Here is a 72089-nt window from a genome sequence, read left to right as displayed (position 1 = left end):
AGATATAAAATAGCAAAGAACAAAGCCTTTAACTGCAAATACCTAAAATGTGATAGCAGTACCCCACATCACCTCATAAGAGCTGAATGGATACATTTTAAATTATAGGCAGACTTTTCCAAAGCCCAAGCAGGGATTGCATACATGCCATGTGGCCCTCAGACTGCCTGGATCCTACATCAAAAGATGTATCTTCTAATGTTTCAACTGCCATATACTAGGTAAAATTTGCAGTGGTACTACTTATTTTATTTATTTATTTTATTTTATTTTATTTTACATTTGTTGACCGGGCTAGGCCAGCTGGATATATGTCCATTTTCAGTGGAGGCCCGGGGAGAAAAGCTCCACAAATTACAACAACATAAAAGGTCAAGACAAAGACAATAACAGTATAATTTGGTACATAAGTTTTAACAATTATAGTACAAGCCTAAGATTATATATTTTATATTTCAGTAGGAAAAAGGAAAAATTTATCTAAGAATAGATGAATAAGACTAATACATTTGTATTAGAAATGGTGTAGTACAAATCTTTATAACATATTACAAAATTAGATACACCTAGTAATTTATGATAAGAGATACTAAGGTCTCACAAAAACCTAAGAAAGAAAAACACTAGAGATCAATAGATAGAGTATAGAAGAACAGCAAACAAGGATGGATTTCTAGTGTTATTTAACACATAGGTTGTGATACTATATGAAGGTGTTTTGATCATTCCACAGTATATACTTATTTACATGAGAAAAAATCCTAAGGAAGGTTAAGCTCACTAAAATTAGTGAGACAACACAAGATCATGATAGGCTAGGAATTGTGGGAGTCTAGTTAATAGTTAGGTACTTAGTCTGGGTTAACACAGGGGCATAGCCAGTGTGATTTGAGGTAGGGTTTAAGCTTGCTTTTAAATAAGCTGACAGAGGATATTGAGGTTAGCTGGCTTGGGAGGATGTTCCAGGCTTTACCTACTGTATTGGAAAACAAGGTGTCACCAGCTAAGTTGTTGGGTAGGTTTCTGAAGAGGTTTACATCCTGCTAGAAATGTAAAGCCAAACTTCTCACATGCTATTATATTTATTGAAAAACAGAGCAACGTATATCCAGGGAAAAATGTTCTTTACTGAGTGTCCATGTCATGGCAGTGGAGTAGGATCAGGGAATGCATCCTGGAAGTGCTCAGACCGCAAGCAGGAATGTTCTGTTCTTAGATGCAAACAGGATACATCCAACAAATGATGTAGCTGTTACAAGTTGATAATGCAGTTAGACATTTTGAGTAAATACAAAATCTCCAAACTTATGGTGGCCTTTCTGGGTATGCTTCCCCCATACAAATTGTTAAAAGCAGAAGAAAATAGTTAAATTAAGTTGGGGTCTTGGGGCTGCTAGTCTCAAGAAATCACTGGATTTTAGATGCTCTATGGTGCATTTAAGACAATGATCAGGGCTTTACTTCCTAATTCAGAAGCCTTTGTGTAATGTCATCATTAGCTCTTTACAGGCAGTAATGAAACTAAGGGCAATGCTGATTTAGCTTATCCAAATTCAGCAAGTGTTCGTAGTAGGAAGACAATAAGGGAGTATTCATAGGATCATAGGAGGTTATTAGGCTAATGGCCCTGGGGCCCTTAAATGCCTAGCCAAGAGTTTATCCCCAAAAGCAAGCCTCAGTCAGCACCTGTTGCCCTTGTCAATGAGGGACAAAGGTGGAAGCCCTGGGACAAATTTATGGTTTCCCATTCTACTCATTATGGTTGCGTTTGAAGAGGGTCAGTGAGGTACTCTGATATGTATTGGCAGCTGGCTTTAGATGCAGCAAATCCACCTGGAGTGAATGACTATATTTCCATTATTAGTGAACTTAAAAGAAAAGCTAACATAGTTTGAGCAAAATTTTAAAATTGTTATGTCTTTCTGTAGTATTCTGACATTTTAAATTTGTTTTTAGCCATTTATACTTGGTTTTATGTGGCACGTGTTTTTTGGTGTATACACCTTTAAGAAATTTCCTGGGATTTGTTCAGCTTGCCTATTGATTGACAGTTACTGACGGTGTGGTTTTGCTTCTCTGAGCTTTTAAATTCAGAGTTTAGAGGAGTTTTCATGGTTCTGAAGAAGTCTATGTTTAGACGAAAGTGCTTAACTGTGAATTCCAGTGGTTTTACCAATAAAGGATTGTTTCTCTTCACAACAACTGCAAACTGGAGTGGTTTCTACTATTGCTGGATTCATTTGCTGTGGTCTTTGGCTTCCTGGACAGTTGTTTGCTCTCTGTTTGACATGTATGGGAAGTCTATTCCAGAGACAGGGCAGCCTCTGGGAGACAAACCTGTCTCTTCAGCAGGTTTTGTTGATGTTGCATATTAGATTTAGGCTTATTGAGTGGGTAATGTGCAAAGAGTTAGACTTATGGATATGGAGAATCTCTAGTAGGGCAGGGTCCGATATTGCCTTGTAGGTGAGACATAGATCATCTCTGAGCAATCCGTATGATACCGAGTAGAGTGATAGAGATTTAAGCCTGTCTGCATAAGATAGGTGTTGGAGGCCATGGATTCTCTTAGTGAGGTATTTCTGTGGCCTTTCCATTTGGTGCAGGTGTTTGGAGAGGTACATACCAAATGGGGCATTATACTCAATTACAGGTTTAATAAGGGAGGAGTACACTGAGATAATAACCTCCTTTTTACTGGATGCAATCCCTTTACTTATGAGATGAACCAAGGAAAAGGCTTTTCTGACCACCGCCACCACATGATGGTCAAATGTGAGATTGTTGTCAACCTAAGTGCCCAGGTCTCATAGGTTCATAGGTTAGTACTAAGCTAACTGCCCTTGCGAGCCATTTCAAGCCTAGCCAATTATCCCTTGTGAGACTCAAACCCTGCACCTTGTATTTGTAAGGCAAACACCTTAACCATTAGGCCACCCTCCCAACCCCTTTCACCACAGTTTTGTGCTTAGGGGGTTGCCATTGATATGGTAATCAGTAGGGGCCATGTTTTTGCTGAATGGTACAATAATTAGGGCTGCCACCTTTTCAAATACCCTAAGTGGGTTATTTTCTGGGTTACATGTTAAAAGATCGAACATTTGAAACATTGAATTGCATATGGTCGATGTTTCAAAACATCAATCTTTTAACATGTCTAAAAGTAAAAGAAAGAAATTAGTTAGAAGACTGTAATGCAGGGGGGTTTGCTCTAATTAGCCATGTGCTCTCCCACAGAAAAGTTCATGGTCTGATTAACTCTGTAAACTGATATATATATATATATTGGTCTACATCAAAAAAGTGAAATCTTACATATTCAAATCACTGATGATCAAGATGACAGCATTAAAACCTTATTTATGCAAAACTTCACAATAAGAAAAATGTCCACCGGGAAAGGAACCACTTAGCCACCAGGACAAAATACACAAATCAAACCATGTCAAACTAACCAAAGGGGGGGGGATTCACCCTCCCACACCCCCTGTAAGTAATATACCACCTCCAAGATCACACTATAGTGGGAAAAGGACAAATTTCCCCATGGTGGCTCAGTGGTTCTTTTCCCAGAAGATTTTTTTATTGTTGTGAAGTTTCAGATAAATAAGGTTTTGGTGCTGCTGTCTCAATCATCACTGATTTGAGTAAGTGGGATTTTGTGTTTTTGAAGAAGACTTATATATATATATATATATATATATATATATATATATATATATATATATATATATATATATATATATATATACATACATACATACACACACACACACACACACACACATATATGTGTGTGTGTGTGTGTGTGTGTGTGTGTGTGTGTGTGTGTGTGTCTGAGACACATTTCTTCATATAGTATTTGTCAGTGCATGAGTCTAAATATGGCTGGGATCAAGCATAAATGCAGTGTTTTAAAATTTTTTTCCTTTTCAAGTATATATGAATTTTATTTCTGATTAAATGACACATTAGAATGCATAAATTCCTGAGAATAGTTTCACTTGCAAAGCGATAACAAGTCATATAATTCCCCTATTGGAAACCAGGTATTATGCAGAGTTTCACTTTGTGCCAATATACTTAAGATTTTATGTCACACACATCTGTATGTGAAAGAGAAAGGAAAATATACATTTTTGGTGAGAAATGAATCTATCGACATTTGCAGTAAGAATGTTGTGAAATTATAATAACCAAGTAACAGAAAGTCAAAACAAGGGTTGTGCCTTGCTACCTTTGTAAAATATTATAGACACTTGTTTCAGCTGTTTATACTCATAGTTTGTCACAGCCAAATATGCTCATTCTGATAAGGTACACCTACTATGACATGAAATGATGACATAAAATGGTCATAGATAAAAGCCACAATACTAGTTCATTCACACACATTCAAATGCCAGTGCTCACATGCACACACACACAAACACACACACAGACACACATACAAAACAGTACTGCTTCTGCTTAGCTAAATTAGTGACTGTTCAACTGTAATCAAACTACAGCAGAAATTTGTCACTTTCATCCACAGACAGCTTTTGTATCCACCAATTATAGCTACTTTATTGTCTGTTTACACCTCAGATGTTTGTGATCAAATGGGTGGAAAAGACAACAGTAAACTTGTTTCACACAAGTGTGCACCACAGAAGTTTTATTGTGATAAAACTTATTAAATAATGGCCGAGTAATGTATTTCAAATTGTTTTATTCAAAATTGTGCCCATTGCTCACAGTAATATATTTGAATCTGTCCCTGTCAAACACAATCAATAATCACTTTAACAGTAGTTAGTAGGATTCAGGCAGCTTACACAGAAGGAATCAGGCAGTAATAGACATTTGAAGTAGCATCACCAGATATACAAACAAGAAGGAAGAACAGGAAAGGGAACATTGTCTAGCTAAGTTGGGCAGTGCTCAAAGCTGTCTACTTTTTTATCCCATGAATTGACTTACTTGAATGTAATTTTATATGTCATGGACTGCAGAAAGTACTCTCATTACATACCTGTTTCAACTACCAAACTGCCCCTTTTAACAGAACATGCATGACATTCTCTGCGAAGAAAATGAACATCAGTAGAACAGCAATTAGCAACATCAAAACCATGAACCTATCACAAACAGCTACTCTATCAACACCTACCATTTTTATTTAGTTAGTTATTGGTAACTAGTTATTAGTAGCTGGCAGAGAAACTCCAAGTGGACACTGCCAATTTTTAGCAGAGGCTTAGGAAGAAAAAACCCACACCTATAGACAACTGAATATAACAAAGAATAAGCAATGTTGTTATCAGTTTTCTCCTTGAAAAAAGGATGTACCCACAAACTAGAGGTGTTATAAAGTCAGACTTAAATGAAAAATATAAATTAATTAGCAAGCAGACTAACTACCAACACACAACTTCTGAATGTGTAGTTTAATGTATAGCAGAAGCTGCATACCTCATTTCACTATCAGAAATGTAAAATTAGCTAGGACTCCTCTATCGTTCCTTGAAATATTCCAAGTTACATAGCACAGGAATTCCAATAGTAACCTATGCTGGGACAAGAAGGTTTCAACTTCACACAAGTTACAGTGCAATGCACTTCTCAGCATAGCTGTCACATAGTGGATTGAGGAAGCAGTAAAATATGACAGTAGTGGGTTCAAAATGTCCACATGGCTTTTTGCTTCCTTTCTTGTGGCATTTGAGTATTTTTATAGTTGGTATTATACACTGCTCTGCGATTACACTGGACTGTATTATTAAACAGAGAGAAAAAGGTTTTTCCAGCAAAACTAGCTAATGCCTTTACTCCATAGCAGTGCAGCCTTAGAGTCAGTACATTTAATTTAGAGGGTGTATAACTATGATCACCATGCTGTGTGTGCAGAATGCATTTTTTATTCTGTTGAATGGAATTCAAAGTTCTTACTAAGATTATTGCCAGGGAGACTGTTAAGAAACACAGCCATATCACCTGATACTGGTGAGAGACTAACAGTGACCCCTATTAAGTAGATTTTTCCCAGAAGTAATTTGCAGTCACCTATCCAGTCATCCAGACTAGGTTTATAGGTTGATATGGAAGTACTCTGCTTGATTTGTAAGGGCAGCTTATTCCATAAACTGAGAATGAATTGGGTTAGGTACCTGTTTTGCCATCCAATGTTGTTCATGCTGCCATATATGTTTAGATCTCTACGGAGGGTGTTTGCTCAGCCCCCCCTGCATCTTCCATCCCATACCAACTCTTAGATCTCACAACAGCAAGAGATAAGGCACATTCCCACTCCCAGGTGTACCAGGACCTCCCACAGAGGAATGCTGGGATTCTGCAATCACATGATTATTCAATTGCTTCTATCAGCATTACATTTCCATATATATAGATACAGATATACATACAGACATAGATAAAAAAGCTGTGGGACCTATTCATGCTAAAATGTTGAGACTTTCCTCAGCCCACCCAATTTTCTGTTTATGCCCTTTATGTTTTTCTTCTGTGTGAACCTCTGCTTGCTATATACCCTCTTTCCTACTTTTATTTACTCATATTTCCACCTCTTTAATGGAAAACTAAGGTGTCTAGCTGGCTGGGTACCATACCACAACAGCTATCAAAAAGAGTAAGGTAATTTCCACTGTGCTTTGGCCAAATTTCCCCTGGTCAATATGGATACCACCTCAGATCTCTCCTGAAAAGTGGTCACTGACCTAGTGGGGCTATCCCAGTCAATAAAGCTTAAATAAATAAAGTAATAGAACCTTAACATATATATTGTTGAGGTTCCATTTAAGCGGTATAACTATCACTTTGTCTAATCACGTCTAAAAAGTGATCTAATCAAAGATGATCTAATAGAAGTCTTAACTACATTTTGCCAATTATATCTCTGTTAATACGGAATGTTTCAGAGTTGTGTCGGCAGGATTTGGAATGCATAATATTTGCAACTGAGATTGTGTTGCTATGGTTTATTTTCATTTATATAAATGTAACGTGGCCTATGTCATACATAATAATTTAATAAAGATGTTTCTTGATTTTAAAAAAATATGGAATGTTTCAGATTTTTTTTTATCACTGGTATTAGTTTCCTTATTGTTTTGTAAGTAATATTGCAGTTTGCTTTACCACAGTGTCTTGGATTGTATGAGTTGGTGGTGCACTTCCAGTGTCTTTCCCTTTCCTCCACTGTAGTGTGACAATGGAGTTGTTATACAGAAGTTGGGGAGTGTGGGGGGCTTAAACTCACACGGAGGAACAGAGGTACTTGCCTCCATGTATAAAATATTTTTTTCTGCTTTACTTTTGTTTTTTGAATTATGCTGGGTTTAGATAAAGTGTGTGTTTAAATCACTTGTATTTAGATATTCTGTCTTTAGATCAAATGGCATAGACTAATGTATTGTTAGTATACTATGCCTATTGACAGCCTGGTACAGCAAGGGGTTGGCTAACACTACCTGTTGTGGACTTGGTACACATTCCCACAGGCTTGTGCTAGGCAGTGGCAGACCACGGCCTTGTCTTACTGTACAGCTCTTCTCCCACACCACAACACTGATATTTCAGCTTTTCTACATTGTTGTAAAGCGTAGCTATCTGCCTACCCATGCAGCATGTCCTTAATTGTTATCATACTGCTTAACCTCCCTGCAGGAAATCCAGACAAAGCCTAAAATAATGAGGGGACAAAGGCCCAGGAATAGGGACAGATTTTAAATATTGTTCTTATAAACTTAGAAAGCTAAAATAACAGTTTTGTGAGGATGCATTTTTTTTTGAATGATATGAAATCTGAAACTCAAATGTGTGCCATTATTTAGTGACTTCATTCCTCAGTGATCTGCCAGAAAACCAAAAATTTTATGAAGAACAGAGAAAAAATATGAGGCAAAAATTTGGATATTCACGTGAAAATCAGCACAGTTAAGTTGGGGTCCAAATGGAGCGATGATAAGTCAGCAAGCAAAGGAGAGTAGTAATGCTGAAATTGAATTCATCCTCAAGTCTTGGTGAGTACCTTCATAAGGGGGACCCTGTTTTTCACAAAATCTCACCAAGATGACACTGATATACAGACTGTATTCATATAGCATATATCATGGACAGACGTAGGTCAAAAATTTAAAAAGATAGCTGGGTGCACAAGACCCAGGATAAAAAAGTGCCCAATCCTGGTGGGCACACTGATGCCAGGACTGGAAGAAATAACTGTGTAGAATGTTCAAGACACAGAAACATCCCTACAATGGGGCCAGGCCTGGGGGAGGATGGTCCCCCTGTTGTAGAAGGAAAGAGCAGTCCACAAAAATCACAAAAATTGATAGGCCAAAGAAGAGCCATAAAGACATTAAAGTGGACTATTGAGGAATAGAAAGAAATTATGCATTGTTAATATTATACAAAAAGCCCAGAATTTCCACACACAAGATATACAAAAAAGATTAAGAGAGAAATTAGACAAAAGAAAAATACTTCCACAAGAAAAACTGTCAGAAGCCTCAAGTAAAAATTTGTGGTCATTAACACGACAGATTTGTGAAAAATGGTATATAGACCAAGAAACTTTGATCTGTTTGGAATAAGAAGCATCTGAGGAAGTGCAAAAATATAAACAACAAAACCTAGATATTTTTGAAAAGTATAAAAAAGAAATATGGACATGAGGAAAGAAAGAAAGATTTCATATGGTACAATATTTATACAAAGGCGAAAGCCAAATTAATCAACATAAAGAAGGCAGCCCCAAAGATATTTGAAGAGAAATACAGGCAAAGGCATCCAGACGTGGAAAATTTCACAATAAAAAGAAAAATATCACAAAGAGGGACTATAGAAAAGAGGATTAGTAAAGCAGAAGTTAAAAACATAGAAACTTAAGTTATGGAGTACCTGCAAAGTGAAGGATTTGGTGTAGAACGTCTAACACAGGTTACATCACAGAATGATGGAACAAGTACCCAAAGTAAGGAGAAACAGGAAGACCAGGAGATATCTAAAGAAGAAATATGGACACGTGAAAGAAAAAGATATTTAATATGGTGTAATATCTATACAAAGGCAAAGCAAAACTAATCAGTACAAAAAGAGCAGCATCAAAGATATTTGAAGAAAAATACAGGCAAAGGAATCTGGACATGGAAAACTTTACAGTACAAAAACTAAGAAGACAAAGAGAAAAAGTAAAAAAGGAGATTATTAATAGAGAAGTTAAAGAAATAGAAACTGAGGGTACAGAGTACCTCCAAAGAGAAGGATTCAGTGTAGAAAATTTAATTCAGAAAGCACCACAACAGGATAGAGCAATGGGCCTCCAAATTAAGGGGAAATCATTGGAACAGGAAGCAATTGGTCATGTGCTATATGAAGATATTTTGGAACCTTCCACAGGAAAGGAGTATAAACATTCACTTGAAGCTGGACAGCAAGGGAAAGAACAGGAAACTGTGGAAACTCTGACACAGTTAATGTTGAGTAATATGCCAGTGAGTTCCTATATGACAAAGCAACGGATGGCACAGGATGAAATTGAGGAGAAGGTGTCAAAGGAAGATGCAATAGAACTTTCTATGAAATGCCCACAGGAAATGGAAAACAAAAAAATGTGCCCTCAATCTATAAGAAAACAAGCTAAGGGAAGAGTTGTTTGATTTAATAGAGATAGATAGACATATTAAGATCAATGAAAGAAACAGGCTGAAGAAGGTCAATATAAACCACAAAGTCAGAAGTCTGTTAAAACAAATGAACACAGTAATTAGAACTGTCCATAGAGATCCATGCAATATAACAGAAGTAAACAGGATATATTACTGTGCAGCTAAATTAATAACTGATAAAGTTCTACCACAAGAACTAACACAGGGTAGTGAGGGAAAGGAAGGAGAGAAACCAAATGCCATCGTGGAAGCATTGAATAGAGAAAACTATAAAGCAATTAATACAAGAAGTGTCACTGTTAGAAGAGTATAGAAGAGGTAACAGATCAACAAAAATACTTAGAAAGATAGATGTTCAAAAGCAATGTGCAGTATTAGAACAGATCAGGATCTATCATGCACTATCACAAATAAACTAAAAATCTCTGCACAGGCGGAAAAACTTAGAAGATGCACAGATAAATATAAAGAGAAAGTACAAAAGAAGCAATTTATTGATGACCCAAAAGTTTTATAGAGAACTTGGAAACAAAGTAAAAGCAGTTGAAATACCACCAAAAAAAAGAAGAAACAGATACATTTTGGGGAAGTATCTATGAAGATGTTGTATAACATAACAAAGATGCTAAATGCATAGAAGAAGTAAAAGAAAGAATAAGAAGTTTAAAGGTACTAGGTATGAAATGGGATGAGTAACAGCCAGAGAGATTGAAACAAAGTTAAGAAAAGCCTCTAACTGGAAAACCCTAGGCCCAGATGTAGTACCTAACTTCTGGTTAAAAGTATTAACATCTTTGCACACAATGGATCCAAGATGGCAGTTGTCTAGTGTGCACCCTATACGTGTTGCTCCTCAAACATCGACTATCACCGACAGTTTAAAAAAGCTTTTAAGATAGGTGTTTCCACAGTTCTTGGAGCTAAAAAGAAATCGGAAACCTCAATACCAAGACTTGGCCTTTTTTTGCAGTAATTAACAAGTGAAATTCTCTATTTTTATATAATTTAACTTTTCTTGGCCTTCGAGGCCTGTACCACATGCCTACAAGTGACCATTACTTTTATCTCGACCCTACTGATACATTTGTGCTCAGGCATGGCTGGTAACTCTGATAATATGGAGACACAAACCACAAAGGCCAAATTCTCTTCATTGTTATCTCCTGAAAAAGAAGCAGGTTCCAAAAGGCTTAGAACCACCAAACAAGTCGTTGAAAATACTAAAGTTGGCGCCAAAGAGAAAAGTGACCCAAATTTCCATCTTGAAGATCTGAAAATGGCGCTACAACCTATTCATACAGCCATTCAAGGCTTTGCAGACCAACTTACAGACTTTGGCAAATCTTTAAAACATATAACCGAAAGGTTAGATATTATCGAAAGTAAAAATCACTCTTATGAAATACAAATAGAAACTATTAACAAAGATTTGCGGGCCAAAGATATCTTGATCACTGATATGCAGAATAAACTGATAGACTTAGAGGCAAGAAGTCGCCGAAACAACATAATAATAAGAGGTTTGCCTGAAATTTATGATACACAAAACTTACTAAAGATCACCAAACAGATCTATCAGGTACTATTAGATCTAGATAGTAACACTGAAAGTCTAGTAGTGGAAAGGGTGCACAGAGCCCTATGATCTCGTCAGGTTACTTCTTCACCTAGGCTTTTATATACCAAGTTATTGAATTACCAAGACACTCAGAAAATATTAGAAGCAGCCAGAAAGCAAAGAAACTTCGAATGGAACAAGCACAGAATATCTTTTTCACAGGATTTACCACCTCAAATCAAAACCAACAGACAAAAACTAGCCCCATATTGTGCGGACTTAATTAAAAGAGGTGTCAAATTTCAGATGCGATACCCCAATACACTATCCTTTACACATAATGACATAAGATATACAGCTAGCACCTCGCAAGAAGCGAAAGACATATTTCTAAAATTATTCAAAGTAGTACCTGATGCAATTTTAAAGGTCAAATAACAGTCAATGCATCTGTATGGCTTAACTGCTTACTCAAAAAACAAAACTACTTTTTGAGATGCTGCTTTAGCATGTCTTCAAGTATAAGTGGATATTTACAAAATATACATTGCAATAGGCAAACTCTATAAGCATCTTATGGTTCATTTTCTTTTAACCAATCACTTATACTTTATGACGGCTTCTAGCTGTCAAACCCTTGGGGAACCTTCGATCTAGGAATACAGTTGCGCATAAGAGTCGCTACGTGAGCACCAGTCAGTCATACATATCAAAGAGTGTATAGAGACTCTAATAAATGGTTATCTTCTCAGTAATAGTATGAAATTCACTGACCTGTTATGTCATATGAATATGAATATTTACTCCTAAGCAGATCATTTTGTGCTATAGTTGTAGCACAGACAAGTTCTTTAAACCTGTCGATAAAGGGAGACTTTCAGATGCTATTAGCATAACAAATGAAGCTCAACCTTATCCGCATCTCATTAGACTTCCGGTTTGGCGTAACTGGATTGTATTCCATTGTTTAGTTTATTCTACTAATTTTGCTTGTCTCAACTAAAATGGTAAATGAAATGCAAGGATGTCACAACTACACAGACTTAAGGCTATGTGGTCTCGGAAGACTAGTTGATCAGTACTCGTCTCAGATACAGTACAACTGAATATTTTGAATTCCCCTCAACATTCAAACCACGCTGGTTTGTTTAGAACTTATACTTTTGGTCTGACATAATTTCTAAAGTTTTATAAATTAGTTTATTTTACTGATGACATTCCGGTCATGTTTTCACACAGATTGTTATACTAATTCTCTAGCCTGACTTTTCTACAGACTCTTATTGATTACTGGCTCTTAGTTATGTTAATTAGCTATATTAATTTTAATCAGATCATATATTGACTTTTTGTTTACAAATAGACATAATGGTGATATTTAAAATATGCCATAGTAAACATATTTATACTATTTTAAAATGCCATATTTAGTAGGTCAGTCATATATTATATTTTATTTATCCAGGAACATATATAGCTCAATTATCCTAAACATAGCTTTATTTTTTATATATAATACCTGGTCAATGTTACTGTTTTGCTACTTTGCATATTTTTACATGGAATATATAGGGGCAGAGAATATGCAGTATTATAGGGTCATAGAATGACAGCTATCTTGTTTATTCTAGTTTTGTATATATGTATAGTTTTACCAAACATAGTAATAGTCCTTTTTAGGACTTCATTTAAGTTTGATATACTTATTTTGTTAATTATGTTAACCAAAACTACTTATTTGATACATCTCTATATTCCTTCTTTAGAAAGGGGTGGGTGGACAGGCACCGGGGTATGTAGGAAGGAATATTGTGAGATCTATATAACAGTTTTTCTGGGAGGCATCAATGTACAATACTATAAATGTAATGGGGCTAAGTCTTTCATTTACTATTACATCTTGTCAAATATTAGACAAGCTTTGTATATCTATAATTATTTAAGGGAATGACTTTAAATATTGACTCATGGAATGTGAGAGGGTTACATAACAAGAACAAGAGATCCTTATTATTTCACCTATTATTTAAATCCCAGGCTAATATATGATTTTTACAAGAAACACATTTAACTAGAGAAGACTGGGATAAGGAAAAAAATAAGAAATGGATCAAAATGATAATAGCAGCTGGTAATAGCTCGAACTCAAGAGGGGTGGCCATTATAGTTAAAAACAATTTTCAGGGGACTATTACTGATGTGAAACATGATGTAAATGGAAGATTGTGTTATACTATCTCCTGTCTTCATAACATAGATAAACCAATCATATCTTTTAACCTTTACGGTCCTTGTGAACAACAGCATATTTTCTTCTTACAGATTTATAATATTCTCTCCTCTTTTAAAGACCATTATTTTATTATAGGGGGAGACTGGAATGCTATCATTAATCCTGATACTGACCGCACTAGTAGATCCCCCTCGTATAATTACCAAGCATCCATCGCTCTGGAAGAAATAATGCTGGACCTTAACCTTATAGACCCTATTTCTCTCATAAGATATTCTGACAGAAAGGATATCTATACATACTACTCAAAATGTTATAAGGCATGGTCAAGATTAGATTTTTTTCTTATTTCTAATTCTTTATTACATATGAAAATTGATTATTCCCTAGAGCCCAGATTTCTTTCTGATCACTCTAGGATATCTCTCGGGATTAGTTTGGTTCCAAATACATCACGTGCATCTTCATATAATAGTTGGTCACTGAATAACAATTTGCTTTCAAACAAAAATATACACAAATTAATAACTGAAATAATACGGGAAACATACCTTAATCTGGACACATCGGATATTCCACTAGATATACAATGGGCTGCATGTAAAGCTATCCTCAGAGGTATGTTAATTAATAAGGCATCATATCTTAAAAAACAACATAGAAACAAAGAATTACAACTAAAATTAAAAATTCAAACCTTGGAAAATCAATACAGACTAAATCCTAACTCCTCCTCATATGAACTAATATTAAATTCCCAGAAAGAACTACTTTTATTACATCAACATAATCTTACTATATCAGAACAAAGGCTCTTAGCTACATATTCTGAATGGGCACAAGTTCCTTCTAAAGTGTTGGCCAGAATAATTAAAAACAACCAAACCCTTCCTAGAATTTCGCCAATACAGTATAAAAACAAGATTTACAATACTGATTTGGAAATTATGCAGCTTTTTACATCCTTGTTTTCAGAGGTATACTTTAAGGAAAATAACCCTAGGATTAAACAACACATAGATGGTTTTGCATCCTCTATTAGATTTCCTAGACTAAATGAACAACAAAAGAACGCACTCTCTGCCCCATTGACTCTTCAAGAAATATCAGAGACCATTGACAGGCTCAAGACTAGCAAATCTCCGGGTCCAGATGGTTTTACACCTGAATTTTTTAAAACCTACACATCTGTGCTTAAACCCCTTCTTCTAAAAATTTTCAACTACATAAGGATATATGGTATATCAGACTTGCACTGGAACACCTCAAAAACCATTCTAATCTTGAAAAATAACAAAGATAAAACTGATCCTAACAACTATAGACCTATTTCCTTGATTAACATTGATATTAAAATCTTAGCTTCTTTACTTGCATGTAGACTGAAAAAAGTCTTACCATTCTTGATCTCTTCGGACCAAGCGGGCTTTATGTCACATAGACATGCATGGGACAATACCTTGACAATAGACTCTCTTATACATTTTACTAAAAGTGACATAAATCCGCTATACGCACTGATCCTTGATGCCTCCAAGGCTTTTGATAGAGTTAATTGGGATTTTCTTTTTCATATTATGTCCTGCTTCAATATACCTACTACTTATATAGATTTGATTAAAATCCTATACAAAGATTCCTCTACCTTTTTATACATTAATAGAAACACATCCAAACGCATAAAGATCACCAATGGTACAAGGCAAGGATGCCCATTATCTCCTTTTCTCTTTAATTTATATATAGAACCACTGCTACTGTATATAACACAAAACACCTTTCACAGGATTCCTAAAATTCTTAACACCAAAGTGCTTCTATCTGCTTTTGCAGATGATCTAGTGTTATACTTCCAAACACCTAGCACAGACCTTTCAAAATTAATCAACTCTATCGACAGATTTTCAGAGGCTTCAGGCTATCAGATTAATACCCAAAAAACACATATTTTTCCCATAAATCCACTTGCCCACAAACCATACTTATTCCCTGACTCCGTTTTCTGGATAGCCCAGGACATCAAATATTTGGGGATTCTAATAGACCACAATGGTCTTTCCACATTTCAGAACAATTTGGCTATAGTATGGTCATCTATACTACTTGATTTGAATAGATGGAAATTGCTAAATTTATCACTTCTATCAAAAGCAGCAATAATTAAAATGAATATACTCCCCAGATTGCTATTTCAATTTAATGCTGTGGATCAGATAATTCCTAAATCTTTTTTTTCCAAAATCAGTAAAGTATTAGCCAGCTTCTTATGGTTTCCTAAATCAGTTAGAATTTCTTACACCAATTTAATCTCTCCTAAAAGCAAGGGTGGTCTAGGTCTTCCGAAGTTTTATCTTTATTATTTGATTATTATTATTATATAATAAACTATTATCTATTTTGAATATTAATGTTGAGAGATATAATCATTATATAATCATTATAGATTATTATATTATATAATAATCATTATATAATCATTATCCTATTTGGACAAAATTATGGTACCAATACATTCTAACCAAAAATATCAATCCATCAGCTCTTCCTTTTCTTTCTATAGAAGTCATAAATATTTTAAAAATTCCTAACTCCTTAAAACAAAAAATCAGCGCTTTTCAAGAGCTGTTGAAACTCATTAATCTAGACAATACATCTCAATTAATACAACCCCTACACTTAAATCCTAATATTAATATGGACAACGTACCTATTAACCTTTCAAATTTTCCTCTGATCAAAAACCTTACTGTCTGGGACCTGATGCAACACAAAGATGAAACCCTCACCAATATATGCAAAACTCTTAATGTTAATGCTAAATATATAACTATTTTACGTCAATTGAGAGAACTAGTCAAGGTCAAATTTGTTCACATCAAGACAGACAAACAGGATGTCACAAATTATGAGGTGGTTATACAAACCCTTACACTTCCAGAGAAAATGTTATCTAAATCTTATAATCTCATAAATCAGATAACTCATAATACAGATTGTCTCTTTTCTAAATACTGAGACAAACATAACCCTCATATATCTGTAAATCAGAAACTCTCAGCTATCAAAAATACACTGGATCACTCACCTTTCAAAAAACTTTTTTACACTCAACTATTGATCAATAATAATGCATATTACACTCCTTCTAAACTTAATAGATTTGATGCCAATAAATCGGCCTCATGTTCTTGCTGTTTTCACCCTAATGCAGATCTTCTACATATTTTATGGTCTTGTCACCATTCATACAAACTTTGGACTTCCCTAAAAGTCCGTTTACAGAAAATGGGATATCATAAATCCACTCTATCCTGGGAGGTTGCAATACTACATATACCCAATACTTACCTTTCAAAACTGGATACACAAGTGCTAATTTACATATGCTCACTTATAAAACTCTACATTACCCAAAACTGGTTAGATCGTACTAAACTGAATTGGAATAATTTTAAAACTCTGGCTTGCTCATATATTATTGCACAGAAAACATTGGTGAAAAGTCCCAAGAAGTTGACTCAAATCAATAAAGCTGTGGAAAAAGTTTTACATATTATTAATAGTGAATAATAGGCTATCCTCCTTTTGGGATTCTTAAACCCCAGTCACCTTTATACTGACATACCTGCTCTCAATTAGATTTGTACCTATACTGCTATGCCTCTTGGTTGACACTTGTACACGATGTATATAGTTATTGTATGTTCTATGGTATTATTGAGATAGAATATCTACTTTACATAAGCTCTGTTACCATAACTATCTCCTAACTCTTCATACTTAATACGTATTATAGTTTTGATGTTGTTGTGTTTGTATCTCAATATTCAAAATTCAATAAAAAGTTTTTTGAAAAAAAAACATCTTTGCACAAAGATTTAACCATGAGTAAGAACTATTTATATGCGCACCCCGAACAGACACCAACCTAACAACAGGAAAAATAATACTCCTACTTAAGAGTGAACCTGCAAGTTACCCTAAAATTATAGACCAATAACTTGCCTTCCAATGACTTATAAGCTATACACTGGAATTGATGTCGACAGAGTTTATAGTCATTTTGAAGAAAGCTCAATTATGCCAATAGAACAAAAGGGCAATAACAGAAAGTCATATGGAACAAAGGATCATTTGTTGTTAAATAAAGTCATAGTGGAGAATTGTTAAAAGGGGAAGAATTTAAGTATGGTATGGATTGACTACAGAAAAGCATTTGATAGTATTCCACATTCATGGATAAAAAAGTGCTTAAAATGTATAAGATACTCCCTACACTGATCAACTACATTACAGTGACCACAAAATAGTGGTGGACCACTTTGCAATTAAGCCATGATAAAGGACAAATTATTATTCTAGGGATAAAAATTCAAAGGGGGATATTCCAGGGTGACTCTTGCTGCTATTCTGTCTTGCCCTTAAAAAAATTAAGCTGTCTACTTAACAGCTTAGGCCATGGAACGGAAAGCACAACTGCAAGTTATCAAAACTTTTTCAGATGATACAAGAATGTCATTTGGTCTTGATAAATGTGCAAATGCACCTTTAAAGCAGGAAAACTGCAGCACCAAGAAAACATCAGTTTGGGACAAGAATGTGATATAGAAGAACTTGAGCAAGAGGCAGTGTATAAATATTTGGGAATTGATGAAGGATCAACAATAAAACATGAACAAATGTGAATAAAACTTAGTAAGGAATAGTTTAGAAGACTTAAATTAATCCTGAAAACAGCAGTGACATCTAGGAGCAAAATCCAAGCTATAAACCAATTTGCTCTTCCTGTCCTAACTTACAGTTATGGAGTGATTGACTGGTCCCAAAATGTGTTGAATAGATTAGATAGGAAAACGAGAAGGATGCTTCATGCTCACCAAATGATTTATAAAAATCAGTCCATACCAAGATTATATATTCCCCCTTCTGAAGGAGGGATGGGCCTCTCTGAAATTGATTACATATAGAGATCTGCAGCTGTGGGACTCCAGACATATCTGCTGACCTCACAAGCCCCAAACGTACTGAAAGTTCTGAAGCATGAGGAGAATAAATCTAAGATGACTTCCCTGCTTAGTCTAGCAGAAGCATATCAGCATCAAGCAGGAAAGGAAATCAAACCACAAGTAGATAAAAATCAGGCAGCAACTGAATGTGCCAAAAAACAAAAAAAGAATATAAGGTGAAGGGCCATATGAGAAGGTAAGAAATGTGGAAAATGTATAAATATAGTGGCAAGACTGTTGCACTGGGGATTGTGCAAGCATTATGGTACTGAAGTGGCTGAAAAACACTGGAAACATGAGCCACAAATCATCATAGAAAATGATGAAGTCTACATTACATGGACTCACCCATTACCAGCAGTTCAAAAGGCAGATGTGAGAAAACCAGATATAGTGGTCCATGAAAAAAAGAGAAATGTAGCATTGATCATCGAAATCACCACACTCAGTGACTACAATTTCTTGCATGCAGAAAGACACAAAGTCATAAGATATCAGGATTTGCAGGCAGAAATGAGAGCAATGTGGAAGAGAGATACCCAGATAGTTTCAATAGTAGTAGCAGCAATGGGTCTTATAAAAAAGAATTTACAATCAAATTTAGATATGTTACCAATACATGTAACTCCATACAAATTGCAGGAGGAGTCATTACTGGGCACATCATGGGTTCTGCGAAGAGCACTTCTGGCTGACATCAAAAGATTGAAACAATGCTAATTTTTAGGAACTTTAATCGTAGTTTGACTTCGGAATAGGGTCCACTCCCGTCATGGTATTAGAAACCCAAAAGACTTGGAGAAATTAAAAAATTAAGAGGTATGCTTTTTATTCATGCCTTCTCTACATGATTGTGTGGACTTGCTATGTTGTGCAAGACATGAACTGCCCAGCACTGCATCTCTCTGAATCCCAGAAAGCCCGGTCTTAAGGTTTTATTTATGTATGTATATATGTATCTATGTATATATGTATGTATTTATTTATTTAATAAAGTCTGTTAACTGGGGTAGTGGACCGATCCCAATGGTCCCATTTCAGCATAGCACATGGTAGATGGAACTGAGAGAAATACAATTAATACAAGAATAGTTGCATTAATGTAACAATGTACAGAACACAATAAAAAGCATAAGTTAGACACATACATGCCATCATGAAAATGTTTACTACATTAGTAAATTTGTTACAAGAATATTTATGGAATCATAATAGAAAAAGAAAAAAACAGGAAATAAAGAAAGCTGATAATTGCATACATATGAAAAGTATATACAAAAATGATTTTCTAAGGTTAGAAATAAATGGTAAAAGTACAGAGTGTTTGAAACAATGCTTAAAAAGATGGTAGTTAAGTTATATATTTATGATGAAAACATGACCATATCACTCTGTTTCTAAGGTGCACCAGTATTTTTATTTATTATTTTTATCTATCTATCTATCTATCTATCTATCTATCTATCTATCTATCTATCTATTGTCACTTTTTTACTGGGAAAGTCCATCTGTCCCACAGAGTTCACATTTTCATTGTTGGCCTGGAGAGTACAGCTCCAGGTTATATCACAAAAATCATTCTAATAATAGTATACATTACAAAATCATTGCAAAAGACATTTTACATGATGAGCTCATACAGATGTATTACATATAATATAGTCATAAAGCATTTTGTTTACAATTATACAGCAGCAAAAACATTTTCTATATGAATAAGGAGTGTGAATTAAATGGGATGGACAGGAGATATTAAGAAGGATGTCTGTGCCAATGCATAAAAACTCTAGATAGATGTGCAATAGAGTAAACATAGATATCAGAAATGTGGTAATACAGATTAGAGGCATTATTACACAGATATAGGAAAGAACAAAAAGTAGTTCAGCTTTGAGAAGAGTTAGATTGTATGGCAAAGTAGTTGTTATAATAAAGTCAGATAAGAATGACAGGATAGAGATGCAGAGGACAAGTGGTATGTCTGGTAGTAAAAGGGGAATTTTATGGTAGGAAGGGTTTAGCCTGAGTTGGAGCAAAAGCAGAGCCAGAAGTTAAAAAGGAAGCCTTTTAGAGTGTGTTTAAAAACATAAAAGCTAGTCTTTGTTCTTACAAGTAAAGGCAGGGAGTTCCTGGTTTTGGCTATGGATTAAGACTAGAGACTTTTCCCTGCACTTGTGTTAGGTTTGTGAATAGAGAAGGATTATTTGTTTTCTGACCAGAGAGATCTGTTTGGGAGGTAGCTATGGAGAAGGGATTTCAAGGAAGGACAGGTTGATGCCTTATGTACACGTTTGTGTATTGTAAGTAGTTGTACATCGTTTAGGTGATTAGGAAATTCAAGCCACTGTACAGTTATAAGTGGTAAGTAGTGGTGTGGGAGGTAATTGCAATTTTGCTATATCATATTTCAATTTTTGTCTTTATGGAAGTTTGTAAGTTGGTGACAACTGGGGCTCTAGAAAGCAGTGAGGGTAAAAGGAGAGGACCAGAAAAGGTAGCTCTAGTAGTTGTGTTTAGGAAGTGTTTTTGTCATCTATTATAATGCCTAGTAATTTAGTATTGGAGACAACTTCAATTTCTAAGTTATTAAGGGAAGAGATTTTAAAATTATTTTGACTGTGTGATTTTGGGATGAATAGAAGTAATTTGTTTTTAATAGGGTTTAATAAAATGCTGGCATTGATGAGTGAGGTCTCAATGGAGGAGAATGCTTCTTACATTATTTTTTGGAAATGACACAGTTTATTAGATATACATATAAGCACAGAGCCGTTAGTGTATTGGTTAGTGAGGCTTGACAAGAAAATATTGAAAAGAAGGGGGCTCAGAATGGAACCTTTGGAGACACCTGTAATATTGGGTGGATATGGAGAGAGAGAGAGAGAGAGAGAGAGAGACAGAGAGAGAGAGAGAGAGAGACAGCCCTGCCATTTTACACATTGTTGTCTATTAGATAGGTAGTTATTGAACCAACTGAAGGTGACAGGGTGATAGTCCAAGAAACAATAGTTGTAGCAGGAGTTTAGAGTGCCAGACTGTACTGAAGGCTTTAGAGAGGTCAAGGAATAAACAGGAGACAAGATTGCCTGAGGCGCTTCCTTTATTTACAGTGTCAGTGAAGGTTAAAAGTGCGGAGGTTGTGCTCTATGTGGGTCAAAAGCCATGCTGACTAGAAGTAAGGAGCTGGTTTTGAAGGTCATATTGGAGAAGTTGTTTATAGATACATTTTTGTAAGAGTTTAGAAAGAGGGGACAGTATTGCAATAGGCCAGAAATCTGATACTTTGATTTTCTCTCTTCAAGTAGGAGAATGATATGGGATATGTTTTCAGATGGAAGAAACATGTTCTTCCTGTATACATCTGTTTATTATTATGCTTACTGGATAAGCTATGGCTTCAGCAGCTAACTTTAGGTATTCTAGCAGTAGTCTGTCAGTGGATATGGAGCATGGTTTCAGTTTTAAAAGTATTTTTTATTATGTTGAAAGTAGATTGAACGATGGGTGAGTAGTGTTGTTAGGCTGGTTTAAATCTGAATGTAGGGGAGCATTAGGAGGTATAATGGAATTTATGGGTATTTGAAGTAAAAGGTTGGTGGGGGAAGGTGTGTTTTTGGTTAAGGAGGCAATGCTTTCAATGAAGTAAGTATTTAAATTTGTTGCATTTTGCAAGGGGTATTATTGGAAGATGGACTGGGTTCTCTTTTGTATAAGTTTCAGTAGGGAATTAATTGAAGACAATCCTTTTTTTGAATTATATTTGTGATTGGTTTGGAGGTGTGTATATTATTATTTCTTGTCAAGGTTAACTTTTTTAACTGGCTACAGAGTTGCCTAAAGGTTTGAAGGTTGTTAGTTGTTTTGTTATTTTGACATTCTTGTCATGCTGTGTCTCTACTGTGCGTAAGGTTCTTAGTTTGTCCTGAAGGCCAAGGGGAATGGTTAGTTTACTTTCTTCTGTTACAGAGAGGAGATAAGCTATTTAGAGTGTTTAGAAATAAAGCACTCAGGTATGTAACAGTATCATTTAAACAGAGGGTTTTTAATGGTTCGGTTGATGGCTTTTAAAGTGCTGACAAATGCCTGTTGATTGAATCTTGACATATTGCATGTAGTTTTATACTGATATAATTTTCTCCTTGTGGGTTACACTTCTAAGACCAATTCTTTGGACAGGGTTACTTAGAGCATCAGAAAGCTTTCCAGCAGGCGAATATTTACTGGATACAGAAACCAATATCCAGTCAAGAATAATACCTTTTTCATATGACTTGTATGTAGAAGAGCTGTGAATTAACTGTGTGAATCTAAATAAGTTTATACTGGAGGATGGACAGTAAATGGTTACATTCTTCTAGTCTATATTGATGTTGTCTAGTATAATGGTTTCATTTCAAATGGTATTAAATAACCAGGAGAGCATATTTTCCACTTTGGAAATATTATTACTTAGGGATATATAGAGTACAACAATACATATACTTTTTTTCTCGTATTTGAAGTAAGAAAGGTGAAGAATATTTCTTCATTATGGAATTTTTGGATAAGTTCTGAGTCTGGGTAATGGTGTAGGATGGAACAGCTCTTCCATCTGTTTTATTTTTGTTGACTATGAGAGAAAGTATAACATGTGAAAGATTAGCTTGTTAGGTTCAAAGCAATAATAAGGTATTATTTAATTATATCAGAAAAGTAAAAGGGAAAATTTTGAATGTATCATACTAACAGTAAATGATGAACTGATCGTGCAACCACAGACTATAGTAAAAGGTGTTTGTAGAAAAAAATTGCAAATTCCACAACAATTAAAAAAGTATGCTGGAATATTATAGACACTAGGGGAGAGGGTCTATATCAGTTCAACGAAACAGCTCATCATTGACTACCACAACCTCAAACTTCTATCCACGAAATCTACAAACATTGAAAGCTCAAAACAGCAACTTTTTTTACCTGGGAAAAATTCACTGTTCCGAGAAACACACACACAACGCAAGCACACCAAAAAAAACAGCAATCCACACACATACACTTAAGATCCTACATCTAACCCTACATTAAACTGTACATACAGTACTATCTATCCACTATCCTTAACCCAAACCCTAACCCTAAGGTCCATCATTATCGCACACTCACCTCACCTGCACGCTAACCCTAACTCACATACCCTGCCCTAACCCTAAAGTCTATAACTATCACACACTCACTTCACCCGTGCCCTAACCCCAACTCACATACCCCACCCTAACACTAAAGTCTGTCACTATCGCACACTCACTTCACCCGCACCCTAACTCTAACTCACATACCCCGCCCTAACCCTAAAGTCTATCACTATCGCACACTCACCTCACCCGCGCCCTAACCCTAACTCACATACCCCGCCCTAACATCCGCACAATCGCACACTTACCTGAACCCAACCCTTAACTCTCCACCACAGTGCTGAAAATAGTGAAGCCACAGAAACGGACAACCAAATTCTTTCCCTAGGAAAAAATGTGGTTATATGCAGCTTTGCTATTTTTCAGCGTTCGCTGTTTTCAGGTCAATATTAGACCATTCAAAGTTTAACACTTTGATGATCTAATATAGACCCTAGGGGAGATACTCATTATATGACATCAGGCATGATGATTGTTGCCACAAATAAAATTAAAAAGTTAAAGTCCATGTGGCCAGATAACATACCTGGTGATTTCCTTCACAGAGTCAAGACAAGCATGACTAAACTCTTAACAGTCCTAGTAAGTAAAATATTAGTACAACCTATGGTATAGGCTATAGTGGTACTAATTCACAAAGGAAAGGTCAAATCAGTCCCAAAAAATTTAGATCCACCACCTTCACCAATATTCTATGTAAAATCATGGAGAGAGAGTCATAATGTAAAATGATACAGGGGACCTACTTCTGTTATTTATAGAACAGTATGCATTTGATAAGAGGTTATCTTGCCTTTTGAATCTTGTTGCATTCTTTGAAGAGGCAAGAGCAACACTTGAATAAGAGCTGACAGTGTATATTGAAAATATTGAGTTTACGAAGGCTTTTGACACTATTCCACTTAAGGGAATAACTGACAAACTGAAAGCATTAAATGTTAATCCATACGTAATTCAATAGATAAAACACTGGTTAAGCAACAGAACACGCTGAACAGTCAGGGTGGAGGCTACTTGTATGAATCCATACGGGTTACCAGTGGTTTCCACAGTTCTTTATGCTGGAGTCTATTCTTTTTGGATGATTCTTCTCAAGTATAAATATAGGAAATGATCTGTGGATAGCGAAATATCCTGATAATTGTATATTGAGTAAAGCAGTTACTTCAATAAGAGGTGCTGAAGTTCTTCAAGATTATCTGCAAATATATACCAAGGGGTTTACTTATATATATATATATATATATATATATATATATATATATATATATATATATATATATATGGATCTACCTGACATGGTCGACAGTTCATTTGGTCGACAAGCAGATTTGCCCCCTTCCCCAATGTTGTGCAACCCTGGAGTTGATATATATATATAGTTAGGGGGGTGTGGGGGCACAGCCCCCCACATTGGGGGGTGTTGGGGGATGAAGCCCCTCACCTAAAATGCTTGTCGATCAAATGAACTGTCGACCAAATAAACTGTTGACCATATGAACTGTCGACCATGTCAGGTAGATCCATATATATATATATATATATATATATATATATATATATATATATATATATATATATATACATGTATGGATCACCTTCAGTTTACCGAAACGCCACAACGCCGAAACACAAATCACCGACACCAAAAGACCGACAACAACAAATACCGACAACGCAAAACACCGAACACCATTACACTGACACACTACACGTAAACAACACAGTACACTACATGACATATCCACTAGCCCTAACCCAAACCCTAACCCTAAGGTCCGACACTACCGCACACTTACCCTACCTGCACCCTAACCCTAACTCTTACCCACCCCTAACCCTAAGGTCCGACGACATTTACCCTACCTGCACCCTAACCCTAACTCACTAAACCTAAGGTCCGACACTACCGCACACTTACCCTACCTGCACCCTAACCCTAACTCACTTAACCCACCCTAAAACATAAACCCGTCACTAGCACACACTTACATTACCCAAACCCTAACTCCAACACTACCGCACACTCACCTTTCACACACCCTAACCCTACATCCCTCACTATTGCACACTTACCTGTCCGCTCCCTAATCCTAAATCCCTCACTATCGCATACTTACCAAGTCGCGCTTACACATTCCCCTTGTCAGTCTTCCAGCTGTCGGGATTTCAGCATGTCGGTCAACTGCGTTGTCGGTCCTTTCGCGTTCCTCTTCCGCGTGTCGGCGAATCGGCATTTTGGTAAACTGAAGGTGATCCATATATATATATATATATATATATATATATATATATATATATATATATTATTGATCCTGGGGCTGGTTTAGTCAAAGCAGAGTTTATGAGGAAATGGTGGGCCTTACAAGTGTTGTTTGTAAAAACTCTCATTGATTATTATGAAGCAGAAATGCAGACTTTGAATATCAAAGTGTCTAGATGTGTTAATCATGTTGATACTTACAAAGGGGTTACTAATTTTGATAATTTGGTTAGTTAGTATAAAAACAGTTATAGAGAATTTGAATTAAGAACTGGAAATGATGAAGTTAAAGAATACAAACACAATTTAAATGATTATCAGATGAATGTGCTTTTACTCAGAAGCAGCAAAAAGGAAATGTTAGCTTTCGTAAAGTTTCACATTCTGCTTTTAGTTCTAACCCCTACCAACCAACGATACAAATGTAAAAGGAGCAGCTATAGGAATAAATCCATTTTGAAAGTTACTGATTCCTCTGTGGATTTATCTTCAACACTAATACAGACAATGATTCTGTTGTGACTTCTTCAGGTTCTAAGAGGTCTACTGCCATAACTGTTACTACTACCCCTTTAAGTACAAACAAGGGGAGAGGAAACATCATAAGGGAAGTATCTGTATTGTTCAACAGCCTGTTGCAAGACCAGCTTGTAGACTCTTTGGTTATCTGTCTTACTGATTTTTCCCCTTCTGAACATGTTTTTTTTTCACTATTTAATAAAGGTTTGAATTTTGTAACACATTTTTTGTATCTTATACCCACATAGTACAGGAGATAGGGGATTTTTGTAAACTGCTAATTTTTCTATATTGACTTCATGTTAAAAACAAAAAAGGATTAGAAAATATAGATGTTGTAAGGCTTAAATATAAAATCTGATTTGGTACCTTCGGTGCATCCTGTGGTGCACTTATTTGAGCAGAAGATTTTAAATTACTTGTATTTACAAAAATGATATTTATTTGTATACTAAGACTAGGGAAGAACAGGTAATCCTCCATCTATTAAAATCTCAGTCTGATATTTATGTTACACAAGCAGACATGGGGGTGCTATTGTTCTTTGGAGCAGGCAGGAATGAGATAATGAGGCTTGTTGTCAGCTTAGTAATGCAAGATTCTGCTTTTTTTTTTTTTTAAAAAAAAGGCTTGATAGTTTTTTTTTAAATACCTCAGTAGAAAAGGGTACCATAAGTACTGATTTGATGCATCAATTAAAAGTGAATTTTCTTCAATGCCAATATTTTTGTTACTTAAAAAAGTGCAAAAAATAGATCTAAAGTTCCAGGTAGCCCTATTGTCTCTGACTCTAGATATTTGACTGAACCAATCTCTAAATATTTGGAGATTGTTTTAAAACCATTATTGAGTGAAGTAAGAGCAAGAATATCTTATACTACACATTTGTTGACATTATTAGAGGGTAAAGAGGTTCAACCAGATATTTGCTATGTAGTCTTAATATGGAATTTGTAAGCTAGTATTCCACACCAAAAGGGCCTGGAGGCCATGGGATATTTTTGGATCAGAATTCCTTGTATCCTTCTGAATTTAATGATTTTATGATGAGACTATTGGAGTCAATTCTCACTTCCAATGTGTTTTATTTTAATTGGGATGGTTACCACCAAGTTAACGGAACAGCTATGGGAGTAGCTTTTGCCCCCATTTATGCTGACTTATTTATGGGTTATTTTGAGATGAAATGATTACATAATCAGTTAGCTAATTCATTTTGGTGTGGTTTGCTGGTTAATTCATTTTTACATCATATTGATATGTGATACCCTTACATGGATGGTTGTTGGTTGCTGCGGAATGGCCCCATTAATAGACTTTATTCATTTGTTAACTATCATAATGATAATGAATTTGGATTGACTTTTATACTTTGTTTTTATTTGATTACTATGAATTTTTTGGATGTTTTATCAACAAAGAGTTTCGATGATACTCACTTTTCTACGTTATATAGGAAACCTTTTACTAGAAATGCTTTGTTGTTAGCCTCTAGTTGTCATCCATATCATTGCAAGAACAATATTCCTTACTCACAGTTTATAAGGTTAAGAAGGATATGAGTGATCCTTACAGCTATGTGGCTGAGAGTGCTCTGTTGTATGATAGATTGTAACAGAGGGCTTATTCATTAGAGCATATCCCTATGGCTGCGGTTAAGGCAGGAAGACAACAGCAATGTGATCACGATCTGCTGGCAGTCATATTTGTATATCTGGCAGTAAAACTATTTGATGCAGAATACTTCTAAGATCAGGGCAGTTATTGCTGAACATTGGCATTTATTAACTAATGATATTTTGTTCTACTGTGTTACCAAATAATTGCAGTTTTACTTATGTTAGAGGTAAGTATTTGGGATAATATAGAAAAGTCACAAACGAAACAGAAAACCAAAAAACCACCAGTAGTGTAGACAACGGAAACAGACAAATACAGCCACAACGTATTTAGCGCTTTCATTCACTAAATTTTAATCTGTGAACTTCATTAGAAAAACAAAACCAGAACATTACCCAACTCCCTTAAATACCTGTGGACACAGGATATGACATCACTAAAAAACTCATTTTTTAAAAACAAACTAATTTCTTCAATAACATGTAAAATGTTAAAAATAACAAAAAATACATACTCCAAAAGACTATTATATAATAAACATTTTGTTAAAATTTCTAATGTAAAGCAATTTATATACAAAACTGGTGACCCATAAACTATCTATTGCACAAGAAACATTTCAAATTAATGGACTGATTGAGCCCTGGTGATCTATCTGCACATAAAATAAGTTGCCATAAGGTCTCCCTACATTCTAAAAAATTGTTTGCGTCACTACCAAACTCTATTTCGTGGACTTTTTCCAACACAAAAAATTCAAATTTCTTAAATTGCGGACATACTGCTGCATGTTTATCCAAAGAATTAAACTTGTCTTTGTTCTTAATAGCTAAATTATGCTCATAAATTCTTCGTTTCAAAAACCTCTTAGTTTTCCCTACATAAAAATGGTTACAGGATACACAGCAAGCTATATACACAACAAATTCTGTATTATAGTTGTAATACCCTTTAGTCCAGATGGTTTGATCAAGAGACTTGACTGTTACTGAACTACTGTTACTAATAAACCTACATTGCTTGCAATTTCTGCAAGCATATGTGCCTCTCTTAGTACTAACCAATCTATTACTGTCAGAACGTGTGTTGTTGCTACTATTGGTAAATTCTAACAGATTTCAAATTAACTGTTTTCTTATAAGTAAATTTAGGTGAAAAACCAATAGTCATAGACAATTCTTTATTCCCCAAAAGGACCTTCCAATTATTTTCTATAATGTTCCTTATATACCCCATTTCATTCACTATAGGTAAGGGAAATTAAATGTTGTAATTTTGGGTATTATCCATTTTTGTGGAAAATGAACTGATGCAAATATCCTTTGATGAAAAAATTGGTTTAGCTATACCTGTTCTCAAAGTAATAACTTCCTGTTCAATCTTTTGCACCCAATCATCACTGTAACCTCTGTTGACAAACAAAGACCTTAAAAAAACAACCTCTTCTAGAAAAACGTCATCATCAGTTGTCAATCTACTCAACCGAATAATTTGACTTTTTACCACTCCTTTTTTCATATGTAATGGATGCAAACTGTCCTTATGTAAATACTGATTAGCAAACATTTATTTTCTAAATATTTTGCTAATAAAGGAATTATTTTCTTTGTTTAAACTCAACTGTACATCCAAGTAAGAAATGACTTCACCAAACCCACTCACTTTGAAGTCTAAAAACTTAGTCATGTGGTTCATGTCTTCTAACAATTTAAAAAATTCATCACGGGAACCAATCCACAAAAAAAAAAACAAATCATCTATAAACCTAAAATAAGTCTGAACCTTAAATAAAAGAGGATGTTTCACCAAAAACTTCGACTCCCAATTTGCCATAACCAAATTAGCAAAAGCCGGTGCTACTCTTGCCCCCATAGCAACACCAGAAACTTGTTTATAAATATTTTTTACCAGGCAGGAATAAGATAATGAGGCTTGTTGTCAGCTTGGTAATGCAAGATTCCATCACCAGTTACATGTGAATCACACTGCTTTTTTTTTTAAAGAAAAGGCTTGATAGTTTTTTAAATACCTCAGTAGAAAAGGGTACCATGAGTACTGATTTAATGCATCAATTAAAAGTGGATTTTCTTCAATGCCAATATTTTTGTTACTTAAAAACGTGCAAAAAATAGATCTAAAGTTCCAGGTAGCCCTATTGTCTCTGACTCTAGATATTTGACTGAACCAATCTCTAAATATTTGGAGATTGTTTTAAAACCATTATTGAGTGAAGTAAGAGCAAGAATATCTTATACTACACATTTGTTGACATTATTAGAGGGTAAAGAGGTTCAACCAGATATTTGGTTATGTAGTCTTAATATGGAATTTGTAAGCTAGTATTCCACACCAAAAGGGCCTGGAGGCCATGGGATATTTTTGGATCAGAATTCTCTGTATCCTTCTGAATTTAATGATTTTATGATGAGACTATTGGAGTCAATTCTCACTTCCAATGTGTTTTATTTTAATTGGGATGGTTACCACCAAGTTAACAGCACAGCTATGGGAGTAGCTTTTGCCCCCATTTATGCTGACTTATTTATGGGTTATTTTGAGATTAAATGATTACATAATCAGTTAGCTAATTCAGTTTGGTGTGGTTTGCTGGGTAATTCATTTTTACATCATATTGATATGTGATACCCTTACATGGATGGTTGTTGTCTGCTGCGGAATGGCCCCATTAATAGACTTTATTCATTTGTTAACTATCATAATGATAATGAATTTGGATTGACTTTTACACTTTGTTTTTATTTGATTACTATGAATTTTTTGGATGTTTTATCAACAAAGAGTTTTGATGATACTCTCTTTTCTACGTTATATAGGAAACCTTTTACTAGAAATGCTTTGTTGTTAGCCTCTAGTTGTCATCCATATCATTGCAAGAACAATATTCCTTACTCACAGTTTATAAGGTTAAGAAGGATATGAGTGATCCTTACAGCTATGTGGCTGAGAGTGCTCTGTTGTATGATAGATTGTAACAGAGGGCTTATTCATTAGAGCATATCCCTATGGCTGCTGTTAAGGCAGGAAGACAACAGCAATGTGATCATGATCTGCTGGCAGTCAGATTTGTATATCTGGCAGTAAAACTATTTGATGCAGAATACTTCTAAGATCAGAGAAGTTATTGCTGAACATTGGCATTTATTAGCTAATGATATTTTGTTCTACTGTGTTACCACATAATTGCAGTTTTACTTATGTTAGAGGTAAGAATTTGGGATAATTGTTATCTAAATATAAAGGCTATAACAGCATTTCAAATAATCAGGATATTGGCCTTAAGGGTTATTTTTTTGTGGTGACTGTAATTTTTGTATTTCTGTTTACAAGACATTTTACTTCTGTAAATACAGGCATGGTCTTTGAAATAAACTGTTTAATCACTTATAGGACATCTTGGATTATCTATCTGGCAGTTTGTTCCTGTTGGGCATTTTAGGACAGATCAAAAACATGTCGAAACAATGTATTTCTTTATATCTTAGTGATGTATGATGCCACAGAGAGAGAACTGATTTATACAAGCATTCTTTGAAATGTTCTAGTGCTCATTTATTTTTAATGGTGATGCTAGAGTTAATGTTAACTATGTTAATCAGTCTTATTGGCAAAAGATTTTAGTTAGGAAAGAAAGGCAATGGATAATTAATTTGGGTGCTATGTCTAACCCAGGTTTAAATTGATTTCTATCATGTGAGCATTTATTATATTTTTCTCTTTTTCTGCTTAATGTAGTATTTAGCTTGCCCATTTAATGGCACTGTAGATATGGCCTGTGTTTGCACATGGTTATATATATATTTATTTATTTAGTTTCAGAAATTAATTTTCTTAGAATATTTAAATTTAATATTTATGACTTGACGTCTTACCTTATGATGTTGCAGCTATTCATATTATTTGTGGGGTTTTTTTTACATATTAGATGTATGTATATTTTTCTAAACAATTTAGTCATTTTTATGATACATTGAATCAATTCAGATTGATATTTGTTACTTAATATAGTTTAAATTATCATGTTAGTTGTTTATGTATAAATTCATATATAAATTAAAGTAGGTAGAAAGTTGATCTATATTAGTTAATTTTAATTGTATTTAATGTTTTTGGTTGCCTTGTGTGTTTTTTTTATTTACACTGAAGATGCTGCTAAGGCAGTAAAATTGTGGTTTGGTTGTGGTTTATATGATTATTAAATCTATGATGATTTCTCTTTAAATGTGTGGTGCTGGACTTTTCCTTTTCTGGTTGTTTTGTATATATGTATTGACCTCATCTTTAATATCAGTAAATATAGCATCATGAAACTTGTGGCAAAATGTTTTGAATATAGAATAAATGGTGAAATATTTTTTAAAGATGTAGAAGCACTGGTAGACAACACTTTAAAGTTTTACCAGTGCTGCATCTAAAAAAGTAAGAAAATAATATTCTATAGCCCATTTAATTCAAAAGGGCATGCCCAGTCCCCCCAGTGAGATCACTTTATATCTAACTGATTGGACCATTTACTGAATATAAATCTTGCTTTTCATAGTCATCTAATAAGTGACCTGAATTAACTTGAAAAAGTACAACTGTTCCTTATTAGAATGCTTTAGAAAAACTGAAACGTACTGGATTGTGAAATATAAAACTAAAACTAAATATTAGAAACAGAAAAAAATGATAGATACACTACATAACAGATTTCCTTTAAAATCAGAACAAGCCATTCATTATCTTATTTGGGAAATAATCGTGCTACATATATGGCAAGTAAGAAATATCAATGTAGGATGGCTAGTATGCTGTAAGCAAGGGAGCTGGCAGGATTTTTTGCAGGGGGGTGCAAACACAGAGCCCCACCCATGGAGCCCCACCCCCTCTGCTTACGGAGCCCCACCCCCACGCAGCCATTACAGGGTCCCATTACTTGGCTATTTCTCCCCAGGTGCCATAAACTCTGTTCAAAATTCTCAGTGTGCATACTGTTTTATGCTTTACTTATACAATGATTACAGATATCTAGATTTAATTAGGAATCCATGATAAGTTTTTTTTACATACCCCATGTACATTGCAACTAACTCAAGGGAACTTTCAGCTGGCAGCCCTTTTGAATTCTGATCAAGAAGGCTTGGCTGTTCAGTTCTCTGTACTGGAATAATTTCTCATTCATTGCTAATAATCATTTTATTTACTTGGGTACTAACAGAGTTTTCCTTTTTCCTTTTTACCTACCATAACGACAACATACTTCCTCTTGCTTTATTTATTTATTTATTTATAAGTGACTTAGAAACAACTACTGGGGAATAGTGTTCATTAGCTCAGTATTTCTCATGTAGGACACTAAACTGAGTCCCATGAGCCTGTTCAGATTATACAGATTTAAACAGATTAGTTTATAACACTAGTGTTCTTTGGCTTCCAAGATTAGCTCTCAGTAACACAAGTTGCTGTTTAAATAAAAGGTGGCATTCTGTGCTCTGAATGCACGACACATTATAGCTGTATTTAACTTAAACTGTGTGCAGTCACTAAATTATGTATATCTTTTAATTAATGTTTAATCAAGCATTTCTTCATAATCCCAACATTGACACAGTTGCAAGTCATCACTTCATCTTTTTAAAGATAATTCCAATAGCCCTAATATTTGCACATTATTAATTATTTTTCAAGATTAGTTTTACTGAGTGGGCAAGGGAAATTCTGGGTGTTTTCTGCTTTTGTGTGGTTGACCCTCAGTTATATGAAACTGGGTCTATTATCAATGATGTGAACAACTTCATTATATGCTTAACTAAAAGCTTTAGACCTTTTTTCTTGACACAGACATTACAGTATCCCTTCCTGACTGTTACTGTGATAAACAAGAGTAGCCATGCATAAGAAGTGTATATATTTATACATATGATTATACATATGATTATAATACAGACAGATTGTATTAATTATAATATAAAATAATTTAATTATATCCCTTCTATAATACAGCTCCATTTGTTAGAGTGTGTTTTAAATTTATAGTTTTGAATGTTTTTCCAGCAAGCAATGAAACAAAACATATGAACCAATAATGGCAAACTACCCAATTCAGAACATTTCAACCATAAAAGGCCACTTAAACTTCTGTCATTACAATCCACCAATGTCAGTCAGTATGCACAATCTCTGAAGAAGTAAAAGTCATCTGAATAATTCCACATTAAAGAGATCTGAAACTAATGAAGAGGTTGTTGCTAGAAAACAACTTTATATTTCAGTGGTTCATCTACAAATTCAGTGCCTACTGCCCTTAAAGAATAAATTGCCCATGCTACATTAAAAAAATGGTAAGCTAGTATATTGCAATAGGGAATGGGTGGCAAGCTGAAAAACAGGTTCATAGTTACTAGGCATTTCCTCCAAAGGAGGACATACTCAGGACTGCAGCACCCCATCCACTTAAAATACAAATTTACATGCTGTGGAAGTAGAACCTATAGCCTTCTACATCAAGATGCAAGTATGCTACCTGCTGTGCTACTAACACTGCTTTAAAATTCTATATGACAATAGTGATACCATTTGCTGAACAAAACAGTTGTACATTTTAAGCAAATTTAGCATGAGCAGCAGTAAATTTCTCTTCCCTTGAAGCTCACAATTCCTTAAAAATGCACTTGAAAATAAATTCCACCTGCTAACTCTAACTAGGGCATTTCACTTTCTCTCTCTCACACACACTCCTCATCGTCTTAGTGCAAGAAATCTGGACAAAGCCTAAAATAAACAGGGACAGATTATAAATATTGCCTTCAGGAACTTAGAAAATTGCTAAAAATAACAGAATTTTTAGTATGCATTTTTCTAAAGGATATGACGTCTAAAACTCAAACGTCTTATTATTTAGCAACTTCAATCCTTTTAGGAGGAATATGGGGCAAAAACCTGGACAGCTGAGGGGTATGCTACCTCACTCATACATAGACACACACACATGCACACACACTACCTCTCAATCTCTTAGCACAAGAAATCTGGACAAAGCCTGTTATAATGTTGGGGACAAGGGCCCAGAACTAGGGACCCATTTAGAAAGTTGCTACAATAACAGGATTTGTGTTAGAATGCATTTTCTAACGTATGAAATCTGAAGCTCAAATACATGTCATTATTTAATAATTTTAATCGTTAGCTTATCCCAGTGATTTGTCAAAAAAAATTATTTTTATGAGGAACAGACCAAAAATATAAGGCAAAAATCTGGACATTCTGTGAAAATCTTTACAGTTCTGAGGTCTGACACACACATACATACCCCCTACCTCCTTAGAAAATGGATAGAAGAACAAATTTTGCATTAGTATGCATTTTCTGAGGATGTTTGTCTTTTCGGCTTTTCCCGGCTAGGGGTCACCACAGTGACAGATTAGCAGTAGATTTTTATGGTGCCAAGTTGCCAGCCCGATGCCCAACCTTCAGTAAAGGTATGCCCATTCATGCATTTCCTGAGGATATGAAGCCTAAAACTCAAATGTCTGCCAATATTTTGACTTCAATCCTCAGTGATTTGCAAGAAAAAACACAATTTTATGAGAAACAAACCGAAAATATGAGGCAAAAAATCTGGATAATTGTGAGGTATGACCCCCCCCCCTTACTTACACACACAGACCTACATCCCTCTTATACACACACCTCCCTCCTTCTTACATAAACACACCTCCCTCCCTTTTACAAACACATACACCTCCCTCTTACAAACACACACACACCTCCCTCCCTCTTACAAACACACACACACCTCCCTCCCTCTTACAAACACACACACACATACATTTCCCTACCTATTTGTAGGACACACACACCCATGCTTTTCCCTACATATTTGTAGGATACACACACACACACACACACACACACACACACACACACACACACACACACACACACACACACACACACACACACACACACACACGCATACCTTTCCCTACCTATTTCTTCTACATGGAAACGAGTCCATTCACATTAACTCAATAATGGGTGTCTCGCTATACACACAAGAAACAGGCTTCCACTATAAAATGCTGTGGAGACTCCGATGTGACAGCTTCCCTTTTTAGTGTTGATGAAAGAGTGAAAAAAAAAAGCCAGAAACACCTGAAAATGTAACAAGAATACTAGGAAGGGTAGACATGGTGGGAAAAATGTTTGCCAGTAAACAGTATATTACAAAAAGACAAAATGTTAAATATATAGAGACGAGTAACAATTTGTTCATGACATTTAATATGAAACTACAAATACAATTTTAATCTTAAATTCTGATCCTTCAGTCTGGGTTACTGAAGAGTCTGCAGTTCAAAACTACTTAACATCACACCATAACAACATCCATCTGCCTGGAAACTATTAACCAATTACACGGCTATTATACCATTTATAAACAACAGCTTCACAATAGTATAAACAAGTTTTATTCTTGCTGATCACAAGCTGTCTTAGGAGTAGAACACTCAATTTATCAAACTCTGACATCACAATTCCTGCTTCAAATCAGATGACAACCAACATTTAACACACGATTGAACAACTAAAAGCAACCAAGAAGATACAACATCCTTCTGAAGTTAAATGTAGACCAATAAGTAACATTAGAAACTGAGAAAGCACACAAAATAGACACTACAAGGGCCCATAACATATGAAGAGATAGAGAATTATGACTGTTTTTTCTCTATAAGAAAAACTGACAGAACTGGGGTTACTCTGCTTTATTACAAAATGCAAATTTACTGAAAGATGTCAGCTCCCTGAGTAAATGTACACAGAAGATAAGTGAAAGAAGGAAACATATCAGACAAAGGATGAAGATGAACTACTTCTGTACAGACCTATAGATATTCAGTAGTTGCTACTAAACCAGGTTCTGTCAGCTTTTCTAGAGACCAAAAGCACCTCAAACTGGTTCCAACAGAAACGCCACTTCATCCAGCATACAGCTTCCACCTCCAAGACACCCTGAAGGAATTTCAAGCAACACCCAATTTGAAAGACACAACACAAAGGCAAGGAGAGTAGAAAGTCCTATAAAGAAAGTCACTGTCTTGCATCTGAACAAAATGTTAAAGAAACACCACAAAAAATAGAAATAGAAATTCCTACTCACTACAACCACAGCTATCTTTTTAATTTAAGTCTTTTGGGTTTCTATATTTCTAATACCACGACACAGGAATCTTGGAGTACTCCATTCCCAAGTCAGAGCAACATGTCATATGTTTTATAAATGAAACTTCAATAGGCAAAATCAACATTTTTGTGTGTGATTACTTGACCATTTAAACTACAAAAAGCAAATAATGAACATTTAACTATTAAGCGCTTACTTTCCGATGCGATATATGGTGTGGTGGATGGTTTACACTCTTCCCGCCAAACAGTCAGTCAGAGCAGTGCAGATCCAGGTCAGCAAGTTTGCGACCAGAGCGGGAAAGGGTAGGCAACTGCGGAAATGATGTTTATGTACCACAGACTTTTTTTTTTCTTGAGCCAACCACAATGGAAATGCGGGATAGATAGAGCCAACCACGAACGGCAATGCAGGAGGGCAAGCAAGCAGCAAGCAACTATGCAGCTGAGCTGTGAATATAAAGAAGGTATTTAGTGTCTCTCTTTTTTTTTTTTTAAAGTGCAAGGTGAGCGACTTAGGATGGAAAAGAGGTGAGGCGCTCCAGCCCCCCCCATTCGTTGTGGTGCCTATGATGCCAAGTCTTTCCTTAAAGAAGAATGTCAAAGTATATATTTTTTTTTAATAAAAAGAAAATTAATCTCCCAACCAGCCATTTCCAGGGGGGGTGCAAGTGCACCTCCTTGCACCTGCCTGCGGGCGCCCTTGGGTAAGTATGACAATTAAACCTGTAAACTGATAGATTAGAAACAAAGAACTATATAATCTGAAATACAACTTCTCCATAATTCTTAAAGCATATTATTGAATCATCTGACTAGCTGATAATTTCAGAATTCCCTATGCAATTCTAAGACAACATACAGATTTGCAGTTTTTCAATGGAGTGCACATTGTATTAGGAAGAGAGAAATGTCTTCCTAGTCCACATGTGATTTCTGTTATCATTTATATTAATTCATTCTGAAACAAAACTTCAGTAATGCAACATAATGAGTTCAGTTATACATGCATGGCTGTAAATTATAAAGTATGAGTACAAAAGGTCAGAAAATCTTAGAACTACCTAGGCCTATTCTAACTGCTATTCTGTCAATCATTTTCATGTTCATAGTAAATTTAAACTTTCTTGAAATATTTATGCATATTTTGCCCTTTAACAGTTCCTGTGGGGTTAGAGATGATGACATCAGGACACAAGGGCACTACATTCTACACTTATCTATAGTCAGTATTTAACAATACAATTTTGTATGTAACTTTCTCCTGTGTCTTATCATCTTTCTTTATTAAAATAATTGGAGTCTCTAGCACAGAGTGTAAAATGACTTTTCTCTGAAGCTAATTTCCTATGTTGTCAGATTCAAAAAGAAAGGCAATAATATGAAAAAGTGTGACATCTTCCCAGTTTTAAGTGTTTTATTACTGGCATTTTCCTAAGCTGAAATGTACTTGTGTAGAGAACACAGTTCCCATATCATTTTATTTTGCTGCATCTTCTTGACTAGTCTATTTCTTTGCTTTTTCATCAGAAACTGTTGTTTTTTAGGCAAAGAAAAATGTTCTTTCTGACAGTATTTAAATTGCAGTAATCATCCAAACTACTAAAACTTGCAAATTTGTATTATTAATCATTAAGTTTTGCATTTTTACGTGTAGGCCACCAGTATGTTATTTCATCCATTTTTTTTCTAAGAAAAATGAACAGTTGTTAATGCCAAAGTCATATTTTTATGATAATATTATTTTGTATAACTATAGTGAAACATTTTGTGAAGTTGTAAAAAAGGCCTGGATGTCACAAATGACAGGTGCCTCATCTAAATGTGCTCTGTAGGAATGAATGCATGTGTTGCACATTCTGTGTGAAAATACCAAGTCCTGGCAAGAATGTAAATTGACACTCTCCAGATTAAGTGCAATTTCCATATATTTGGCAATCTCTAACATGTTATTTTTGTAATTCTCTTCATGGATGCAGACAGTGAAACTACTAATGTTCTGTCCAGAAAGTGAATTTGTAGAATGATTTTTTTTTGTGTGTAACAAAAATGTTATAAGGCTGGTCGACACTTTAAATATTGGCTCATGGTTTTGTGGTGTCTAGTATTTTTGCTACCAATTATACACTTTTAATGATCCTCCCTTCCTTAAAAGGAATTTTTGCATAACGAACAGAACATTTCCTTTGCAGTATGGAAACGTAATCTTGGTCCATATCTGAAAAGTATAACTAGTGCAAAAATGAGGCAGTATAAACAAATGATTCATTTGGGTAGTAATTCAATCATACAAACTATGACTCTTTAGACTTTGTCTTACTCATATCAGAGAAAACTGTATTTTTCCCCAAGATGAAGTAACCTATTTGTTGGTTATATTAAAATGGGGGAGGGTTTGGTAGGGGTAGAGCCCTCCACCTGAAATATACATTTATTTTTTTTCCAGTGAGTACTAATGAGCAGAGTCCTGGTGATCCTGGCCAGCAGTTTAGTGCACATGATGCATAGGATTATGGCTGCAAATGAACTTGATCCTGTAATCCTGGGTTTGAGTCCCTCAGTCTTTATTTGCTATTGTGTGACTCTAAGCAAGTCATTAAATTTATCCAAACAGTACTCCTGGATCACCACTGAAAACAGTCACTTAAGCCTTATGGGTGTACCAGGTTAGAAATGCACTAAAATACAAAAAGAAAAAATAATCCAGTTATAAACCTAAAACATAATTGGTACACACTTTTGCAAAATAAACTAAACTGTTTCTGCTAACTTAAGGTACATAATTATTTACATTCTGATCTGTATGTAATTCTTTTTACATTTTTTTTAATTCCTCTTAATTGGTTTAAGTAATTTGTTAAAGGATTATAGTTATATGTAGCATGCATTTTTTGGAATACAGTTCAGGGTTATCCAATGGCAGAACCTATCCTAGCAATCAACAGGCATAAGGCAGGAACCAGTCCTGGAGGGAATGTCAATCGATCACAGAATATATTAATATACACATGATGCAAATCACCAAGGGGCAACTTAGAGAGCTTTGCCTGAATAGCTACAAGTCTTTGAGACATCAAAGTAAACCAAAGTCCCTAGTAAAAACCCATGACACAAATAATCAAGGAAACTCTAAAGGGAGGAACTCCATCCAAGAAAGAACTAGAGATCCAAACTCTATGGGGTAGCAACACTTATTCCCACAACTGATTGCCACCATGTGGCATATCACATTTGCTATGATTTAGGCATATCACTGTGATTTTGGCTATCAGGTTTAGCCTTACTCCTCCTAAATAAAGTATCTCAAATCCACTGACCTCAGACATAAAGCAGATTTCAAAGCAGCATAGCTGTGAGTGATAAAAGCTACACACTACAATTCCAGCTAAATTCACTGCTTCTGATTTTTGTGAGGTTTTTGCCCTTGGTTGAGTGTAATATTCATCATACAGCTCCCACAGTCATTTCAGTTTGACATCCTTCTAGACATATGCATTTTCTTCATAAAGTCAGACCCGCTTATGGTACATCCCCTTAACAAATAAGTTAATTAAGTCTATAGAAATATCTTCTATTGCTAACTATATATGGAAAACCCAATATTTAAAAACTACTTATTGCAAAAAAAGTCTCCTCTTTCTGACCTTCTGCTATGACTTTTAAAGACCAGTGCTCAGAGGATTAGGTGTGCTATGTGACTCACATAACAGAGAAAGGAAAATACATAAGTATTTTATCTTGTCTATTGTGTGGCAGATTCAAAGTTGATTATATGATTTAGTATTATGTGCTTTGGAGGACTGCCTAATCCCTCGCCCCCCAAAAAACCTAGTTTTGAACCTTCATATATAATTGTTTTCATTTGCTCTGATTTGTGAGAAAATCAGATCTTTATCCAAGACACATTTTATAATGTAATATTCTACTTCATTTGTTCTGGATATTATATTAAATGATTAAATGAGATAAACATATTCCTCTATGCCATTTAAAATTAACAAAAAATAGAATCTACTGCTCTACATTATAAAAATACAAGACATTGGTAACTGTTCTTTCTTAAAACTGATATACTGGTTTCTTTAAGTAAAGAATTGTTAAAATAATACTAATAGAAATAACTGTTTTTATTATTTCAGGTTTTAAATATCAGTGGTCTGCACAGGCATCAGCAGTTCACTGTCAGAGATGTATTGTATATGAAAGCTGGCTGGTAATTGCACCTGACTTTCACACTACAATAATCAATGTCTTGGCAATCCCATCTTTAGAGCTAGGCTAGAACTGTTTGCTTGATAAATAAACTCTAATAATGCTGTCTGGTATATTGCTCTTTGCTTCTTTCTAAATTATTTCCTTCCTTTTGTCTTTCCTTTCTCCTTTTTTCTCTTTCTTCTTTCTGTCGTTTCCTTTCTCTCTAGGCTCAAGTCCATCCTTATGTGCCAAACTTCAAATACAAAAGTTCAGAAATAAGCTTACTGTCTAAATTCTTTCTAGAAAGCCAAATAAATGAAGCAAAGAGAATAAAGGATTCTTGTATGAGAATTTTAGGATATGTGCTACATCTTTATATATTGAAAACATGTGCTATATATTAAATGGTAGTTATTTTTGTTAAGTAGCAACACCGTGGGAACTGGATATATACAATTATATTTCTGGCTACCCCTAGATAAATAAAAACACATGACTGAAAAAAATAGATCAGCATGTTATGCATTTTTATGTCTATTCAACATGGCATTGACCCACGTTTAGCCACAACCTGTGTCATCATGCTATGTACTAGAATTCATTTACGCAAGTTCACAAAACGTTTCAAGGTGTGGCTTCTGAGAGGACAGTGATTGTGCTGATCTAAATTTATCAGATATAAAGCAAGCTTCCATTTTCCTACATTGTTTCCATTCATAAGAATTGTGTATAATATAAAGGGAGTAAACAGGAGAGGAGGTGAAGCAGAGTACACTATGTAACCTGTGGTATAGAAATTAATTTTTACAGGTAGCGTTTGCTCACCTCAGATGCTATAGTTTTCCCTTTAATTATGTCCACTTTGTCAGCATGTGTGAATATTGTTGGAATTAGTAAAGCAACACACAGACTGCTGTGTTAAACAACTGAAAAACAGTACTGTATACAACATTAAACAGACAAGAAGCATCAATACCACACATTTATGTCATGGTTTGTATGGTATTTTTCTCTTACACTCTTGCTCGCCACCATCTCTGTCCTTTCTTCACTACTAATATAATGCTACTGTCTATAGCCAGTGAGTTAACTCTCAGATTACAAATGTTTATTTTTTGTTACCATGATAAACTGACTAGTCAGAAATCTTTCTTTTCAGAGTTCACTCAAGTGCACTGATCTGGTTAAGTGACTTGCTCAGTATGCAAACAAAGCCTAAGAGAATCAAATCCAGCAGAAGGAAACTAGTTAGGAGCTTAAAACCTTAATCTCCTTATCTGTAGATCTAGATATCTGTTACAGGTCCTTAGGAGTAACACATTCCTTTAGTCTACCACTACGTAGATGTCTACTGTCATTTCTTTGTCCATTAATATTGCCTACCATTGGGATTTGTATAGATTACTAAGCCGAAAGACTAGCTTCTTGTCTCCAAGGCACACTAAGTATGCTCTCTGCATCTCTCTCATTTTACTTGTTTTAGTTTTGTTCCCTAATCTTTTCCCTTAGGCAAATGATTAGACCCTCAACTCTCTTACCATTCTTACTTATACCGTATATTGTCACCCCAGACATGGTATAACGCATGCAATTTTTCATGACTGCAGCACAATCTATGCATCTCCAGCCCCACTTCAATCTATAGCACTACTTATTGCAACTTATTTCCAAGGCTATTGTAAGTGTTTTTTATTACTCTCCACCTGTTGGTGACATTACTCCATTTGGCCAGCCCTCCCTGCTGTTAGCATCTTTACATTTGCCACCATGTATGTTGGTATAACTGCCTTTTAGATGACTACCTTTACATTTACATTACTAAATACCTTGTTGGAACTGCAACAGAAATAATTGAGTTTTGAATCTAGTCATGCCAGTATATAGGGGGACACCAGTATCAAAGTGGAGGTGCAGTAAGCCAACACTGATCATGCCACTTTGCACTTTAAAGGTTGAGGGAAGTTAGCAATCTAAAACAAAACATAACTGTGGAATTTTAGGGGAGCAGATTATGCTAAGCTAGGAAGATAGAGTCAAAGCTAAGTTAGACATACTGCCTCTGTGGCCCACAGTCATGGAGCATTAACCATGCCCTAGAAAAACTGGGTTTGATAACCAGCCAAGGAGGTATACGAGTGACTGACCAATGCTGGATCACTCACACCCAAGGCTAAAGTGTCCCATAACAAGAACTCCATCTGTTACCAAAACTGATAGAGATGGATCGATGGGGATTTGCAGAGTAGAGGCAAACATTTGACATTAACAGAAACGATGCAGAATGTAAGAAAATATCACTGTTTTTGCTGGGTCTTGATGCAGAGAAAGCATTTGACAGATTAAGCTGGAATAAGTGGGGCAATGAAAGCATTTGCATTCCCTGACACAATAATAACGTTAATAAGGAAGATATATAAGGGATCAGAGGCTAAAATTTAAACTTAAAGTGTGTGGAGGTTCCTGTCTGATAAGTTCTGTTTGAACAGAAGAATCAGGCAGGGTTGTCCTCTTTCCCCTTTGTTATTTGCGTTATATTTAGAACCACTGGCAAAGAAAATAAGGGATTCAGAAATTCAAGGATATAATTGATATGGTAATCAAGAGGGCTTGAGGCACGCACACAGTAGTAGTTTCCAAAGTTTATTCTTCAGACTTTGCTTCAAACAAACAATAAAAATAATAAAAAACAGTAACCATAAAGCGCTTTTCGTCTCACCCCTTAGTGAGACTTCATCAGACAGTTGCAACAAGAATGTTTCAAACAGTATATACAAGTACAAACCACATCAACTTCCTCCAAGCAAAAGGCAAAACCGCCCCCAAGATAAGCAGGAATGAACAATTAACCTATTGTATGCCTCTTTAAACATCCAGCTTCTTGTAAAACAAGTATGTATGCAGTAAATATATTTGTATATATGTAAATATAAACATAGCTCATCAGTTCAAAAACACTCTTAAAAGACTTTTTAAAAGTATATTCAGAAATATTTAAAAACCATGCTAACATTAAAACCAAAAGTTAAGGTAACAGTAAAAAGTGAGAAGTCAAAGAATGATGTGTAAAATTGAAAACAGTATAAAATAAAATACTTTACCACTGTGTGAAAAAGTATTAAGATCTTAAATAACTTTCAATAATAGTTAATAATGACAGTTCTAAAAAGTAGGATGAAGAAATATATCATGAAACACTTATATTAGCCCCATGTTGTCTGAATTTAAAACCACCAAGCTAAAAAGCTATAAAGACTGGAGCAGAGAAAACCATGTTTGAACATGTTTGTGAAGTGGACTTATTCAATTGTATTTGTGTACAAAATCAAAGTAAAGGGAAGGGTCATAATGTTACTAAGGAAGAAGAACTGGCACTTAATCTGGTGGTTATCAAAAAGGCAATCGCTAGAAAATGGAAAGCAAAGTCTAAACCAACCATATTACAAGTAGTGAATATAGTAGCAGAGATAAAAGAACTGGAATTGGGATCTTTAGAAATGTGCAGGAGCAAATTACATAAAAAATGGGAACTGCAGGAAAATACATGCAGAATAATAATAATGTTTGAATGACAATGACTGTATAGAAGATTATATGTGATGTACAATGTTTGCAACTGAAAATATGTCAATATGGTTTGTTTTCATTTATATAAATTTATGATTTCCAATGTCATAAGTGATAATTCAATAAAGATGTTTTTTTTTGTTTGAAAAAACCCTCCATATGTGGAAGGCCAGGTATTGCATGCAACTTGGTGTCCAGGGAGTGATCGCCCACTAGGGTGTACACCTGTAGTCTAGCAGAGAATTGTAAATATGAAGACGTGTGCATTTGCACTGGGCATTGCAGAACTCTTTCTTGCAAATGAGGGGTGTTAAGAACACACATGATATCTTTTAACCCTAGCTGTGTTATAGCCCCAAACCCTGACTCCTACTTCTCTCATGTAGTATTTCAGGGTTCTGGAGGGGTTAAGAGGAATGAGTTGGCCAAATAGGAAGAGGGGCTTCATGATCATGGTAGGTAAAGCAGAAGGCAAAAATATTGATAAAAATGATGAAAGGAAAATTGTAAATGATTTGTGGGAATGAGATGGTGATGGAGCATCCAGGGCTGTGGACAAGGGTTTGATGAAAAGGTAAAAAAGCAAAAAGAGGACAAAACAAATGTGGTTACAGAGGAAGGTGAGTCTAGTCACCTATATAGAGTTGTGGAAGTGGCTTCACCTATACCTAATGCAAATAATTTTTCAGTGTTTGATAAAAAACAGGGGTTTAGGCAAACTAAACTCAATGAAGAGAACTCTGTGCACATTTCATGTACCTACAAGAACATAGGATTTCTAAGACCTCATCTAGTTATATGCCAAAAGTTTTTCAGAGAATTACTGTGCAAGTGATGAATGGGCCTGAAGGCATTGTGAATACAGCAGATGACTTATTACTGTGGAGTGAGACCAATGAAGACCATGATACAGGAATCATCCTGCTGCTGACTGGACTCAGTCAGTGAACGTTTTAACTTCAGATGGCCTGAAACCAGATGAAGAAAAAGTCAGAGCATTAGTGCAAATGCCTTCAGCAAAGAATGTACAAATATTCATGTAATTTCTTGATATAATATAGTATCTTTTGAAGTTCTTTCTGAATATGTCAGAAAAAAATATATGAGAATTGCATTTAGGCCTGAAAGGCCGTTCAAACTTCAGATTTCAAATTTAAAAAACTGACGAGAGGACCCATCCATTTGTCTACTTTAATTTTAAATTGAGTGATAGTGCTACAATGTGTTATTGTTAGTGGTAATTATTCCAAAGTTTAGCAAGAAATTATAAAATTAATCTCATATGATTAACAGTTCTGCAGTTATCAAGTTATCAATTTTGAAGGTAAATTTGGATTCCTTAGATATCTTCTCATAATTAAGCAATTCCATACTTAACAGTATTTTAAACTCCTCATCATAAACTGCTCTAAAAGCCAGGCATACTTTTCCTCTAATTGAATGATAACTAATTTAGAATAAACACAGTTTCCCCAGTCTAGTCTGGTCTAGTAAGACAGATATTTAGGTTCATTGGTAAATTCTAGGAAAACAGTCTACAGACTACCACATGCTTAGCCAATAACCAAAGGTAAGAATGAAACCCGGTACCTTGTGTGTGCAAGGTAAACACCTTAAACATTATGACAACCCCAACCATGACTGTTTACAACAGGCAATTCTCATAGTGAATATTCTTTGAACACCTACTAAACTTAAAAGATTACATTTAGTATAACCACAAGATGTGGAGTTGAACATTATTTGTCATATTGGTCTCACATAAGATATTAATTGTGTACAAGAGAATCAGGAGAGCATGTGGATGTGTTTTTTTTTTCAAAATTAACCCAGTAATATATAATGTTTTGTTTTTAACAATGTTTGCAGTTACCTTAATTTTAATACCAATACCCAAATCCATATCTTTATCAACGTCAGATAATGGGGTGTTACACATAGAAAACTGAACTATTTAGAGAGTTCAGATAAGTATTTGTTGAAAATATTACAGTCATAACATCACAGATCTTAATATCACCTGTACACTTAGCCATCCAAAAAGTTTTATAAGTTGGAATAAAGGAAAACACCACATCGAACAGAACTGGATCCATAAGGTTGCCAGCAGTACACACACTGCGCCCATAATACACAATTCAAAGCAGACACATAGACCCACATATGCTGAGACATTAAATGTAACCTTTGTAAACCCCAAAGACCTCCTAGATGAAGTACACATAACGAATACCCGCAGCAGCCCTGAATGCACCCTTTCAAAACAACACCCACATAAACACCTACAGCCACATCTCAAGGAGCCTCTACTTATTGCCTCTCCGGCTTTGTCTCCAAACCTTCCAACCTGGGCTGACCCTCTAATATACTTATTCCTAATCCTGTCCACCCTCGTCACACCCAGTGCAAATCTTAACAGCTTTAACTCAGCCCCATCCAGCTCAAACTCCTGCCTTTTTGTCAATGCCACTGTTCCCAACCCATATAACATAGCTGGTCTCACTACCCTCTTGTAGACCTTCCCTTTCACTCTTACTGATACCCATCTGTTACAAATCACTCCTGACACTCTTCTCCACCCACTCCATCCTGCCCATACTCTCTTCTTCACTTCTATTCCACACTCACCATTACTCTGAACTATTGATCCCAAGTATTTAAACTCATCCACCTTCGCCACCTCTACTCCTTGCATCCTCACCATTCCTCTGTTCCCCCTCTCATTCATACACATATATTCTGTCTTAGTCCTGCTGACCTTCATTCCTCTTCTCTCTAGAGCATATCTCCATCTCTCCAGGGTCATCTCCACCTGTTCCCTACTCTCACTACAGATCACAATGTCATCTGCAAACATCATAGTCTATGGGGACTCCTGTCTGATCTCATCTGTCAACCTGTCCATCACCATTGCAAATAAGAAAGGGCTCAGAGCTGATCCTTGATGCAATCCCACCTACACCTTAAACGCATCCATGACTCCCACTGCAGACCTCACAACTGTCACACTACCCTTGTACATATCCTGTACCACTCTTACATACTTCTCTGACACTCTCGACTTCCTCATACAATACCACAACTCCTCTCTAGGCACCCTGTCATATTCTTTCTCTAAGTCTACAAAAACACAATGCAACTCCTTCTGACCTTCTCTGTACTTCTCCATCAACACTCTCAGGGCAAACATCGCATCTGTAGTGCTCTTTCCCGGCATGAAACCATACTGCTGATCACTAATCATCACGTCCTTTCTTAACCTAGCTTCCACTCCTCTTTCCCATAACTTCATGCTGTGACTGATCAATTTAATCCCTCTGTAGTTACTACAGCTCTGTACATCACCCTTATTCTTAAAAATCGGTACCAAAACACTTCTTCTCCATTCCTCAGGCATCCTCTCACTTTCCAAGATTTCAATAAACAATCTAGTTACAAACTCCACTGCCATTTCACCTAAACACCTCCATGCTTCCACAGGTATGTCATCTGGACCAACAGCCTTTCCATTCTTCATCCTCTTCATAGCTATCCTTACTTCCTCCTTGCTAATCCATTGTACTTCATGATTCACTATCCCCACATCATCCAACCTTCTCTCCCTCTCATTCTCTTCATTCATCAACCCCTCAAAGTACTCTTTCTATCTCCTCAACACACTCTCCTCGCTTGTGAGTATGTTTCCCTCATTATCCTTTATTACCTTTACCTGCTGCACATCTTTACTAGCTCGGTCCCTCTGTCTAGCCAATCGGTACAGGTCTTTTTCTCCCTCCTTAGTGTCCAACCTTTCATACAACTCTTCATATGCCTTATCCTTAGCCTTCACCACCTCTCTCTTTGCCATGCACCTCATCTCCTTATACTCCTGTCTACTTTCTTCATCTCTCTGACAATCCCGCTTCTTCTTTGCGAACCTCTTTCTCTGTATACTCTCCTGTACTTCCTCATTCCACCATCATGTCTCCTTGTCGTCCTTCCTCTGTCCAGATGTCATACCAAGCATCTTTCTAGCTGTCTGCCTTACTAGCTCTGCTGTAGTTACCCAGCTATTTGGTAACTCTTCACTGCCACCCAGTGCCTGTCTTAACTCATCCCTGAACTCCACCTCACAATCACCCTTTTTCAGTTTCCACCATTTTATAATGCCTTCCACAAATTTAGACCAACTACTACACAGGACAGGGACTAAAGGTGGAGGTGTCTCAATTTACATTAAAAATAAATATACCTCAAGGCTAGTCAAACAGGACAATGCCCTTGAACTTCTCCACATTCAAATCACCATAGACAAAATCCAAGACCACTTCCTTGGAAACTATAGGTCCCCCTCTATGTCCCAGGAAACCCATAATATGTATTTAAACATATTGGAAACACTCACCATCCAACCCAATACCATATTCATAGGTGACTGTAATTATCCCAGTATTAATTGGGAATCATCTACAACACCAAATGTACAGGCACAGAGATTCCTGGATTTTTGTAAACACAAACTCCCTAGACCACATTGTCAATACACCAACCAAGGGAGCAACCATGCTGGATCTGGTCCTGTTTAATATGGGATAGTGTTGCACACTCCCTAGGGTAATGTCTTCTCTGGGAAGTTAGACCACAAAATGTTCACCTTTGAAGTAAAAATAAAACCTGGAACACCAGCTTACCCTAGAATATTCAGGAACTACTTTAGGCTAACTTCCTACTCTTAAGTGATAACCTGGCAAAATTTCAAGCCCCTATAAATCATGAGAACACTGCTGCCTATGCAAAACTGTTCACAGAAACCCTGTACAAGCACATTAATAGGTGTATAGAGGCAGTTGTACCAACCAGGAAAAAGTACAGAACTGACTCAAAAACCAAGCTACCCTGGTGGAATCACAACATCAATAGGCTGTATAACAAAAGGAATAAAAGCATGACAAAAATTAGGTGATACAGCTTCCAGCAGGGTAAAAGCACTCTCATCAAACTAAACAAACAAATCAGAGGACAATTAAAGTTTACCAAAGACACATTTTAGGTAAATTTGGTCTCCCAGGCCAAGGACAACCACAAGGCATTCTTTAGCTATCTCTGCAGCCTCAAGGGCAATACACAATTGTGTGCAGATCTCATTGTTAATAGGATCACAATACTGAGCTAGAAGATATAGCAAACCTACTGGCCGACAAACCAATTTTACCCCTCTCTTTCTCTCTTACCCTCAACATTTCCTCAGGAAATACCATCAAATATAACCCCCCCTACTATCACTATGGAGCAGATCCTTACTGCCCTCTCTATGGCAAGGGCACTGCATCAATGAGCTCAGGCAAAATCCTATGCTGCCTTTCAAATAGCATAAAACATCACCTATCAAGCCATCTAGAATTGGTATTTTACTGTTGCCCCCAAACAGGCTTTGTGTCTCATGAATGGAGAACAGCAACAACATCCCTCTGCACAAAGGTAGGCCATCTATTGACCCTGTAAATTACAGACCCATAACTCTCACTAGTCTCATATGCAAAGCCATGGAAAGAATTATCATGGAAATGATCAACAATGAAATAGGAAACCTCCAGACCCAACCCAGTTTAGTTTTGTCAAGGGCAGGTCATGCCTACTCAACCTGGTGGACTTCTTTGAGAAGGTCACCAATGCAATTGATGAAGGCAAAATGGTTTACACTGCCTATCTTGACCCGGCCGTGGCATTTGATGCAATCCCTCATTCAAGCATTGTTGACAAACTCAAGAGGTTAGGTAAAAACCCTTATGACACCCAATCGATAGCCAGCTGGCTCACATCTAGGACCCAAAAAGTTATAATTGGGGAGTCTACCTCTACAAAGTAGCCAGTCACAAACAGAGTCCCTCAGAGATTGGCCCTAGGACCGCTCCTTTTTGGCATTTCCGTTTCTGCTGTCAAGGCCAATGTCAATGGCCTCTGGCTGACTAAATTTGCAGATGATTGCAAATTAGGAGCTGTCACTGAATTCCCCCACTGACACAAATGTTCTCCAGGAAGGGCTGACACAGGCAAACAACTGGTGTCAGAGCCATGGCCTAAAACTAAATGCCAAGAAATGCATAATAGTATCCTTCGGGAAGTCATCCACCCCTGGTAACTAACATATTGACAACATACCCATAAGAGATGACCCAGTAGTCAGGGACTTGGGGACACACATCGACAGTAATCTAGCCTTTGACCATCATGTGTCTACAGTAGTGAGGAAATCATTCTACACTGTGCAACTTATAAACAAAGGTATGGCATCTAAGTTCAAGGAAGTCATTGCTCCACTGTATTCAACATTCATCAGACCTATCCATGAGTACAGTGCCCCTTTGGTATGTACGTAACCAGGCAAATCCAACAACTGGAATGTCACCAGAAGTTCCTCATTAAAGAATACAGAGCATATGTTGAGAGGAGATCTATGTCTAGCATACAAGGGATTGTCAGACCCCACTCTGCTGGACCTCCTGCATATCCGCAAAACAAACAGCACCATAATTACCCATTCTAAAGACTTAAACCTTGCCTGTGATATAAATAGGATCTGCTGGAGAGACAGGTATGTATAGAAGAGACTACCCCTTCTCTGGAACAAGCTCCCAATCCATGTGAAGCAGAACTACTCCCTAACCCAATTCAAGTATAACTTGGACAATTGGATGGGAGTCAGGAAATTCATCCCTAATTTGGCACCTATGTCTCTAATGAACACAGTCAGCCTGTACATGGTTCATTTCCCAGGCCCCTGATTGCAAATGTTTTATCTCCCAAGCCCCTGCTTACACTTATCAAGAGTACCAGAACTTATCAGAGATTTGGGATGCATGGCTAGGCTTAAAAAGGCCTTTGTTGTCATTAGCCTAGTAAATACCTATGAACCATTATTATTCCCTGAAGGACACCCAACAACATTCTCGACAACTTAGGGTAAGACCGCTAGATACTAACCCACTGAAAACAAATTGTCATCATTTTAACCATTTTTAAATGTTTTTGAAAATAGCATATAGACGTACTGCATGGTTATTGACGATGTACATATAAAAACTGCTAATAATAGTCATCAGAATATTAAACAAAGTCTGCTTTAGATTATACCAGTTGTGTGTGACAATGCTGAATTGTTAACTGTTAGAAATGTAGAGTCTACCTTATCTCATGGTGCTTGCAGCAACATTATGAAATAAGCAATTATAGCAGATGAGAAAGAGTAACTAGCATTGTTTGATTTGAGAAGCATAATTGCATTGGTTAAATCACAACATAGTTGCAAGCATAAAATAACAAGTAGACTGAGAATTGAAGTGATATATGTGCATGGAGACTAAAAGGAATACACTTAACACAAAAAGAAATGTATAATATCTTGGTGAAAATTTTACATAATGTATACCTGGTACCTAATTGTTATCATGCTGCAATCATTGGCCAAGATTTTCACCATTTCAAATAACTATGAAAGTTTGTGAGTGGGAAGGCTCAGATATACATACTGCTAGAAGTGCATAGCCCCAGTAAGAAGAAAATGCAGAACTAGAAGGCACAAAAGGAACCAAGATTCATTGTTGGACGGAAGGGTTAGAAAAATCCAATAGTTTGTCATGTCAAAAGACACCTGCTAAAATACTGAAGCAAATCAGTATGGGAACTGACAGGGAGTGAGACTTTTACCAAAAGATTCAAGCAGTTATAGAGATCAAAGAACTCAAAATAGAGACTGATAGAGAAAGGCCCATAGTTAAGAATACACTAAGGGAAATAGGAACAGAAACTGAAGAAAGAACAGATGGTTCCATAGTAAAAGAAAAGAAGAACCTGAACAGAGTCCTAAGCTTCTCTCAACTGTAGCAGTGTAGAGTGACAAGAAAGTGAAGTCAAGACAGTAGAAAAAAGGCAGGTAAAACTACCTCTAAGAAAGAAAAAGTGAAACACTCAGTACCCTGATAGAAGACAGTTATTATCACGAGTTGTCTTTTGTAGTGGATTATCTAGATGTAGAGGAAATGCCTGTATCAGTATTTTGTTTGAGTCTGATCACCTATTGAATACTTTAAATGTATTGTTTTGCGTTTTGATGATAAACTAAATTGCTAGTTCCTTATTGCTTATGGTTAACATAGTCCACTACCCTGGGCTGCCAATATTAACCTTTCATTTTTTGGTTTAAAGTCACATCTCCTTAACCATTCCTGCGTCATATCCTGATTGACATGAGGTTGTTTTAGGAGTTTTCTGTAATTGCAACTATATTTATGTCTTTTCCATATTTCTCTCATATAATCCTTCTCCTTATATTCTTTATTTTATTTTATGGCACATTCTTTTGCTGTCTGATATTTGTCTGCTTCTGGTTTGATTTCCATTCCCGCTTGACATCAATATGCTTCTGCTAAACAAAGCAGGGAAGTCATCTCAGGCTTGTTCTCCTCATGTTTTAAAACTTTCACTGTGTTTGAACCTGGTGAAGTCAACAAATATGTATGCAGTACTGTGACTGCAGATCTATACATGTAATCAATTTTAAAGGAGACCCATACCTCCTTCAGAAAGAGAAATATAAAAACTTTGTATACATTGATTTTTATATAGCATTTAAGAAGCATGAAGCATTTTTCTTGTTTTCCTGCCCAAGTGATCTAATATTTACTGGGGACAATCAATCACCCCAAAACTGTAAGTTAAAGCAGGAAGAGCAAATTGGTTCATAGCTTAGACGTTGTTCCCAGATGTCAGGGCTGTTTTCAGTATTAATTTTAATCTTCTAAGATAGCCCTAACTGAATTTTGTTCACATTTGTTTATGTTATATTGTTGAGTTTTCATCAGTTCCCAAATACTTATACACCCCTCCTGCTCAAGTTCCTTTATATCACACTCCTGTCCCAGACTGATATTTTCATGGTGGTGCAGCTTTCCTGCTTTAAATGTTGCCTTTGCACATTTATCAAGACCAGATAGCATTCTTATATCATCTGAGAAAGTTTTAACCACTTGCAGTTCCTCATCTGATGAACTTTACAGTTTTAAATCATCCACAGAAAGAAGAGAAGTCTTTACACTTGGTCATTTTCTAGGAGCCAAATTGTAACCATGGCTGTATCTGTTAAATAGACAGCTTAATGGGTCAACAACAAGACAAAAGAGCCATGGAGGCAAACAGTCACCCTGGAATATTCTCTTTGAAATTTTATCCCTGGGATAATAATAATTTGTCCCTTATCATGGCTTAGCTGCAAAGTGGTTTGCCAGTGTTTCATGGTCACATTGATGTAACTGATCAATGTAGGATGTATTTTATAAATGTATGTGCATTCCTTTATCCATGAATGTGGGATGCTGTCAAATATTTTTTGTAATCTATCTATGCCATACTTAGATTCTTCCCCATTTTACAATTCTCCATTATGACTTTATCTCAAAACAAATGATCCTTTGTTCCATTTGACTTTCTTTTGTTACTCTTTTGTTCTATTGCCATGATGGAGTTTTCCTCTAAATGACTCTAAACTCTGTTGCATAAATTCTAATATATAGTTTATACATTGCTGGAAGGCAAAATATTTGGTCTATAGTTTTTAGGATGCCCTGTAGGTTTACTCTTAAGGAGTATTATTTTTCCTATTGTTAACCAGGTTTGTGTCTGCTCAGGGTGTGCACATAAGTTATTCTTACTCAGGACTAAATCTTCATGTAAAGATTTTAATACTTTTAGCCAGAAGTGGGGTTTTCCATTTAGGAGCTTTTCTTAATTTTGTTTCGCTTTCTCTATCCATTACTTCATCCCATTTCATATTGTGCACATTTGAACTTCTTACTGTTTCTTTTACTTCTTCTATCCATTCAGCATTTTTGTTATGTTCCACAGGGTCTTCATAGATACTTCTCCAAAATGTGTCTGTTCCTTCTTTTTTATGGTACTTCCATTCCTTTTGCTTTGTTTCCCAATTCCGTGTAAAAGTTTTTGGGGGGGTTATCAGTGAATTATTTATTTTGTACTTTTCCTTTCCATTTATCTGAATATCTTCTATGTTTTTATGCCCGTGCTGATATCTTTAATTTATTATTTCCAATAGTGCACAATAAATTCTGGTCTGCTCTGATCCTGCATGTTGCTTTTATCACATCTATCTAAGTATTTTTGTTGATCTGTTCCCTCTTCTGTACTCTCCTAACAGTGACACTTCTTGTCTTAATTGCCTCATAGTTTTCTCTGTTTCACGTTTTCATGATGGCATTTGACTTCTTCCCTTCCTTTCCTTTATTGCTCTATTTTTTTGGTAAGACTTAGTCTGTTATTAATTTAGCTGCACAGTAATATATCCTGTTTACTTCTTTTATACCACATGAATTTCTGTTAACAGACTTGATTACTATGTTCATCTGTTTTACCAGACTTCTAACATTTTGGGTCTTATTGACTTTCTGTAATCTATTTCTTTCATCGATCTTAATATGTCTATCCATCTATATTAAATCAAGCAACTCTTCTTTTAGATTATTTTCTTCTAAACTGCAGGCACCTTCTTTGTTCTCTGTTTCATTAGGGCATTCAACAGAAAGTTCCAGAAAATCTTCCCGTGACATAATCTCTTCAGCTGCATTCTGCACCATCCATTGCTCTTTCATATTGGAACTCACTGTCCTATCAGTCAAAAACACTGACTGCATCGGAGTGGCCACTGTTTCCTGCTCCATCCCTTGCTGTACAACTCCAACTGAACCTTTGTACTGTTTCTTCACGAAGGCTCCAGAGTATCTTCATGTGGTAAGTGATCAGATGCTTCCTATTTGTTTCTCCTTAAGTTGGAGACTCATTGCTTCTTCATTTTATGACATTACCAGAATTGGATTTTCTACACTAAATCATTTAATTCATAGGCAATCTTTAACTTCATCTTCTATTTCTTTAAATTCTCCATTATTAATCCTCTTTTTCTATTTTCCCCTTTGTTTTCTTATTTTTGTATTGTTCTATATCTGGATGCCTTTGTCTGTATTTCTATTCAAATATCTATGGAGCTGCTTTTTTGTATTGATTAGTTTGGCTTTCTTATTTGCATAAATATTGCACAATATCAGATCTTTTTTTCTTTCCCATGTCCATGTTTCTTTTTTATACCTTTCAAAAATTTTTTTGGTTTTGTTCTTTATATTTTTGCACTTCCTCTGTCACTTATTTTTCCAAGTGGCCCAAAGTTTCTTTGTCTATATAATGTTTTTCATGGATCTGTTTTATTAATGAACACAAATTTATATCTGAAGCTTTTGACAGTTTTTCTTGTGCAAGTATTTTTCTTTTCAATAACTTCTCTTTTAATCTTATGAATATCTTCTATATGGAAATTCTGGGCTTCTTGCATAATAGTAACAATACATAATTTCTTCCTTAACCTCAGCAGTCCATTTTGTCATCTTTATGGCTCTTTTTTGGTCTATCAGTTTTTGTAGTTTTGTGGGCTAGTACTTCCTTCTACAACATGGGGAGCATCCTCCTCCTGAGCCTGTCCTAACCTCATTGTATGAATGTTTCCATTTCTTGAGGATTTTACACAGTCATTTTTTTCCATTCCTGGCATCAGTGCATATAGCAGGATTTGACACTTTTTATACTGGACCTTTGCGCCCAGCCGTCTTTTTTTATTTTTAACTTACCTCCGTTCATATGTCCTCTATAAAATACAATCTATATATCAGTGTCATCTTGGTGAGATTTTGTGAAAACATGGTCCACCATGTGATGGTACTCATCAAGACTTAAGGATGAATTCAATTCCAGCAATACTGCTCTCCTTTTCTTGCTGATTTTAGCATTGTTGTTGTTCGATATACTGATATAATAATAAACCAGTGTTCTTTTCTTTTGCCTTGTGACAGACCCTTTAGATAGGAAGGTTTTGCATCATTAGGCTTGGTATACCCTGTGAACATGAGACAAAGAAACTAAACAGGGACCATTTTACACTTATGTAGGGTACCAGAAATTGTCAGAGATTTGGTATGTATGGCTAGGCTTAAAAAGGCCATTGTGGTCATTAGCCTAGTAGATACCTATGAACCTATGAACATCTGTACATGCAAGAATATTCAACATTAGATATTACAGGAGCATGACAAAACATGTTGGTGGTACTGCAAGTCTGCACACAAGGGAAGCCAGGGGTACCCCCATATAATATTTACTGTAAAATAGCCTACACATCCATGCATGCCCTCTAACCATAGTACTTGTTGATCATTAATTAACTCACCCCTGGCAAGAGAGACCCAAAAGAAAAAAAAAAGGTCCACATCAGAATATCATCACAGCAAACACAGGCAGGAATGAATAGGCTATGTTATATGGCAAGGCCAGAGGTCAATACCTTTATGCAGTAAAGGCCAAGAAATTAATAAAAAACATAATCATTCCCCACCCTCCTCTGAAACACATCTGTGTTTCTTACCAGCATATGTTCTTTCTCCCTTTGGTATTTCAGAACTATTTTGTATTCCTTTTAGGAAATCATGTTACTATCCAGTTTAATCAATAGTATTTGTTCCTTTTTTGCCCTGAAAATAAAACTGCAGCAGCAGCAACCTATTTTACATATCTTAAGATTTGGATTTTATGGACTAGATAAAGGCAGTTAAGGTAAACATTTACTGAAAAAAATGTTAATGGTCTAAGTAGGCTGTCATAAACATGCACTGCTGAAGTATAGGATGACCCAGATATTAATATATTAACAATCATGCTGAACAGATCTTGTTACACTGTACCAGTAGTCAAATATTGTAGCACTAGATGATAATTCTGTGACTAAAAGAACACCCTACTACTTTTATCACTGGTTAAATGTTTAATTATGAGCTACAAGTAGTCTGCAAAAGACAGATTCTCATTTTCCATTGCATAAAGAACAACTAAGCTATTTCAAATGAGATTCAGAACCATCTGATTAACAGCGCTATGAAATGGTTCCATATGTAATCCATCACGAAAATTAGCAGAAAAAATTAAAATAAATCACATTACATTTGTCTTTCAGGAAAGGTATGAAACATGCTCTTTGTTCTAGTAAAGCCACGGGTGACCTTTTCAAAAATAATAATAATTATCTGGTATGCTCAGCGTAAAAAAAGTGTTTTAAAAAAGTTTTACATAAATGTGTTTTACTGGTTGTACTGCAGAAATACAAATTTTGTTGACAAAAAGAAAATGCTTTACCTGCTCATTTCATCTTACTGTTATGTTCCCCTGTAAATCTGTGCCATTGCACCTTAAGTAGTTTTCATAACCTAGCAATCCTTCCTTTTCCATGTCTGTTCTTTAATGTAATGCTACAGATTTTGCATTTCTTAAAACTTGTACTAAAAATTGTTTCTGGTGAACAGCATCCTGTCATTGAAGAAACGTTTCTTCATAACACCCTGAAATTCACCACAGCAAACATGGGCAGGAATGAATAGACTATGTTATGGCAGGCACAGACCAGAGGTCAATACTGTTATACAGTAAAGACCAAGAAATTATTAAAAAAACATGAACGTTACCCACCCTATTCCTTCACTCTTCATGCCTACCTTCTGCCTTACTGCTTTCCTTATTTGAAATATTATCCCCTCCACTACCTCCCTTTTCCATGTGCCTTACTTGCATACCTCTACCATATAATTGTAGTTTCCTTTCTGTCAGGGTGTTCATATTAAGATGATTTTATCTGTTCTTTAGCTGGCTTTTTTGTCCTCCTGTACATCATTTTGAGCTTTTTCTCCACATGGGCATTGTTTCTCATTTGCCCATGACAGTCTTTTTCTATTATTTTGAGTGTGCTTATGCTGATTTAAATGGTAACCATTTGAAATGTTGGGATCCACTAGAGGGAGTTCCAATATGGGGACTGAATGGCCGAAAGAATGGACTTAAGTCTCTGATGCCATTTCTCAGAATAGTCTTTCTTCAAAGTACGGCAATCTTTTAGATGGTATGTATATAAGTTTGGGGAGTTTATATATATATATATATATATATATATATATATATATATATAAGTTCGACATTACTAACATGTCGCCAGTACAGCATATTTAATCTTGTGAGCATTTTGTGTATAGGGTTTACTCCATTTTTTTTTTGGTATATTAATGTTATATAACTGTAATATGTCTCCATATGTTTATTGTAATGTTGTATGATTTATCCTCATATTTGTTCAGTGTTCTATATACCAACATTACATTATGTGTTGTTTGACTTCACATCCTCAGTCATCCCTGAAAAGGGCCCTTGGATCAGTGTACTTACCCAGTTCACAAATATAAAAACAAATACTTTAAAACAGTTATTAACTTGAAGCTAGTTGTACTCTGGTGAGAGGACAGCAGACAGCCTTCACTGAGTAACTAATTGCTGGGGGCCAGTTAGCAGAATTTGTCTACATTGATGAGTGTGCTGTTTTGTGATATAGTATATTTTTCGGGGTTGCTTTAAGTTGAGCTTGTTTGGTCCTGTTTGTGACCTTGAACCATCAGATTAACTGCAAAATCAGGCCTTTAACAGTGGGGATAAGCTGCACTGCACACAGTGCCATGGTGGGGAGCGCTACATGGTAGCAAGTGATTAGCTTTCTGTTTTTATGTAATATTGTGTGCACCCAAGCCTATCATTACATTGACGTAATATTGTATGACACCTGAACTTTTCATTATATTGGCATAATATCATGCGGTACCCGAGCCTATCATTACATTAACATAATATTTTGTGCACCGCACCCAAGCCTATTGTTACATTGGTGTAATATTATGTGACACCTGAGCTTATCATTATATTGATGTAGTATTGTGTGGCACCCAGCTTATCACAGCATTTATGTAATATTGTGTGCACCGAAGCATATCTTTACATGGATGTCATATTGAGTGGCACCCAAACTTATCATTATATTGACATAGTATTATGTGGCACCCAGCTTATCATTACATTGATGTAATATTGTGTGGTACCCGAGCTTATCATTATATTGACATAATATTGTGTGGCACCCAAGACTATTATTACATTGACATAATATTGTGTGCACCCAGCTTATCATTACATTGACATAATATTGTGTGCACCCAAGCTTATCATTACACTGATACAATATTGTGTGGCTTCCAAACCTATCATTCCATTGAGGTAATATTGTGTGCCACCCAAACCTATCATTACATTAATTTAGTATTGTGTGACACCCAAGCTTATGTTTACTTTGAGGTAATATTGTGTGCCACCCAAGCCCATCGTTACATTGATATAATATTGTGTGGCATTCAAGCCTATCGTTACAATGATGTAATATTGTGTGGCTCCATAGCTTATCATCACATTGAGATAATATTGTATGGCACCTATGCCTATCTTTACACTGATGTAATATTGTGTGACACCCAAGCTTATCTTAACTTTGAGGTAATATTGTGTGGCACCCAGTTTATAATTACATTGACATAATATTGTGTGGCACCCAAGCTTATCATTACACTGACGTAATATTGTGCAGCTCCCTAGCTTATCATTACATTAAGGTAATATTGTGTGGCACTCAAATCTATCATTACATTGATGTAATATTGTGTGACAACCAAGCTTATCTTTTCTATGAGGTAATATTGTGTGGCACACAACCCTATCATTAGATTGATATAATATTGTGTGGTAACCAAGATTATCATTATATCAGTGTAATATTGTGTGGCTCCCAAGCTTATCATTACACTGATGTAATATTGTGTGCACAAAAGCCCATTGTTACATTGATGTAATATTGTGTGGCACCTAAGCATATTATTACATTGACATTATATTGTGTGACACCCAAGCTTATCATTATATTGACATAATATTGTGAGTCACCTAAGCTTATCACTATATTGATGTAATATTGTGTGGCACCAGAGCTTATCATTACATTGACATTATATTGTGTGGCAACAAAACATATTATTATATTGACATAATATTTTGTGGCACCTGAGCTTATCATTATATTGACGTAGTATTGTGTGGCACCTGAGTTTCTCATTACATATATGCAATGTTGTGTGGCACCCAAGCCTATCATTACATTGCCGTAATATTGTGTGGCACCCAAGCCTATCATTACAACAACATAATAGTGTGAGGCACCTGAGATTATCATTACATTGATGTAATATTGTGTGGCACCCAAGCCTATCATCACATTCACATAATATTGTGTTGCTCCCAAGCTTATCATTACATTGATGTAATAATGTGTGCACAAAAGCCTGTTGTTACATTGATGTAATCTTATGTGGCACCTAAGCATATTATTGCATTGACATTATATTGTGTGGCACCTAAGCTTATAATTATATTGACATAATATTGTGTGGTACCCGAGCTTATCATTACATTGAGGTAATATTGTGTGCACAAAAACAAGAAGTGACATGAATAATTACTTCTTGTTAGTCACTAACGGCTGCTTGATGGGATTGCAGCTCATTTCACGTGTGAATATTAAGCAGGTTTCAGTTAAAAACAACATGCCGTGACATGCGAATTAGCATGCCTGCCAGTCAACAGGCGTCCCCCCATTTTTCCTCTCAGTCACTGCCAACACACCCATACCTACGCAGAACTAAGTGTGAGGTACTTCTCTAATAGAATGCCTGCTTATTTATGTTTGAGAAAGCAGTAGATGTTTTTGCTTTATCATATCATGCTTCGGTGTGGCCTTAGAAAGAGATATGTATGAGGTCTAAATTGCGACTACTGTAGGTAGTGTCGCAGTATTCTAGAAAATGTGGTTTGGCTTGGTTTCACTGTCGAGTAGTTGCAAGCAAACTTTTGAATGCATGAACTTTAGTTACTATTTGTTGCTGTTTTTGGAGTCCTCACTCTATGTGCAACAATGTGCGGTATAATATTAGAGAATTACCTCGCAGGATGCGCAATAGCAAATCCTGACCTAAACAAGCCACCAGGCTGACAATTCCTGGTGGCATGTTGAATTGACTGAATATTCATCCTGGAACATGAATATTGATAAATGGGTTCTGTGGGCAGAAGAACGAGAGCACAAAGGTGTGGGTTTTTGGTTTTTATTTCTATGTTTTTTTTTGCAGTTACACCACAAAACAGTTTCTCGAAAATGTATTGAGTGTTGCACTATACTGAGTGTTACATTTTACTGGTTGAATATCTTTTAAGATATGGTAGCAGCACTGTTGGACAGCACTTGTTCAGTGCTTAACTGGTCACCTTTCCTTCAGACATCCACATGAGTAAAGAAATGGGGGGTGTGAGGGGTGCAGCCCCCCCTCAAGGGGGTGCAGGTGGGCTTGCCCCCCTGCAAAAACAAGAAGTGACAAGAATAATTACTTCCTGTTAGTCACTAATGGCTCCTTGATGGGGTTGCAGCTCATTTCATGTGCGAATATTTAGCAGGTTTCAGTTAAAAAAAACATGACGTGACATGCGAATTAGCATGCCTGCCAGTCATCGGGCGTCCCCCTGCCATTTTCCCTGTCAGTCACTGCCAACACACCCATACCTGCACAGAACTACGTGCGAGGTACTTCTCTAATAGAATGCCTGCTTATTTATGTTTGAGAAAGCAGTAGATGTTTTTGTTTTATCATATCATGCTTCAGCGTGGCCTTAGAAAGAGATATGTATGAGGTCTAAATTGCGACTACTGTAGGTAGTGTCGCAGTATTCTAGAAAATGTGGTTTGGCTTGATTTCACTGTTGCGAGTAGTTACAAGCTGGGGCATGAATATTGATGAACGGATTCTGTGGGCAGAAGCACGAGAGCACAAAGGTGTGGGTTTTTGGTTTTTATTTCTATGTTTTTTTGCAGTTACACCACAAAACAGTTTGCACTATACTGAGTGTTATATTTTACTGGTTGAATATCTTTTAAGAAATGGTAGCAGCACTGTTGCACAGCACTTGTTCAGTGCTTAACTGGTCACCTTTCCTTCAGACATCCACATGTGTAAAGAAGCGAGGGTGGGGAAGAGCAACACCCCCACAAGGTGGTGCAGGGGGGCTTACCCCCTACAAAAACAAGAAGTGCCAGGAATAATTACTTCTTGTTAGTCACTAACGGGTGCTTGATAGGTTTGCAGCTTGTTTCATGTGTGAATATTAAGCAGGTTTCAGTTAAAAAAAACATGATGTGACATGCAAGTCAGCATGCCTGCCAGTCATCAGGCGTCCTCCACCCCTAATTTCCCTGTTAATCACTGCCAACACATCTATACCTGCGCAGAACTAAGTGTGATGTACTTCTCTAATAGAATGTCCAGTGTGCTACTGTTAAGTAAATTATGCAGAGGATTAGGTAAGAGGTATGCTTTAACCATTAATTGACTAGTTCATAGCTGCCTCATTCTTACTCCCTTTTCCTAAATAATAAATTAATTCCATTTTCTCATATGTACTGTTGAGAGGGCATATGTTTCTCTTATGTCACTGTGAATTATCGTGTCTGTGTTGCGGGTGCATTATCACTTCACTTTGCGTGTTAACAAATGATTGAGTTAAAATTAGTATTTCAAAAATTCCACTGTGTTTAAGGTAGATATTTTAAAACTGAACAGTAGATCAAGTTATTGCAATTATGTATATGAGTAGTGTGTCAGTTGTGCACTTATTTCCTGGTGTTGTGCTAAGTCATGTCAGTTTTAAAAAAAGAAGTGTTTTCCATTTGATAAATGGGTTAGTGGGCATTTCAGGCACAGCCTATGTCAACAGCAAAGGCATTACAATTAAGATATACAGATGTAAAGTAATTTATTTATAGTGTGGCTTAGTTTTAGGGGTAATTCAAAGGGATCCAGTTTCTGTCAGCCTGGGAAGTCATAGTAGTTTTTGGTATAATTCAAAGGGACCCAGTTTCTATCAGCCTGGGAAGTTATGGTCAATAGACCTCGCTGCTTTGTCAGAGATGGTTTGCACCTGGCACCACTAAGCTCTTGGCTGCTGGCAAAGGCTCTTGGTTCCCCCATCATGCCTTTTTTAGGCAAGGTTTCGAAAATAAACTTATCAACATGAAATCTGCCAATCATAACAAAAGAAGGGTTATGCTGCTAAATGCTAGGAGGTTAAACCAAAAACTTTATTGTATTCCTTTATTGTGTGACATTTTAAAGTTTATAATTTTTGTGAATTTTTTTTGTCTCTGTTAAAAATGTTAATAAAATGCATTTCAGTAAACCAAAAACTGCACACCCTGGAAGCATTTCTGTCACTGGTAGATGTAGATGTCTGTGCAGTTACAGAAACCTGGTTGAAGACCTCAGAGGGTACCACAGCCTTGTAAGGCTGCAATGTCTTCCACACCTTCAGACTGCAAACCTAACATGTGAGAACCAAAGGACGTGGTGTTTCTGACTGTATTAGAGAGAAATTCACTTCCTGTCTAGTTAAACTGGACATCTCCAAGGAGTTACTATAAGTTCAGGTTACTGTGGGTAAGATCCCCATTCAAATCATAGCCAATTATAGATCCCCTTCCATGGCTCATGATGTACATGAAGCTTACTTGACCAAACTGGAGTCAATCCAAATATTTCCAAACATTCTAGTTATGGGGGTTTCAATTATCCCACCATCAACTGGAAACCTACTCCAGCCCTAACTCACTAGAGCAAAAGTTCTTTGACTTTGTTAACTCAAATGCCCCGGAACAAATTGTTCATACCTCGATAAGAGGCACAAACATACCAGATCTGGTCCACATTAACATGACAAATAGATGCACTGCCACAACTATCGGACCCTCATTAGTTAAATCTGATCAGAAATCAGTCATCTTCGAGCTGGCACTAACACCAGAACTCACAAAGGGAGAAGTCAGACTAAAAAACTTCACCAAGGCAAACTATACCCTCCTAGATGAAGGTATAAATGCATTCCAAGCCGCACCCTCAGGTGGAAGTAGTAATTACACCGAAGCTTACACTAAAGTCCTGTACAGTCATTTGCATAAATGTATAGACTTGACTGGACCAGGAAAAATTAAAGCCAGAGCCCCAAGTAAAAATGAGCCGCCATGGTGGACATCCAGCATCAACAAACTACAATAAACACAAAAAGTTGCTGTCCAAGAAAACAAAGGTGAGGCCCCAACAATGGAAAAGCACCCTCCTCAGCCTGAACAGATAACTAAGACAACATGTCAAATCCTCTAACGGAATCTTTGAGAAAAAAACTTTACCAGAAAGGCTCATCCAGACTCTGCTACACTTTGCTGTGAAGGAAAGGTTAGTTTGCTTTTATTTTTTTATTACTGTATTGCCTTTCTATATTTTGAATACTGTAGTTTGTTTTCTTTACCTTGTGTTTTGCTTGCATTCTGTTTTAACAGCATATTAAAACTTCAAAAGAGATCACAGCCTCTCTCTGTTCTGAGTCAGGCACTGTCTTTCTAGTTGCCCGCCTCTTATGTTAATCTGACCATATATCTCATTTCTCTCTACTTTCACTGGCTTATGTGAGTAATCACAAAATCATCATTTTTGAAATCCCACCCCTTCAATTATTTAAATTTATTGGCCATCCTACAGTATTTCATAGTACCAAAATACAAAAGTGACCATCCCTTTCAATCCATCTTGCTGTTTTAAAACCTTAACTTTTTAAACAGGTAAAACTCAAGTTACCTACTTTCACATCTAACTTCTCTAGTGCACACTGCAGAGTGCATTCTTTTCAATCTTACCTTTAAGCATCCCTGTGACTAGCACTTTCTCTAATACCTGCTGGAAAGCACTAGGAAGCCTTAAACATACAAACACTGAACTCTCCTTGTTAACAAGGAGAAATTAATAGTAGGCACTAAACAGCCTATAATTGCAAAGTACCTTGCTAAGGAAACAGCTCCTATACTTTACAAAGAAAAAAGCCCCAAACCAGGCATGTCCAAGGGTCAGCTTCGGTGATTTCTCCTGTCCACCTGGTGAATCTGGGCATATTGGGGCAATGCAGCAATTGCCTCATGTACACAGACAACCCTCTCCTCCTACCACCCAACACTACAACCTGTGAGAGATGCACTTACATAGCCAAAATGGAAGCAAAGCTCTCTCCACCCAAGATTGTGCTACACAGTCAAGAGGAGAAGGTTAACATCCACACACCTCAAGCAACACATAGCCCTTCTAAACCCGCACCACCAACACCCACATATAGCAACACTAAATCCACATGCAGAGGCCCTTAACTGTAACCTGCCCAAGCAACAAAGACCTCTGAAGCTGAAACGCAAACAAACACCAATCACAACCAATGTGTCACATAGTTCACAACACCAGTGTGCCACCCAGCAACAGACCCTAAGGCAAGACAATGTACCTAACACTTTAGTCATAGGTGACTCTATAGTCCGCACACTGATGTCCCTCTCACCAGGTTGAATAAGGAGAAAATTACAGTCAGCTGCCTGTCGGGTGCCAGGATCCGCCGCACTCAAGTCACTCCACAACAAGTACAAATATGACTCTGTCATTGTCCATGTTAGAGTGAATGACTTGAGTCCCTGGACTACATGAAAAGAGACATGGAGGAGCTCTCGGATCATGTGGCCCAGGCAGGTATGACAGCCCTGAGTAGCATCCTGCCAGAATGATACCACAATATAAGGATAAAATGATTGACTTCAACAATTGGCTAAGCTTATGGTGTCATTCAAAGGGGATCCAGTATCTGTCTGCCTGGGATGACATGACTGACAGACCACGATGCTTTGCCAGAGATGGTCTGCACCTGTCACCCCTGGGATTCAGGTTACTGGCTAAGGCTCTTGCCACCCCTATAGTGCCTTTCTAGGCAAACTTCAAAGGACAAAACCACCACCGTAACAGGTACAAGCATGCAAAATCTGAAGGTAATGCTACTCAATGCTAGAAGTCTAAACCTCAACATGCACTCTCTCGAGGCACTCCTAAAAATGGAGAACATTGATATCTGTGCAGTAACTGAGACATGGTTCAAGGCTACAGAGAGCACCCCTGCAATACCAGGCTACAACTGTTACCACACCTTTGGCCACCAAACCAGGACCGAAACACTAAAGGTGGAGGAGTGTCAATATTCACCAAGGATATTCACACCACCAGGCTAGTTGGCCAACACAATGTGTCTGAAATTCTCCAAGTGCAACTAACACTACGTAAGACTGCAATCCAAATTGTAGCTTAACACAGATCCCCCACCATACCTCAAAATTCTCACTACACCTTTTTAAACATACTGGAAAATATTAAGATAGAACCAAACACCCTAATACTGGGTGATTTTAACTACCCTGCCATTAACTGGGAAAACTACTCATGTCCCACACCTTTGCGCAATGGTTCTTGGAATTCATAAATTCCAATGCCCTGGATCAACTAATCCATAGTCCCACCAGGGTCTCCAATATCCTAGACCTGGTCATTACCAACATGGGAAATCAATGCTCCATACCTATGGTCACCCCGTTAGTCAGGCATAAGCTAATCACCCTTAACATCCACATCCCACCCCGACCCCCCAGTGAAGAAACCACCATAAAAAACTTCTCCAAAGCCAACTTCATGCTACTCAAGTCAGAAGTGACAAACTTCATGACACCCATGCAGACGGGAACTGAAAGTTCAACTGCTGAATCCTACACTAAGGCACTGTAGGAGCACATCCACTCATGCATGAATCATGCCATCCCAAATAGAACCAAAATGCTCTCATCCAAGAAAAGGAAGCCAATCTGGTGGTCCCCTGCCATAAACAAACTTTACAACAAAAGGAAGAAACTTTTGCAGAAAAGAGGAAAATCCCAGGATGCAAAAAACTCCCTTACTAGCCTCAGTAAGAAACTGAGATGCCTCATAAAATCCTCCAAAGCTAGTTACGAAAATAAAATTGACAAAGATTCCAAAGACAACCACAAAGCATTCTATAACTATGTCAGGAATCTAAATGGCAATGCTCAGATCTGCTCTGAGCTAAAACAGAATGGCATTAAATATACTGATCCGAAGGATATTGCCAATATCCTGGCAGATCGTTTCAATGCCAACTTCACCCTCTCACCCCTAAATGGCCCATCTCAATACCGGAAGATTGCCAAATTCCAGTAATAACGGCCACACAGGTACAAACGCACTCTCTAAAGCCAAGAATACAGTATCCATGGGACCAGATGACATCCCGGGCTGTGTACTATATGAACTACAATATGAACTAGCACCTCACCTAAGTGTCATGTTTAATCATGGCCTCACCTCAGGTTTCATGCCCACTGAGTGGCGCAGAGCTACAGTTATCCCAATCCACAAGGGGGGATCTACCTTGGATCCCAGAAACTACCATCCCATCAGTCTGACAAGCCTTATCTGCAAGGCCATGGAGCGTATTATCATGGAACTTATAAACAAAGACATTGGCAACCTTCAAACACTGGACCCCACCCAGTTTGGGTTTGTGAAGGGCCGATCTTGTCTCCTGAACCTGATTGACTTCTTTGAATCAGTCTCCAGAGCCATGGACAAGGGTAAGGTGGTCCACACAGCCTATCTAGACCTTGCCAAGGCCTTTGACACCATCCCCCACTCTGGAATCATAGATAAACTTACTAAGTTGGGCATTAATCCCTATGTCACCCAATGGGTTGCTAAATGGCTTACTGATAGAACCCACAGTGTAAAAGGAGCCGACTCCAAATCCAGCTCCAGACAAGTGACAAGTGGAGTACCTCAGGGTTCAGTCCTGGGCTTGTTTGGCATCTACTTCTCTGAAGTACAGGTCAACACGAAGGGACTCTGGCTAACAAAGTTTGCAGATGACTGCAAACTGGGAGCCATTATTGAATCCCCAAATGATGTGGATACTCTACAAAAGGGCCTTACAGAAACAGATGCTTGGTGCCAGAGCCATGGGCTCAAGCTCAATGCCAAGAAATGTATTGTTATCCCCTTTGGGAAAAAACATGTATCCATGAATTACCATATAGGTGGCAGTACACTTAACACAGAAAGTGTGATAAGAGACTTAGGGACACAGGTGGACAGTGGGTCTCACCTTCAATAACCACATCACCACAACAGTCAGGAAATCCTTCTATGTGGCACACCTCATCATGAAGGGCTTTTCATCCAGAAAAAAGGAGGTCATTGTCCCACTGTACTCATCCCTCATTAGACCCATTATAGAATACAACGCCCCATTTGGTATGTACCTCTCAAGACATCTGCAACAACTGGAAAGGCCTCAGAAATACCTCACTGAAAGAATCACAGGCCTAAAGCAGATGTCCAGCTCTACTCAGAGGTGATCTCTGCTTAACATACAAGGCCATGTCAAACCCAGAGCTGTTGGACATGCTACACTTAAAGAAATCCCAATCCCTCAGAGCTACACTCCAGGGATCTAAACCTTGTCATCACAATAAACAAAACATGCTGGAGGGATAGGTTCCTGACCCAGAGACTCGACTCTGGAATAGATTGCCCATACATGTCAAGCAGAGTGCCTCTTTGGACCTCTTCAAGAGGAACCTATTAGATGGGAGAAAAGACAGGGGTCCAGGAAAGTAAATAATGTGGGAAGAAATAGCCAGCCCTAGGGCTGATAGCCTAGTACCAACCTATGAACCTATGAACCTATAAGCACAACCAAGGATAACCATAAGGCATTTTGCAGCTATGTGCGTAGCCTAAAAAGTAGGACTCAGCCATGTGCAGAACTAGTAACTAACTGTATCACGCAAACTGACCCCACAGAGATAGGAAAACTGCTAGCAGATAGGCTTGCTGAAAATTTCACTCACTTATCCCCTCCAAACTTATCATAAACCTTGCCCCAAACTTCCCCTCCACCCTATGATTCTGAAGAGCAGGTCATTAAAGTCTTGTCCAAGGCAAAAAACATAGCCACTATGGGACCAGACAGCATCCCTAGCTGTCTTCTAAACAGGCTAAAACATGAACTAGCATCACCATTAAGTACCCTTTTCAATCATAGCAACTCATATTCATCACCACAAAGCTGGCCTAGTAACAGACCCAGGGAATTACAGACCCTTAAGCCTGTCCAGCCTCATTTGTAAGGCCATGGAACATATCATTATGGACTTCATAAATAAAGACATAATTGACCTCCTAACCCTGGATCCAACCCAATTCGGCTTTGTCAAGGGCAGATCCTGCTTGTTGAATTTGGTAAATTTCTTTGAAAATGTGACCAGGGTCATTGACGAGGTCAAATCTGTGCACACAGCATACCTTGACTTGGCAAAGGCTTTCAACACAATCCCACACTCAGGCACTACTAATAAACTTAGCATACTGAAAGTAAACCCTTTTGTTGTAAGATGGGTTGCCAACTGGCTCACGAATCGGACACACACTATCAAAGTGGGTGACTCCACATCAACCAGTAGATGTGTCACTAGCGGGGGTGCCACAAGAGTCAGTGCTGGACCCCCTACTGTTTGGTATATACTTCTCAGAAGTTCGGGCCAAAACGAAGGGGTTGTGGCTGACTAAGTTTGCAGACAACTGCAAACTAGGTACAATTATTGAATCCACAAATGATGTCAGTATACTCCAGGAGAAAGTTACGCAGACCAGCGGTTGTCTTAGTCAGTGTCTCAAACTGAATGCAAAGAAATGCATCATCATTCCCTCCAGCAAAAACAGTGTCCCTTCACACTATTAAATTAACAACAATACCCTAAGTACCTACGATGTGGTAAGGGATCTGGGATCACAAGTTGACTGTGACCTTAACTTTGACTAACATATGTCTACTGTGTTAAGGAAGGCTTTTTATGTAGCACACTTGATTAATAAAGGCATTAGCTGGAAAGCAAAGGAGGTTATAACCCCTCAATACTCGGCACTAATCAGGCCCATAATTAAGTATAATGCCCCATTCAGCATGTACCGTACAAAGAACCTGCAGCAATTGGAGAGACCTCAGAGGTTTCTAACAAAGAAGATCAAGGGACTCCAGCACATGCCTTTCACAGACCATTTAAAGTCCCTGTCACTATGCTCTGTATCGTATAGACTTCTTAGGGGAGACTTATGTCTGGCTTACTCAGACCCAAACCTAATGAACTTGTTGCACATCTGTAAATCAAACGGGACTAGAGATACCTGTTTCAGGGAACTCCAAATAGTACAACCTCTGCGAGGCAGCTGCAGGGTCCCAAAGAGCAAAGTATTCAAACAAAAAGAAAATAGGACCAGCATACAAGGCACCTTAAAAATAAATTTATTGATTGAGGTTTTTGAAAAACAGACCGGGTTCGTCAAATATTTAACAAAGCCTTCTTCAGTGTTTAAAAAACAACAAAAAAGAACCTGTATTTAAATATTCAAGTGAGTCATGTGCTTAATTACATATGCTCATTCAGACCTGGCTTAAAGAGCCCACCAAGTTTAATAATCCATTTTTTCTCCATTGAATTTAATAAATTATGCCAACCTGATTTGTTATGCCTGGATCTTCTAATTTTATCAATAATGGTAAAACTAAAAGTAGCCTTTGGATGTGCCAAAGAATGTTTATATAAAGCATTGGTGTCTCTCTTGTGTCTGCTATCACTAAAGTGTTCAGAGATTCGAAGCTTCAAGGGTCTGGAGGCTTGGCCAATATAGAATGCAGGACATGTGCATTTGGCCAAATAAATGACCCAATCTGAGGAACAATTAGCAAAAAAATGTTATAGTGAATACTTGAGGGGTGTTTTGACTGCTGAAACTGGTGGTTTTGAGTATAAATAAATAAAATAAAATGTTACAATAGTCCACAAGGGAAGCAACCAATTAATGGATCCCCTGATAATGTGGTCTGGATACTTTTGGTATCTTTCTTCTCAAGATGTTTAAAGTGATTAAAAAAGGCAGATAGATTTTTGCCTTTCCGAAAGGAAAACGAACATCTGTCTCCAAGAATGTCCTGAAGTCTAGGTTCACATGTTAATATGTTCCAATTATGTTGAACAATTTGCATCAATATGTTGGTATTCCGACCATATGTGGTGATAAATCTAGGTGTTACTGAAGGTGATTTGTGTCTAGTTTTATAATGAAGCAATTCAGTGCATTCCA

The sequence above is a fragment of the Protopterus annectens genome, chromosome 6.part0, assembly GCF_019279795.1.
Source record: "Protopterus annectens isolate FY-2018-M chromosome 6.part0, PAN1.0, whole genome shotgun sequence".
In the NCBI taxonomy this organism is placed as follows: domain Eukaryota; kingdom Metazoa; phylum Chordata; order Ceratodontiformes; family Protopteridae; genus Protopterus; species Protopterus annectens.
Note: the sequence above shows the minus strand (reverse complement) of the source record.